The 55541-nt window shown below is 33.8% G+C and overlaps 4 protein-coding genes and 1 pseudogene across 5 annotated transcripts; all 5 read right to left on the minus strand.

Moving 5' to 3' along the window:
- Positions 1-22088: 22088 nt before the first annotated feature.
- Positions 22089-24004, minus strand: LOC120358626 (THAP domain-containing protein 6-like). Of its 2 annotated transcripts, none has more exons than XM_039453344.1 (4): positions 23843-24004; positions 23357-23522; positions 23069-23167; positions 22089-22985 (listed from the first exon to the last, which is right to left on the minus strand). In XM_039453344.1, exons 1-4 carry the CDS (start codon positions 23938-23940, stop codon positions 22704-22706), a joined length of 645 nt encoding a protein of 214 aa, XP_039309278.1. In that variant the 5' UTR covers positions 23941-24004; the 3' UTR covers positions 22089-22703. The 2 variants fall into 2 exon arrangements, with proteins under 2 accessions (XP_039309278.1, XP_039309279.1); XM_039453345.1 differs by having other exon boundaries at positions 23357-23664; positions 23843-23982.
- Positions 24005-26487: 2483 nt separating this feature from the next.
- On the minus strand, positions 26488-38556 carry LOC105202181 (fatty acid synthase-like). Its single transcript, XM_039453343.1, has 7 exons — positions 35129-38556; positions 34698-35051; positions 29932-33107; positions 29247-29715; positions 28832-29138; positions 27237-28738; positions 26488-26981 (listed from the first exon to the last, which is right to left on the minus strand). Exons 1-7 carry the CDS (start codon positions 35232-35234, stop codon positions 26608-26610), a joined length of 6288 nt encoding a protein of 2095 aa, XP_039309277.1. The 5' UTR covers positions 35235-38556; the 3' UTR covers positions 26488-26607.
- A 5155-nt stretch (positions 38557-43711) lies between these two features.
- LOC120358713 (fatty acid synthase-like) lies at positions 43712-44644 on the minus strand. Its single transcript, XM_039453796.1, has one exon. It carries the CDS (start codon positions 44257-44259, stop codon positions 43960-43962), a length of 300 nt encoding a protein of 99 aa, XP_039309730.1. The 5' UTR covers positions 44260-44644; the 3' UTR covers positions 43712-43959.
- Positions 44613-47034, minus strand: LOC120358708 (annotated as a pseudogene).
- Positions 47035-47707: 673 nt separating this feature from the next.
- Positions 47708-52778, minus strand: LOC105202180 (fatty acid synthase-like). The gene is made up of 4 exons (XM_039453795.1): positions 52691-52778; positions 51214-51360; positions 50783-51136; positions 47708-50013 (listed from the first exon to the last, which is right to left on the minus strand). Exons 2-4 carry the CDS (start codon positions 51317-51319, stop codon positions 47798-47800), a joined length of 2676 nt encoding a protein of 891 aa, XP_039309729.1. The 5' UTR covers positions 51320-51360; positions 52691-52778; the 3' UTR covers positions 47708-47797.
- Between the last annotated feature and the right edge of the window lie 2763 nt (positions 52779-55541).

Below are 55541 nucleotides of genomic sequence, written 5' to 3' on the forward strand. Positions count from 1 at the left end.
GAAATTTGGAAAAAAAATCAATTTTACTCATAAATTTCGAACTTTGACTGATATAACTCTTTCGTCTTTCACTTTTGCGATTGGATCCACTATGAAAAAAATTAGAACTCTTCTCGGGCATATCAGAACACAGAGATATTGGAGAAATTCGCACAAAAATTTTACTCAAAAATTTCGAAATTTGACTGATATAAGTCTTTCCTTTTTCAGTTCAGAAATTCGATACATCATGATAAAAGGTATATATCTTCTGTGGGCTATCAGAACACAGAGATATTGAAGAAATTCGGAAAAAAATCAATTTTACTCAAAAATTTCGAACTTTGACTGATATAACTCTTTCGTCTTTCACTTTAGCGATTGGATCCACTATGAAAAAAATTAGAACTCTTCTCGGGAATATCAGAACACAGAGATATTGGATAAATTCGCACAAAAATTTTACTCAAAAATTTCGAAATTTGACTGATATAAGTCTTTCCTTTTTCAGTTCAGAAATTCGATACATCATGATAAAAGGTATATATCTTCTTAGGGGTATCAGAACACAGAGATATTGAAGAAATTCGGAAAAAAACCAATTTTACTCAAAAATTTCGAACTTTGTCTGATATAACACTTTCGTCTTTCACTTTAGCGATTCGATCCATTATGATAAAAGTTAGAACTCTTCTCGGGGCTATCAGAACACAGAGATATAGGAGAAACTCGCACAAAAATTTTACTCAAAAATTTCGAAATTTGACTGATATAAGTCTTTCCTTTTTCAGTTCAAAAATTCGATACATCATGATAAAAGGTATATATCTTCTGTGGGCTATCAGAACACAGAGATATTGAAGAAATTCGGAAAAAAACCAATTTTACTCAAAAATTTCGAACTTTGACTGATATAACACTTTCGTCTTTCACTTTAGCGATTGGATCCACTATGAAAAAATTAGAACTCTTCTCGGGCATATCAGAACACAGAGATATTGGAGAAATTCGCACAAAAATTTTACTCATAAATTTCGAAATTTGACTGATATAAGTCTTTCCTTTTTCAGTTCAGAAATTCGATACATCATGATAAAAGGTATATATCTTCTGTGGGCTATCAGAACACAGAGATATTGAAGAAATTCGGAAAGAAACCAATTTTACTCAAAAATGTCGAACTTTGACTGATATAACTCTTTCGTCTTTCACTTTAGCGATTCGATCCATTATGATAAAAGTTAGAACTCTTCTCGGGTCTATCAGAACACAGAGATATTGGAGAAAAGCGCAAAAAAAATTTTAAACAAAAAATTCGAAATTTGACTGATATAAGTCTTTCCTTTTTCAGTTCAGAAATTCGATACATCATGATAAAAGGTATATATCTTCTGTGGGCTATCAGAACACAGAGATATTGAAGAAATTCGGAAAAAAATCAATTTTACTCAAAAATTTCGAACTTTGACTGATATAACTCTTTCGTCTTTCACTTTAGCGATTGGATCCACTATGAAAAAAATTAGAACTCTTCTCGGGCATATCAGAACACAGAGATATTGGAGAAATTCGCACAAAAATTTTACTCAAAAATTTCGAAATTTGACGGATATAAGTCTTTCCTTTTTCAGTTCAGAAATTCGATACATCATGATAAAAGGTATATATCTTCTGTGGGCTATCAGAACACAGAGATATTGAAGAAATTCGGAAAAAAATCAATTTTACTCAAAAATTTCGAACTTTGACTGATATAACTCTTTCGTCTTTCACTTTAGCGATTGGATCCACTATGAAAAAAATTAGAACTCTTCTCGGGCATATCAGAACACAGAGATATTGGAGAAATTCGCACAAAAATTTTACTCAAAAATTTCGAAATTTGACGGATATAAGTCTTTCCTTTTTCAGTTCAGAAATTCGATACATCATGATAAAAGGTATATATCTTCTGTGGGCTATCAGAACACAGAGATATTGAAGAAATTCGGAAAAAAATCAATTTTACTCAAAAATTTCGAACTTTGACTGATATAACACTTTCGTCTTTCACTTTAGCGATTGGATCCACTATGACAAAAATTAGAACTCTTCTCGGGCGTATCAGAAAACAGAGATATTTGAGAAATTCGCACAAAAATTTTACTCAAAAATTTCGAAATTTGACTGATATAAGTCTTTCCTTTTTCAGTTCAGAAAATCGATACATCATGATAAAAGGTATATATCTTCTGTTGGCTATCAGAACACAGAGATATTGAAGAAATTCGGAAAAAAACCAATTTTACTCAAAAATTTCGAACTTTGACTGATATAACTCTTTCGTCTTTCACTTTAGCGATTCGATCCATTATGATAAAAGTTAGAACTCTTCTCGGGGCTATCAGAACACAGAGATATTGGAGAAAGTCGCACAAAAATTTTACTCAAAAATTTCGAAATTTGACTGATATAAGTCTTTCCTTTTTCAGTTCAGAAATTCGATACATCATGATAAAAGGTATATATCTTCTGTGGGCTATCAGAACACAGAGATATTGAAGAAATTCGGAAAAAAACCAATTTTACTCAAAAATTTCGAACTTTGACTGATATAACCCTTTCGTCTTTCACTTTAGCGATTCGATCCATTATGATAAAAGTTAGAACTCTTCTCGGGGCTATCAGAACACAGAGATATTGGAGAAATTCGCAAAAAAAATTTTACTCAAAAAATTCGAAATTTGACTGATATAAGTCTTTCCTTTTTCAGTTCAGAAATTCGAGACATCATGATAAAAGGTATATATCTTCTGAGGGCTATCAGAACACAGAAATATTGAAGAAATTCGGAAAAAAATCAATTTTACTCATAAATTTCGAACTTTGACTGATATAACTCTTTCGTCTTTCACTTTAGCGATTGGATCCACTATGAAAAAAATTAGAACTCTTCTCGGGAATATCAGAACACAGAGATATTGGATAAATTCGCACAAAAATTTTACTCAAAAATTTCGAAATTTGACTGATATAAGTCTTTCCTTTTTCAGTTCAGAAATTCGATACAACTTGATAAAAGGTATATATCTTCTGTGGGTTATCAGAACACAGAAATATTGAAGAAATTCGGAAAAAAACCAATTTTACTCAAAAATTTCGAACTTTGACTGATATAACACTTTCGTCTTTCACTTTAGCGATTCGATCCATTATGATAAAAGTTAGAACTCTTCTCGGGGCTATCAGAACACAGAGATATAGGAGAAACTCGCAAAAAAAGTTTTACTCAAAAATTTCGAAATTTGCCTGATATACGTCTTTCCTTTTTCAGTTCAGCGATTCGATACATCATGATAAAAGTTATATCTCTTCTGTGGGCTACCAGAACACAGAGATATTGGAGAAATTCGCAGAAAAAACCAATTTTACTAAAAAAGTTCGAATATTGACTGATATATTTCTTTGGTCTTTTACTTTAGCGATTCGATCCATTATGATAAATGTTGTAACTCTTCTCGGGGCTATCAGAACACAGAGATATTGGAGAAATTCGCAAAAAAAATTTTCCTCAAAATTTTCGAACTTCGACTGATATAACACTTTCGTCTTTCACTTTAGCGATTCGATCCATTATGATAAATGTTATAACTCTTCTCGGGGCTATCAGAACACAGAGATATTGGAGAAATTCGCAAAAAAAATTTTCCTCAAAATTTTCGAACTTTGACTGATATAACTCTTTCGTCTTTCAATTTAGCGATTCGATCCATTATGATAAAAGTTAGAACTCTTCTCGGGGCTATCAGAACACAGAGATATTGGAGAAATTCGCAAAAAAAATTTTACTCAAAAATTTCGAAATTTGCCTGATATAAGTCTTACCTTTTTCAGTTCAGCGATTCGATACATCCTGATAAAAGTTAAATTTCTTCTGTGGGCTATCAGAACACAGAGATATTGGAGAAATTCGCAAAAAAATCAATTTTACTATAAAAATTCGAACTTTGACAGATATAAATCTTTCGTCTTTTACTTTAGCGATTCGATCCATTATGATAAATGTTGTAACTCTTCTCGGAGCTATCAGAACACAGAGATATTGGAGAAATTCGCAAAAAAAGTTTTACTCAAAAATTTCGAAATTTGCCTGATATACGTCTTTCCTTTTTCAGTTCAGCGATTCGATACATCATGATAAAAGTTATATCTCTTCTGTGGGCTACCAGAACACAGAGATATTGGAGAAATTCGCAGAAAAAACCAATTTTACTAAAAAAGTTCGAACATTGACTGATATAATACTTTCGTCTTTTACTTTAGCGATTCGATCCGTTATGATAAATGTTGTAACTCTTCTCGGGGCTATCAGAACACAGAGATATTGGAGAAATTCGCAAAAAAAATTTTCCTCAAAATTTTCAAACTTCGACTGATATAACACTTTCGTCTTTCACTTTAGCGATTCGATCCATTATGATAAAAGTTAGAACTCTTCTCGGGGCTATCAGAACACAGAGATATTGGAGATATTCGCAAAAAAAATTTTCCAAAAAATTTTCGAACTTTGACTGATATAACTCTTTCGTCTTTTACTTTAGCGATTCGATCCATTATAATAAAAGTTAGAACTCTTCTCGGGGCTATAAGAACACAGAGATTTTGGAGAAATTCGCAAATAAAATTTTACTCAAACATTTCGAAATTTGACTGATATAAGTCTATCCTTTTTCAGTTCAGCGATTCGATACATTATGATAAAAGGGTTATCTCTTCTGTGGGCTATCAGAACACAGAGATATTGGAGAAATTCGCAAAAAAACCAATTTTACAAAAAAAGTTCGAACTTTGACTGATATAACTCTTTCGTCTTTTACTTTAGCGATTCGATCCATTATAATAAAAGTTAGAACTCTTCTCGGTGCTATAAGAACACAGAGATTTTGGAGAAATTCGCAAATAAAATTTTACTCAAACATTTCGAAATTTGACTGATATAAGTCTATCCTTTTTCAGTTCAGCGATTCGATACATTATGATAAAAGGGTTATCTCTTCTGTGGGCTATCAGAACACAGAGATATTGGAGAAATTCGCAAAAAAACCAATTTTACTAAAAAAGTTCGAACTTTGACTGATATAAACCTTTCGTCTTTTACTTTAGCGATTCGATCCATTATGATAAATGTTGTAACTCTTCTCGGGGCTATCAGAACACAGAGATATTGGAGAAATTCGCAAAAAAAATTTTCCTCAAAATTTTCGAACTTTGACTGATATAACTCGTTCGTCTTTCACTTTAGCGATTCCATCCATTATGATAAAAGTTAGAACTCTTCTCTGGGCTATCAGAACACAGAGATATTGGAGATGTTCGCAAAAAAAATTTTCCACAAAGTTTTCGAACTTTGACTGATATAACTCTTTCGTCTTTTACTTTAGCGATTCGATCCATTATAATAAAAGTTAGAACTCTTCTCGGGGCTATAAGAACACAGAGATTTTGGAGAAATTCGCAAATAAAATTTTACTCAAACATTTCGAAATTTGACTGATATAAGTCTATCCTTTTTCAGTTCAGCGATTCGATACATTATGATAAAAGGGTTATCTCTTCTGTGGGCTATCAGAACACAGAGATATTGGAGAAATTCGCAAAAAAACCAATTTTACTAAAAAAGTTCGAACTTTGACTGATATAAATCTTTCGTCTTTTACTTTAGCGATTCGATCCATTATGATAAATGTTGTAACTCTTCTCGGGGCTATCAGAACACAGAGATATTGGAGAAATTCGCAAAAAAAATTTTCCTCAAAATTTTCGAACTTTGACTGATATAACTCGTTCGTCTTTCACTTTAGCGATTCCATCCATTATGATAAAAGTTAGAACTCTTCTCTGGGCTATCAGAACACAGAGATATTGGAGAAATTGGCAAAAAAAATTTTACTAAAAAATTTCGAAATTTGCCTGATATAAGTCTTACCTTTTTCAGTTCAGCGATTCGATACATCCTGATAAAAGTTAAATTTCTTCTGTGGGCTATCAGAACACAGAGATATTGGAGAAATTCGCAAAAAAAACAATTTTACTAAAAAAGTTCGAACTTTGACTGATATAAATCTTTCGTCTTTTACTTTAGCGATTCGATCCATTATGATAAATGTTATAACTCTTCTCGAGGCTATCAGAACACAGAGATATTGGAGAAATTCGCAAAAAAATTTTCCTCAAAATTTTCGAACTTTGACTGATATAACTCTTTCGTCTTTCACTTTAGCGATTCCATCCATTATGATAAAAGTTAGAACTCTTCTCGGGGCTATCAGAACACAGAGATATTGGAGAAATTCGCAAAAATGTTTTCCTCAAAATTTTCGAACTTTGACTGATATAACACTTTCGTCTTTCACTTTAGCGATTCGATCCATTATGATAAAAGTTAGAACTCTTCTGGGGGCTAGCAGAACACAGAGATATTGGAGAAATTTGCAAAAAAAGCTTTACTCAAAAATTTCGAAATTTGCCTGGTATAAGTCTTTCCTTTTTCAGTTCAGCGATACGATACATCATGATAAAAGTTATATATCTTCTGTGGGCTATCAGAACACGGAGATATTGGAGAAATTCGCAAAAAAACCAATTTTTGTAAAAAATTTCGAACTTTGACTGATATAACTCTTTCGTCTTTTACTTTAGCGATTCGATCCGTTATAATAAATGTTATAACTCGTCTCAGGGCTATCAGAACACAGAGATATTGGAGAAATTTGCAAAAAAAACTTTACTCAAAAATTTCGAAATTTGCCTGATATAAGTCTTTCCTTTTTCGGTTCAGCGATTCGATACATCATGATAAAAGTTATATCTCTTCTGTGGGCTATCAGAATACAGAGATATATGAGAAATTGGCAAAAAAAACCAATTTTACTAAAAAAGTTCGAACTTTGACTGATATAAATCTTTCCTATTTTACTTTAGCGATTCGATCCATTATGATAAATGTTGTAACTCTTCTCGGGCTATCAGAACACAGAGATATTGGAGAAATTCGCAAAAAAAGTTTTACTCAAAAATTTCGAAATTTGGCTGATATACGTCTTTCCTTTTTCAGTTTAGCGATTCGATACATCATGATAAAAGTTATATATCTTCTGTGGGCTACCAGAACACAGAGATATTGGAGAAATTCTCAAAAAAAACCAATTTTACTAAAAAAGTTCGAACTTTGACTGATATAAACCTTTCCTCTTTTACTTTAGCGATTCGATAAATTATGATAAATGTTGTAATTCTTCTCGGGGCTATCAGAACACAGAGATATTGGAGAAATTCGCAAAACAAATTTTCCTCAAAATTTTCGAACTTTGACTGATATAACTCTTTCGTCTTTTACTTTAGCGATTCGATCCATTATAATAAAAGGTAGAACTCTTCTCGGGGCTATAAGAACACAGAGACTTTGGAGAAATTCGGAAATAAAGTTTTACTCAAACATTTCGAAATTTGACTGATATAACACTTTCGTCTTTTACTTTAGCGATTCGATCCATTATGATAAATGTTATAACTTTTCTCGGGGCTATCAGAACACAGAGATATTGGAGAAATTCGCAAAAAAAGTTTTCCTCAAAATTTTCGAACTTTGACTGATATAACTCTTTCGTCTTTCACTTTAGCGATTCGATCCATTATGATAAAAGTTAGAACTCTTTTCGGGGCTAGCAGAACACAGAGATACTGGAGAAACTTAAAAAAAAAATTTTTTCTCAAATATTTCGAAATTTGGCTGATATAAGTCTTTCCTTTTTCAGTTCATTGATTCGATACATAATGATAAAAGTTATATCTCTTCTGTGGGCTACCAGAACACAGAGATATTGGAGAAATTTGCAAAAAAACCAATTTTACTAAAGAATTTCGAACTTCGACTGATATAAATCTTTCGTCTTTTCTTTAGCCATTCGATCCATTATGATAAATGTTGTAACTCTTCTCGGGGCTATCAGAACACAGAGATATTGGAGAAATTCGCAAAAAAAGTTTTCCTAAAAATTTTCGAACTTCGACTGATATACACTTTCGTCTTTTACTTTAGCGATTCGATCCATTATGATAAATGTTATAACTCTTCTCGGGGCTATCAGAACACAGAGATATTGGAGAAATTCGCAAAAAAAGTTTTCCTCAAAATTTTCGAACTTTGACTGATATAACTCTTTCGTCTTTCACTTTAGCGATTCGATCCATTATGATAAAAGTTAGAACTCTCCTCGGGGCTATCAGAACACAGAGATATTGGAGAAATTCGCAAAAAAAGTTTTACTCAAAAATTTCGAAATTTGGCTGATATACGTCTTTCCTTTTTCAGTTTAGCGATTCGATACATCATGATAAAAGTTATATATCTTCTGTGGGCTACCAGAACACAGAGATATTGGAGAAATTCTCAAAAAAAACCAATTTTACTAAAAAAGTTCGAACTTTGACTGATATAAACCTTTCCTCTTTTACTTTAGCGATTCGATCCATTATGATAAATGTTGTAATTCTTCTCGGGGCTATCAGAACACAGAGATATTGGAGAAATTCGCAAAACAAATTTTCCTCAAAATTTTCGAACTTTGACTGATATAACTCTTTCGTCTTTTACTTTAGCGATTCGATCCATTATAATAAAAGTTAGAACTCTTCTCGGGGCTATAAGAACACAGAGACTTTGGAGAAATTCGGAAATAAAGTTTTACTCAAACATTTCGAAATTTGACTGATATAACACTTTCGTCTTTTACTTTAGCGATTCGATCCATTATGATAAATGTTATAACTTTTCTCGGGGCTATCAGAACACAGAGATATTGGAGAAATTCGCAAAAAAAGTTTTCCTCAAAATTTTCGAACTTTGACTGATATAACTCTTTCGACTTTCACTTTAGCGATTCGATCCATTATGATAAAAGTTAGAACTCTTTTCGGGGCTAGCAGAACACAGAGATACTGGAGAAACTTAAAAAAAAAATTTTTTCTCAAATATTTCGAAATTTGGCTGATATAAGTCTTTCCTTTTTCAGTTCATTGATTCGATACATAATGATAAAAGTTATATCTCTTCTGTGGGCTACCAGAACACAGAGATATTGGAGAAATTTGCAAAAAAACCAATTTTACTAAAGAATTTCGAACTTCGACTGATATAAATCTTTCGTCTTTTCTTTAGCCATTCGATCCATTATGATAAATGTTGTAACTCTTCTCGGGGCTATCAGAACACAGAGATATTGGAGAAATTCGCAAAAAAAGTTTTCCTAAAAATTTTCGAACTTCGACTGATATACACTTTCGTCTTTTACTTTAGCGATTCGATCCATTATGATAAACGTTATAACTCTTCTCGGGGCTATCAGAACACAGAGATATTGGAGAAATTCGCAAAAAAAGTTTTCCTCAAAATTTTCGAACTTTGACTGATATAACTCTTTCGTCTTTCACTTTAGCGATTCGATCCATTATGATAAAAGTTAGAACTCTTCTCGGGGCTATCAGAACACAGAGATATTGGAGAAATTCGCAAAAAAAATTTTACTCAAAAATTTCGAAATTTGCCTGATATAAGTCTTACCTTTTTCAGTTCAGCGATTCGATACATCCTGATAAAAGTTAAATTTCTTCTGTGGGCTATCAGAACACAGAGATATTGGAGAAATTCGCAAAAAAACCAATTTTACTATAAAAATTCGAACTTTGACTGATATAAATCTTTCGTCCTTTACTTTAGCGATTCGATCCATTATGATAAATGTTGTAATTCTTCTCGGAGCTATCAGAACACAGAGATATTGGAGAAATTCGCAAAAGAAGTTTTACACAAAAATTTCGAAATTTGCCTGATATACGTCTTTCCTTTTACAGTTCAGCGATTCGATACATCATGATAAAAGTTATATCTCTTCTGTGGGCTACCAGAACACAGAGATATTGGAGAAATTCGCAGAAAAAACCAATTTTACTAAAAAAGTTCGAACATTGACTGATATAAATCATTCGTCTTTTACTTTAGCGATTCGATCCGTTATGATAAATGTTGTAACTCTTCTCGGGGCTATCAGAACACAGAGATATTGGAGAAATTCGCAAAAAAAATTTTCCTCAAAATTTTCGAACTTCGACTGATATAACACTTTCGTCTTTCACTTTAGCGATTCGATCCATTATGATAAAAGTTAGAACTCTTCTCGGGGCTATCAGAAAACAGAGATATTGGAGAAATTCGCAAAAAAAATTTTACTAAAAAATTTCGAAATTTGCCTGATATAAGTCTTACCTTTTTCAGTTCAGCGATTCGATACATCCTGATAAAAGTTAAATTTCTTCTGTGGGCTATCAGAATACAGAGATATTGGAGAAATTCGCAAAAAAACCAATTTTACTAAAAAAGTTCGAAATTTGACTGATATAAATCTTTCGTCTTTTACTTTAGCGATTCGATCCATTATGATAAATGTTGTAACTCTTCTCGGAGCTATCAGAACACAGAGATATTGGAGAAATTCGCAAAAAAAGTTTTACTCAAAAATTTCGAAATTTGCCTGATATACTTCTTTCCTTTTTCAGTTCAGCGATTCGATACATCATGATAAAAGTTATATCTCTTTTCTGGGCTACCAGAACACAGAGATATTGGAGAAATTCGCAGAAAAAACCAATTTTACTAAAAAAGTTCGAACTTTGACTGATATAAATCTTTCGTCTTTTACTTTAGCGATTCGATCCATTATGATAAATGTTGTAACTCTTCTCGGGGCTATCAGAACACAGAGATATTGGAGAAATTCGCAAAAAAAATTTTCCTCAAAATTTTCGAACGTCGACTGATATAACACTTTCGTCTTTCACTTTATCGATTCGATCCATTATGATAAAAGTTAGAACTCTTCTCGGGGCTATCAGAACACAGAGATATTGGAGAAATTCGCAAAAAAAATTTTACTAAAAAATTTCGAACTTTGACTGATATAACACTTTCGTCTTTTACTTTAGCGATTCGATCCATTATGATAAATGTTATAACTTTTCTCGGGGCTATCAGAACACAGAGATATTGGAGAAATTCGCAAAAAAAATTTTCCTCAAAATTTTCGAACTTTGACTGATATAACTCTCTCGTCTTTCACTTTAGCGATTCGATCCATTATGATAAAAGTTAGAACTCTTTTCGGGGCTAGCAGAACACAGAGATACTGGAGAAATTTAAAAAAAAAAATTTTTCTCAAATATTTCGAAATTTGGCTGATATAAGTCTTTCCTTTTTCAGTTCATTGATTCGATACATAATGATAAAAGTTATATCTCATCTGTGGGCTACCAGAACACAGAGATATTGGAGAAATTTGCAAAAAAACCAATTTTACTAAAGAATTTCGAACTTCGACTGATATAAATCTTTCGTCTTTTCTTTAGCCATTCGATCCATTATGATAAATGTTGTAACTCTTCTCGGGGCTATCAGAACACAGAGATATTGGAGAAATTCGCAAAAAAGTTTTCCTAAAAATTTTCGAACTTCGACTGATATAACACTTTCGTCTTTTACTTTAGCGATTCGATCCATTATGATAAATGTTATAACTCTTCTCGGGGCTATCAGAACACAGAGATATTGGAGAAATTCGCAAAAAAAATTTTCCTCAAAATTTTCGAACTTTGACTGATATAACTCTTTCGTCTTTCACTTTAGCGATTCGATCCATTATGATAAAAGTTAGAACTCTTCTCGGGGCTATCAGAACAAAGAGATATTGGAGAAATTCGCAAAAAAAATTTTCCTCAAAATTTTCGAACTTTGACTGATATAACTTTTTCGTCTTTTACTTTAGCGATTCGATCCATTATAATAAAAGTTAGAACTCTTCTCGGGGCTATAAGAACACAGAGATTTTGGAGAAATTCGCAAATAAAATTTTACTCAAAAATTTCGAAATTTGCCTGATATACGTCTTTCCTATTTCAGTTTAGCGATTCGATACATCATGATAAAAGTTATATCTCTTCTGTGGACTACCAGAACACAGAGATATTGGAGAAATTCGCAAAAAAAATCAATTTTACTAAAAAAGATCGAACTTTGACTGATATAAATCTTTCCTCTTTTACTTTAGCGATTCGATCCATTATGATAAATGTTGTAACTCTTCTCGGGGCTATCAGAACACAGAGATATTGGAGAAATTCGCAAAAACAATTTTACTAAAAAATTTCGAACTTTGACTGATATAACACTTTCGTCTTTCACTTTAGCGATGCGATCCATTATGATAAATTTAGAACTCTTCTGGGGGCTAGCAGAACACAGAGATATTGGAGAAATTTGCAAAAAAAGCTTTACTCAAAAATTTCGAAATTTGCCTGGTATAAGTCTTTCCTTTTTCAGTTCAGCGATACGATACATCATGATAAAAGTTATATATCTTCTGTGGGCTATCAGAACACGGAGATATTGGAGAAATTCGCAAAAAAACCAATTTTACTAAAAAATTTCGAACTTTGACTGATATAACTCTTTCGTCTTTTACTTTAGCGATTCGATCCATTATGATAAATGTTGTAACTCTTCTCGGGGATATCAGAACACAGAGATATTGGAGAAATTCGCAAAAAAAATTTTACTAAAAAATTTCGAAATTTGCCTGATATAAGTCTTACCTTTTTCAGTTCAGCGATTCGATACATCCTGATAAAAGTTAAATTTCTTCTGTGGGCTATCAGAACACAGAGATATTGGAGAAATTCGCAAAAAAACCAATTTTACTAAAAAAGTTCGAAATTTGACTGATATAAATCTTTCGTCTTTTACTTTAGCGATTCGATCCATTATGATAAATGTTGTAACTCTTCTCGGGGCTATCAAAACACAGAGATATTGGAGAAATTCGCAAAAAAAATTTTCCTCAAAATTTTCGAACTTCGACTGATATAACACTTTCGTCTTTCACTTTAGCGATTCGATCCATTATGATAAAAGTTAGAACTCTTCTCGGGGCTATCAGAACACAGAGATATTGGAGAAATTCGCAAAAACAATTTTACTAAAAAATTTCGAACTTTGACTGATATAACACTTTCGTCTTTTACTTTAGCGATTCGATCCATTATGATAAATGTTATAACTCTTCTCGGGGCTATCAGAACACAGAGATATTGGAGAAATTCGCAAAAAAAATTTTCCTCAAAATTTTCGAACTTTGACTGATATAACACTTTCGTCTTTCACTTTAGCGATTCGATCCATTATGATAAAAGTTAGAACTCTTCTCGGGGCTATCAGAACACAGAGATTTTGGAGAAATTCGCAAATAAAATTTTACTCAAAAATTTCGAAATTTGACTGATATAAGTCTATCCTTTTTCAGTTCAGCGATTCGATACATCATGATAAAAGTTAAATTTCTTTTGTTAGCTATCAGAACACAGAGATATTAGAGAAATTCGCAAAAAAACCAATTTAACTAAAAAATTTCGAACTTTGACTGATATAACTCTTTTGTCTTTCACTTTAGCGATTCGATCCATTATAATAAAAGTTAAACCTCTTCTCGGGGCTATCAGAACACAGAGATATTGGAGAAAATCGCAAAAAAAATTTTACTCCAAAATTTTGAAATTTGCCTGTTATAAGTCTTTCCTTTTTCAGTTCAGCGATTCGATACATCATGATAAAAGTAATATCTCTTCTGTGGGCTACCAGAACACAGAGCTATTTGAGAAATTCGCAAAAAAACCAATTTTACTAAAAAATTTCGATCTTTGACTGATATAAATCTTTCGTCTTTTACTTTAGCGATTCGATCCATTATGATAAATGTTGTAACTCTTCTCGGGGATATCAGAACACAGAGATATTGGAGAAATTCGCAAAAAAAATTTTACTCAAAAATTTCGAAATTTGCCTGATATAAGTCTTACCTTTTTCAATTCAGCGATTCGATACATCATAATAAAAGTTGTATGTCTTCTGTGGGCTATCAGAACACAGAGATATTGGAGAAATTCGCAAAAAACCAATTTTACTAAAACATTTCGAACTTTGACTGATATAACTCTTTCGTCTTTTACTTTAACGATTCGATCTATTATGATAAAAATTAGAACTCTTCTCGGGGCTATCAGAACACAGAAATATTGGAGAAATTCGCAAAAAAAATTTTGCTCAAAATTTTCGAACTTCGACTGATATAACTCTTTCGTCTTTCACTTTAGCGATTCGATCCATTATGACAAAAGTTAGAACTCTTCTCGGGGCTATCAGAACACAGAGATATTGGAGAAATTTGAAAAAAAAATTTTATTAAAAGATTTCGAAATTTGCCTGATATAAGTCTTTCCTCTTTCATTTCAGCGATTCGATACATCATGATAAAAGTTGTATCTCTTCTGTGGGCTATCAGAACACAGAGATATATGAGAAATTGGCAAAAAAACCAATTTTACTAAAGTATTTCGAACTTTGATTGATATAACTCTTTCGTCCTTTACTTTAGCGATTCGATCCATTATGATAAATGTTGTAACTCTTCTCCGGGCTATCAGAACACAGAGATATTGGAGAAATTCGCAAAAAAAATTTTCCTCAAAATTTTCGAACTTTGACTGATATAACTCTTTCGTCTTTCACTTTAGCGATTCGATCCATTATGATAAAAGTTAGAACTCTTCTCGGGGCTATCAGAACACAGAGATATTGGAGAAATTCGCAAAAAAAATTTTACGCAAAAATTTTGAAATTTGCCTGATATAAGTCTTTCCTTTTTCAGTTCAGCGATTCGATACATCATGATAAAAGTTATATCTCTTCTCGGTGCTATCAGAACACAGAGATATTGGAGAAATTCACAAAAAAACCAATTTTACTAAAAAATTTCGAACTTTAAGTGATATAAATCTTTCGTCTTTCACTTTAGCGATTCGATCCATTATGATAAACGTTAGACCTCTTCTCGGGGCTATCAAAACGCAGAGATATTGGAGAAATTTGCAAAAAAAATTTTATTCAAAAATTTCGAAATTTGTCTGATATAAGTCTTTCCTTTTTCAGTTCAGCGATTCGATACATCATGATAAAAGTTATATCTCTTCTTTGGGCTACCAAAACACAGAGATATTGGAGAAATTCGCAAAAAAACAAATTTTACTAAAAAATTTCTAACTTTGACTGATATAAGTCTTACGTTTTTCACTTTAGCAATTCGATCCATCATGATAAAAGTTAGAACTCATCTGTGGGCTTTCAGAACACAGAAATATTGGAGAAATTGGCAAAAAAAATTTTACTCAAAGATTTCGAACTTTGTCTGATATATGTCTTTCGTTTTTCACTTTAGCGATTCGATCCATTATCATAAAAGTTAGAACTCTTCGGGTGGCTATCAGAACGCAGAAATATTGGAGAAATTTGCAAAAACAATTTTAATCAAAAATTTCGAACTTTGACTGATATAAGTCTTTCGTTTTTCACTTTAGCGATTCGATCCATCATGATAAAAGTTACAACTCTTCTGGGGGCTATCAGAAATCAGAAATATTTGAGAAATTCGCTAAAAAAATTTTACTCAAAAATTTCGAACTTTTACTGATATAAGTCGTTCCTTTTTCACTTTAGTGATTCGATCAATCGCGATAAAAGTTAGAACACCGGAGGCTTTCAGGACACAGAAATCCATTTCCATATTGCCATTCCATTGCCATCTTTAACATCGAGAACATTGTCATAATTGCCATCATTTCCACCATTGCCGACATTACCGTCAGGCTATATATATTGTAATTGTCATCATTTCCATTATTGCCATTCCATTAACATCATTGCATTCATTCCAATATTTCCATCCCATTGCCATCCGATTTCCATCATTTCCACAATTGCCATCGATTAATATCGGGAAGAATTTGATTTAAATCCGTTACTTTACTGATTAACACTTTAATATGTTATATCGTATATTATTATTGTGATATTATGCGCTAGTAATTTTATTATAGTTATTTTAGTTAGTCCCTATGCAGCGTTTGGCGCCTATGTGTTCCCGCCAAGAACCGACTCTCTTTTCGTTGCAACTAACCAACGTGCGACTGCTCCCTTGCGTTACTAATATTCATTTGGCATTCTCAGTATAATAAATATAGTTTCGTTCATATATATTACTTATTTACCACCCATAAGACATCACAATTGGCGACGAGGATATTCTGGCAAAGCGGGTGCATCGGAAATTGAACGAGAAGTACAATCAAGGCGGATGTAACAATTGAGGTTAGAGATGCCGGACAACCGTAATGATACAGATAAGCAGCAGTTTCAAAAGGCTCAGGAACAATGGCTTGAGCAGCAGCGTATTTTAGATCAGAGACGTCAGGAGCAGGAGCAATTAAAAGCCAAGTTGCATCAAGAGCAGATGCAGCTAGCAGAGTGGCAAAGGCAACTGCAGCAGCAGCAAAATTTAATGCAGCAGCAAGCACAACAAGTAAAGACTCAGGTACCTAAAGAAGCGATGCCGAACATTACTTTTCTTTCAACGATTGGAGCGCTGTCCGAATTTAATATTGGTGAAGACTGGAATCTCTATCAAGAGCGGCTAGGACAGTATTTTGTAGCGAATCAAGTTTCGCAGGAACGTAAGGTAGCAGTATTAATTACATTAGTAGGACAAGAGGCTTATAAAATTTTGAAGGACCTCTGTGATCCAACGCTTCCAGAATGTAAATCGTATGAAGAATTGTGCGAAATTTTAAAGAAACAGTTTGCCCCAAGAGTCTCGGTTTTCAAGGAGAAAATCGAATTTTACGAGTTAAAGCAGAAGGAAAAGGAGTCAGTAAATGAGTGGTTTGCTCGTATTAAGAGCAAAGCTATCAACTGCAAATTTGGAGCGCAACTGGACGACAAAATCAAGGACAGATTTGTTACTGGGTTAAGTAAAGGTCGAATTTTGGATAGAGTATGCGAGGAAGAGCATACGACAACGCTACAGTCGATTCTCGAGGTGGCAAGAAAGAAGGAAGCAGCTTTGGCTTCGTCGTCTAAGGCTATTCTGGTGGACGTGCACAATTTGAAGTCGGGAAAAGCAAAATCGGCTCAGCAGGTGACGTTCCAGAAAAAGAAGAAAGAGGAGAAGACAGGAAGCCAGCACCAAGGGTCCAAAGAAGAACCGAAATGCGTACATTTCGGAGGTACAAGGCATATTTTTGCAAAGTGCAAGTATAAGACATATAAATGTAAAATTTGTAGCAAGGAAGGTCATTTGGCTAAAATTTGTAAAAATAATAAGAGCACGGTAGCTAATACAAATTATTTAGAATCTGGTTCAAATGATAAGGATACAGAGATTGTGGATATGTATAATTTAAGCAATGTTTTAGCAAGCGAAGAACCGTTAATAGTTAAAGTTGAGATTGAAGGTAAATCTATTGCCATGGAATTAGATACCGGAGCGGGTAAATCAATATTACCGGAAATGATTTTTAAAGAAAAATTTAGTCATTGCAAATTAGAAAACACAAAGATTAGGTTAAGGATGTATAACGGAAGTATTTTAATTCCGGAAGGGCAAATTTCAGTTAATATTAAATGCAAAGAGACAGTGATTCAAGCCCAGTTAATAGTGGTAAAGAAAGGAAACAGAATATTAATGGGTAGAGATTTAATGAAACTGTTAAATATTAAAATGGAACAGATCAATTTTATTAAAGAAGAAGATAATTTAAAAGCATTACTGCAAGAGTATAAAGAATTATTTAATAACGAGTTGGGTAAATATAAATTTGAAAAGATAGATTTAAAATTATCAAAGGAATCTAATCCTATTTTTATTAAACCAAGACCGATACCATTAGCATTTAAAGAAAAAATAAGTAAACAATTAGAGGAATTAGAAAAGAAAGGAGTAATTGAGCCTATAGATACGTCAGCTTGGGGTACGCCCCTGGTACCGGTTATTAAGAAAGATGGAAGTATTAGAATTTGCGCCGATTATAAAATTACAGTCAATAAATTTTTAGAAGACGTTAAGCATCCTTTACCTAGAATTGAAGAATTATTTACAGCGTTAAGCGGTGGAGAATCATTTACTAAGTTAGATTTAACAGCGGCGTATAATCAATTAGAGGTTACAGAAAGAATTAGTAAGTTACTTGCGTGGAGTACTCATAAAGGTATTTATTCGCTTAAAAGGTTACCGTTTGGAACCAAGCCAGCGTGTTCAATTTTTCAAAGAACGATAGAAAAAGTCTTGCAAGGTGTAAAAAACGTAATTAATTTCATTGATGATATTGTAGTTACAGGTGCTAACAAGGAAGAGCATTTAAAGAATTTAAGAGAAGTATTCAAACGTCTTTCAGAGGCGGGATTTAAAGTCAATTTAAAGAAATCTGTATTTTTTCAACCCGAAATTAAATATCTTGGACATGTAATTAACAAAGAAGGGTTGCATAAGGATCCAGAAAAAGTAGCTGCAATGTTAGAAGCACCTAAACCAAAAAATGTGTCAGAAGTAAAGGCCTTTGTTGGTATGGTTAATTATTATGGCAAATTTGTACCGAATTTATCACAAGTGTTAACACCTTTATATGAACTCCAGCGTAGTACATTTAAATGGACGCAGCAATGCGAAGAAGCGTTTAATAATGTTAAAAGCGAATTAGCGTCAGAGAGAAATTTGGTTCATTTTAACAAAAAGTGGAAATTGAAATTAGTTTGTGATGCATCCAAGGTAGGCATTGGAGCTGTCTTATTACATGTTTTGCCAGATAGCACAGAAAAGCCAATTTCATTTGCATCTAGAGTTCTTCACGATGCAGAAAAGAATTATTCAGTAATTCATAAAGAAGCATTAGCTATTTATTGGGCTATATGCAAATTTTATCAATATTTAATGGGTAACGAGTTTATTTTATGTTCTGATCATAAACCATTAATGGCTTTGTTTGGGGAGCATAAAGGCATTCCACAAATGGCAGCAGGCAGATTACAAAGATGGGCCTTATTTTTAAGCGGATTTCAATATAAGTTTGAACATATTAAAGGCATTCAAAATGGAGGAGCAGATGGCTTATCTAGGTTGCCAAGGCCCATTAAAATTAAAGAAGCAGAAGTTGAAGATTATTTTCATTTTGTTACGGCAGAGCGTACACCTATAGATGCAACACAAATTAAGAAAGAATTGCGAAAAGATAATATATTAAGTAAGGTATATCTGTATACAAGAGACGGATGGCCTAATTCAGTTAGCGAGGAAATAAAAGTTTTTGCAAGTAAAGCGAATGAAATTGGTATTGAAAATGATATTCTTATGTGGGGATATAGAGTAATCGTTCCGTTTAAATTTAGAAAAGCTCTATTGGAAGAGATTCATGGAGCACATTTAGGAATGGCCAAAATGAAAATGATAGCCAGACAGTATTTCTGGTGGCCTAATATTGATAAGGAAATAGAAGAATACGTGAAAGACTGTGAAGCTTGCAGAACTACGGCTAATAATCCTAATAAGCCACCATTAATTAAATTTCAGGAAGCTGAATTTCCGTTTGATAGAATTCATATTGACTTTGCAGGACCTTTTAAAGGTAAAACATATTTAATTGTAGTGGATGCATTTACTAAGTGGCCGGAAGTGTTTGAGATGTCTAATACGAACACAGAAAGCACTATTGAAAAATTAAGAGAGTGTTTTGCTCGTTTTGGTCTTCCACGTATGATTTTCTCAGATAACGGCAGACAGTTTGTCTCAGAAGAGTTTGAAAATTTTTGTAAAAATAACGGCATTAAGCATAGAACGTCAGCACCGTATCACTCATCGACGAATGGTTTAGCAGAAAATGCGGTAGGTTCTTTTAAAAAAGGTTTGTCAAAAGCGTTAGCGGATAAGCGAAATGCGTCATTAAGTACAACTACATTAATAAATAGATATTTAGCTTCGTACAGAAATGCGCCACATACTAGCGTAGGAGAGAGTCCATCAAAATTAATGTTTGGGCGTGAAATCCGAACTAGATTAAGTTTGTTAAATAGGCCTGAGAGAGATAAGGCTAGAGAGAAACAAGTACAGTATTTTAAAGGAAATCGAGAAATTTTATTAAAGCCAGGAGATATAGTGTATGTTAGAGATTATAAGATTCCAACAAAACCGACGTGGCGTAAGGCGATTATTAAAAGTAAAATCGGAAATAGAACTTATGTGTGTAAAACGTTAGACTCGGAAGAATTAATTTGGAAAAGACATATAGAGCAGATTATTGAAGCAGAAAAATTTTATAGTGAAGAGGAAGATTGTATGAATAAAAGTGACAAAGACAATAAGAAATCGGATTCAAAAGAGTTAGAAGTGGTATAAGAGCCGGAAAAGGACAATGTATGTGAAAGTTCGGAGGAAACGAAGACGGATATTAACGTTAAGTCTAAGAGAATTATTAAGCCAGTTCAAAGACTCAATTTATAAAATGTATTAAACATTTAAGTTTTTCATAATTAGTGGGAGAGGAGTGTGATATTATGCGCTAGTAATTTTATTATAGTTATTTTAGTTAGTCCCTATGCAGCGTTTGGCGCCTATGTGTTCCCGCCAAGAACCGACTCTCTTTTCGTTGCAACTAACCAACGTGCGACTGCTCCCTTGCGTTACTAATATTCATTTGGCATTCTCAGTATAATAAATATAGTTTCGTTCATATATATTACTTATTTACCACCCATAAGACATCACAATTATATAATTCTTTATTAATTTTTTTTTGTAAAGTTTTGATTAATCTTTACGTGATATTTCGTAAAAACTGTTGAAAGGTTGTATTAAAATCAGATCAATAATCTTCACGTTTGTAAGTTAGAGAATAAAAATAATACTCAAGTATCCATATATTTCATTGATTTTTATTACATTATTATTATTATTATTATTATTATTATTATTTATTGTGCCATATCAATCACGCGTATTGTCATTTGTAAATCATGCGTATGCATGTATATGCCATTGTAACATAATAAAAAAGGAGTGGGCGCTTTCTAGTCTCTCTACGTCCCTGCGCAGAAATCGTCCGAAATCCTCTTTCTGAATTTTACGGCCTAAACGTAGCACGGAAAACGTGCTTGTTCGAGAGGGGAGTGAAGAGGAGGGTATCCATAGAGATAACATCGCCGCTTGCTCCATGTCTATCACCGCGATGCTTTCTCTCTCTAACTGAAGGCCTAAACAATTAAAGGACAATCACGTTAAAAGAGAAAGAGAGAAAGAGTGAGAGAGAGAGAGAGAGAGAGAGTTGCGTCAAGATTTAAAAAAATTAAAAAAGCTAATTTTTTCAAAAGCATAATTTGGAAACATTTAAATAATAAAGAATTATGTAAAAATAAAAAGATGGTATATTTATTCGTGGAAAGACATTTATTTCTTCTTCATCATATGATGCGATGTTAATTACAATTATTTTTTAAGTACTGCGTAAAATAAATGTTTCTTTATTAAAGAACCAAATTCTCTTTGTTACTATTAAACATCTTTTTTAAATAAAAATATGATTGTGCAAAATATGGGCATAAACGTATTGATATCTATGTTAATGTAAATAATTCAGACTATAATAAATAAAAAATTACGCGAAAGTAGACGTAATTAATCATTTGTGCACATTCTTGACCCTTGTTCTGGATGCAACATACGCGATACGCGTCAAATTTTATTTGCAGCAAAATGGATGTTAGCACGGACATTTCTCGAGAGATGGATGTGGGTTGTTGTCCGTGCTAACATCCACACTGTTTTTAACGGCGAGTTGCAAAATAGATGTGACACGTAGTTCCTATTCTGACCAGAATAGATGTGCGTCACTAGTGTACGGGAGTTTTGAAGAGTTATAAAAAAAAGGCCGCCGTGGCCGCTCTTAGGTTCCTCCATTGACGTATGAATATCTGGACGGAGCGTAAGGTCGGATTTTGGCGAGGGGATCGACATTAGCGGGACGGGGGATCGGCCATATTGTCTGGCGACATTTTGGCGCTCTGTTTGAAATTCAACATGAATTGATTGAAAGAATTGTATTATTGAATTAAAGAAAAGAAAGTGAGACTGGTTTTAATCGTTCAAAATAATATGTTTTTGTAAAATAAAATAATTTTTATTACAATATTTATTGAAATTGATACAATAATTACAGAAAAAATTGATACAATATTTATTTAAATTGATACAATCATTCGAGAATAACATTGATACAATATCATTAAAACACAAGATAATGTAATTTGAAATACTATTGTCCTTGGAACAATGTTAATTTATTGCGAAAGTGTCTTTCACTTTGTTTATTATCTTCCATAGCTTCTTTACAAATATGATATAATCTAACTTTAATATATTTGCCAGCAATTGCTTTTGTTAAATGTATTATATGGTTTTCCAAAGCAGTTTGATCATGTGAATGTTCTTTTAAATTAATAAATAAATTATTGGAGTCAGTAAATTTTCGAAGTACCGAATTTACAAGATAAGTATCTGTAAATTTTTTTTTCATAAATTTTCCTCCACTTTCTGCTAAAGCAAAGCGGATAACTCTTTCTGCTTCGTGACAAATTTTCGTCACACTAGACGATGGGTATTGTAAACGTCCGCGGCTTTTGATTTGTATCAAAATAGAGTTTTCATCATTTTTATCATCTGAAGTTAACGCATGAACACAGTCTTCGCAATACAATGACTTTTTAAGATATCTTACGACAAATCCAGCATATCGGCATGTTCGTCTGCCAATAAACTTTTTTGTTTGAGTTCTTTTAGAACTGTATTCAATTGCGCGATCCGTTTCTCATACCGCTTATTTTTTTGTTTTAATGTTTGCACTTGCCTTTCATAATATTTCTTTTGGTGCATTAAAGTTTTGCGCAATAATTTTTTCCGTGGTGTATCCTCCAGTCGCTCGGTATACACACCAAATGAAGTAGACTCTTCTTCTCTTTTTCTTTTTAATGTAATTCTGCTTATTTCCGGCTCGCACTGTAATTGTACATAACATTTAAAATTTTATTCATTGCACTTAGTTGAATATAATGAATCTTATGCTCGAGAAAAGTACTCACAATCGAATCATCCTCGTGCACCGACTCTGTTGATGTAGCTGACAATGTATTACTTTGCAAAGAGACTTCTTCTGCACCCGCAACTTTTGAAATATTTGACTGTAAATATAAAATTTCTTTTAATATATACATTTATCCATAGATTTTATATTATAAATGCTATATAATAATAATCTAATGATTTTTTGATAATTTGAATATATCAATTATGTGATCTCGAATAAACTTTTCAAACAGAATTATATTCACATAAATAAAATAATATAATTCAAATAAAACGATATTTACAATTGGAATGGCATTTTCTCTCAATCTTATTCGTGTCAGGGAACTGCGATCGAAGTCGTCGTCCGAAAAATGCAACGAGCATAAATGTGAAGACTTGGGTAAACATTCCATCTGAAGGCCCATAACTTTAGCCCAAGTTAATTTTTTTGATTCATCTTGTGGAAATCTAATGAAACACACATATCAACTAAATTGTATATAAAATAAATAGTAGCATGCAAGGTACGTTTCAATCCACCGAAGTCCGTGCGTAAAAACAACGTTCACGCGGTTCACGCGAGGAGCTTCCGTCAATAAGCCTATAACAACTTGAAAGACAGATAATGTATAATGGATACAAAGGATCTACATTATTAATATGAATCAACGAGAATATTCGACGCTCAGACACAAGCAGCAAAAACATTTTCATTAAATCTTATTTTATTTAAATATATAAAATAGAAGCAAATTTTATTTTGTAGGTTATAAATATACAGTACTTACCGGTGAAATGTAATTGCAATATTTTTTTCAATATTAATTTGCTCTTTGCTTTTTCGGTAGCTTTTATTGCAACAACCGATTGCAATACAAAGCGGCATTTTTTACAAATTATTTTTTAAGGTAACTTTTTTGTACACAATACACGTCACACGTCACACAGAAACTGGAGCACTGGACGAAAACAAACAAAAACACAGTTGTTTCCTTAGTCTACTCACAGATGGCAGTACTAATGTCGCCAGACTAAAGTCACTAGATTAATAAAGTACCGCAATTCATAAGACTCAATGTATAAGGCCATTTGGAGCCAAAATGGCGTCGGAAAGTGTAAAGAGTGCACACTTTCATAATGTATGTATCTACGTATGTATGTATGTATTAAGTGCAATTATTTACCGTGAGACTCCGTGAGATGCGTTAGATCTGTTGTATTATTGTTGTACTCTAAGAAATGAAACGATATTAAACGTTTAAAAACATGCCTAATTCCGAATAAATTAAAACCTTTAGACTTTATTGAAATGTTTTTAAATAATTGTCGTACAGACTTTGTGCCATCATGCCACAATATTGTTTTTAAACTTATCAAAACATTTATTATAGCACGCATCCATTTTATCTTAAAAAAAATATATTAATATTAACGCATACAGAATACGCATATATAATATTAACGCATATTAAACACATATAGTAGTAAAAGCGTTGCAATAAAATCATATGTGAATAAGAACCATTATAAATAAAATTAATTTATATAATTTATGATTTTCTTTCTTATTTAAATACATTTATACACATATGCACATTTTAAATGTGCCGCATGTTGGAGCCAAAATGGCGGAATGATTGCGGTACTTTATAAATCTAGTGGCTTTACGCCAGACAATATGGCGGCCCCCTCCTCCCCTAAAATGTTCACTCCCCGCGCCGTTAGGCTCCGTCCAGATATTCATACGTCAATGGGTTCCTCTCTGCTTACGCCATCAACTAATAGCTTATTGTAGAAAGCTCAATATGGCTGATATTCATAGTCGATTTTTATTTCAACAATGTCTTAAGTAACGTCTTAAGGTGATAATACGGCTCTCTGATTGGTTGATGACATCTTAAGATGATACTTAAGACGATCTTAAATATAAGAATTGAATATGAATACCGGCCCATGTGTACAGTCGTGTTCATTATAGTTGCAACACTTTTTCTTAGATGCGTTTCTGAACGCGCAACTATAACGAAAGCTGAGAACATGATTGGTTCTTACTTGTGGATCCAACCAATTATGTTCGCCGCTCGATGAGCAAGTCTACATTCCAAAAACCATCGAAGAAAAAGTGTCGCAACTATAATGAATACGACTGTACATACTGAACGCCATGCTTGTCCAGTCGTGTTCATTATAGGCCTAGTTAACATCGAGCACTTGATACGCGTACTAACTAAAAACTTTCCGTTTGTTTTCTGTTCCTGAACTCCCTGAATTAGTGTGCACTTAAAATGAAATAGATATATATTTGAAAGTTAGTGAAAGCAAGAAGAAACGTTCCAGTGCAGTCTAGTGCAGGAATAGAAAACAAGCCTTTTATATTAAATTATCTTAATGCGTTTTCGACTGCAGTAGGTTTTAACCCAGGTTTGCCGCCATTTGCCGAAATTGTCCAATTAGAACGGACGATTGTGAAAAACGCTCTTACTTTTGACGATGCGTGTATACATGATAAATATATTAAATTATCTCGATTTATATTGTACCTGCTTAATATATTATTCTTTAAATTCTTTGCCAAAATTAAGATAATTTAATAGAAAATTACTAATTAGTACGCGTATCAAGTTTTCGGTGTAAACTAAACCATAGAGGCGACATTTTTTCGATGGTTTTTGGAATGTAGACTTGCTCATTAAGCAAGGCGAACGTAGTTGCTTCTTACTTGTGGATCCAGGAGAATTGCCTAGGGGGATCATGTGACTATTTCCGATCTTGTCCTATTTCTGTAAATCACTGAAATTCCCCACGCGGATGCTTTCAACGCACATCATTGGTTAATCAATTTACTATACCTAACTTTATTGCTAACCAATGATACAACATATAGACGAATAGTATCATTTATTGTCTATTATTTTAATAAAACAATTAATGATAATTATACGCTTTAAACCATGCTTGGTTACTAAGAAGTTCATGTGCGAAAGTTGATATTATATCATGTTGTAGTTACTGAGAACTAAGGTAACAAAGGTACGCCTTCGGTGAAACGCATACTCCCTCGCTTTTTGCCAACCGAAGGTTGGCAGCAGTCGGTCGTAGAAATAATATATCCTTCTACCAAAAATATATTACGTTAACTTTCGTCCTTAAAATGATAGTTAGACAAGACAGTAGTGAGGACGATATGAGATTGTAGGTTTTGAATAAAAATAAATTTTTTAAAATTAAATGTTATTTTTTTATTACAAACGCTTTTTCTTAAAAATTTATAAGATTTTATATCACAAACTAAAATAATAAAAAAATTTGCTGGCATACACTTTTTTTATTAAAATATAAACATTAAATTTTATTTTCCATTAATAATTTATTAAATTTCAACAATTTGTTAAAAAATTACAAAATTTTTAACATATTTTTCTTGCATTTTGGATCATATATTTGCAAGAATAAACTATTTAAATTGTATACTATTATAATATAATGTATAGTTTTATAATTAAATATAATTAATATTTAGTTTAAAAATTTTTTTTTAATAAAACGAAACAGCTTACTCGTTATACATTGAAGATAATTCTCGCAATTTAGTGATAGTTAAGGCACGGATCTCTAGCGCCGACAAAACAATGTCATAATTCCCTTCAAGAGTCTGTTTTATCTCTGTGTTCATTAGCGAATCCAGACCTAAATCGGCTAAGGTAATGTTGGGATTAATCGAATCAACGCCTTTAATACCTAAAACATTAGCAACGGTTGCGACAAGATCAGTTTTGTTGTCATCGTCAGACTTATACTTTTTAGCGAACACGGTAGAAGCCAGAACTGGATGCGGTTCTTGAAGGAATATATCCATCGTAGCAAGACAACTCGAAATGTGTTGTGGTATAGTTCCGCTCACCTCGACGTCATTACCTCCCATCATTTCTGAAGAAGTAAAATGTAAGAGAAATTGTGTATATACAAAATCAATAAATTTAGAAAAACGTTATATAAAATACGCATTAAGTATCGTTTCATTATTATACTATAAGTCATACTTTTTAGAAAGAATTTAAAATAATTATTGAGATTTTAAAAAAGCAAAGAAAAAGCAACGTTTGGAAAACATTTATTCAAAAATTTGATTAAAGAAAAGACCATTCCTATTTTCTCGAAACATTTTGTATAATAATATATTACCCATGACTAAGCCAACATCTCCGATGGCACCCCACTGAATGGCGAGACCAGGTAAACCATTAGACTGCCTCTCTTCCATTATTCTCTCCATTGTTGAGTTTGCAAAAGCATAGTTGGTTTGACCAATACTACCGCGACCGCTTGACCAAGACGAAAACACCACAAAATAATCTAACAATGGGCAGAGCATCCTCGATATCGCGTCTAAATTTCTTGTAATATTGACTTTCGGTAAAATAACCGCTTTGAAATCGGCTTCTTTCAGGTTTTCGATCAGGGCATCACGTATGACGACTGCCAGATTAAATACACCACCTACCGGAGCCAACTGGTTGCTTTCTTGGATCAAACGTTGGGCACCTGATGGTGTCGTAACATCTTCTATGAAAATAATGATTTTCACTCCGTTTTCGCGCCAGCGACGCACACAAAATGCCTGATAACCGGTGCGTATGCCTGAGCGTGATACGAGAACGATGAATTTGGCACCACGACTGATCATCCAGTCGGCCAGTTCTAGACCGAATCCGCCGAGACCACCGACCAAGACGTATGATTTCTCCGGATTCATGTAAGTACGCGGAATTGCTGCTACTGCCTTTGGCGTTGGTAGGATTCGCTTCCTCGGTTCCTCATCACGGATTTTCAGTAGTACTTTGCCAAAATGCTTGCCCGTCGCCATGAATCTGAAACCCTGCTCGAGTTGTTGTTCTAAAAAAACAATTGATTGGAGCGGACGTACCGCGCCATTCTTGATACCTTCTGAAATAAGTTTTACTAGTTTCTTCTTTATCACCCTGTCATTTTCTCCCACGTCGTCACCGAATACCGTATCCAACAATATATCATGGAAAGACATATTGTTCGAAAACAATGACATTCCTATATGGTTGACATTCGACAAATCATACTTGCCGGCTTCTAGAAAACGGCCGTAATCCGCAAGGCACCGAATGCCAGCTTGCAACTTCTCCTCTCCCAGTGAATTTAGTACGACGTCGACTCCACGTCCTTGTGTCTCAATACGTATAAGCCGTTCGAAACTTGTATCTCTGGCATTGCCGATGTGCCTGTCATTTAATTGCGGGAAGACTTTCTTGAGATAGTCTCTTTTTTCCGGAGTATCGACAGTAGTGAAGACTATACAACCAGCATGCAACGCAATGGCAATCGCTGCTTCACCAACACCGCAATTACCAGCATGGATTAATACGCTTTCGCCTGCTTTCAATCGACCCCGTATAAATAGAGCATAGTAACTAGTAGCGTAAGCGATAGGTATAGTTGCAGCTTCTTCTAAAGTCCATCTGTCAGGTACATCCCAAAGAAAATCAAGATCCGCAACTACAGTGGTCGCTATTCCTTTAGCTTCAACTATGCCCATCACGCGACGACCTTCAGCGTCTCTTCCGGAGAATTCATATCCCAATACGCACTCTTTCGTAGCCACATTCCGTGGCAAGATGTCTAATGGTAATTTGTCACTCGCCAACATGATATCCCTTTGCATAATTTATACTTTTTTTTTAGTCAAAGGTCCAAATTATCTAAATTTTCAATGAATTATTTCTAAAAAATACTAATTTAAAACTTACCTGACGTTTATTGGAGCATAGTATACGTAACAAAGTTTCTTATTAAGAAAATTTTGGTCATAATTTAATGGGCTTTTAATCCATTTTAAGCTGCTGAGGTCACCCCACTTCAATGTATTGGCATATACATGATGCACTTGTAAACAGGATACATCCAAAGGTACGTGTCGATAACTGCCCCATTGTCCTCCTTTCAGCACATTGGCAGTCAATCCTTTGTTTAACTGTTCTGCGTAAAACTTCTCGGTTAAGTCAAACTTGGGAGCATTCTTGTCCTGGATAAAAACGAAGCGTGCATTTGCATTGCCTGTTTCGCGTCGTATGCAAGTCATGAGTCCGAGCATTACAATGTAATTAAAAAAAGGTTTAAAGGTTCGAAATAATTTTTTGTCTATAATATATTTTCATACTTTACCAAGTGTTTCTTCGTTCTGAGATATAAAGAACACTTCTTGATTTTCGCTATCAGATTTCTTCAACGCTGTTTCTACATCCTCCAGCCACGAGAGATTTTTGTCTGTGATTTGTATTACCACCGGTTGTTTCTTTTCTTCCCGTTTCTTTAGCAACAAGAAAGTTTTTCCTATTGGATCGGTTTGTTTTCCAGCCAACGATAGATCATTTTCTTCTAACACAGTTTTCAAATCCAAGTGCACAGTACTTTCTTCCAATAGAATGAAACAACCAGGTTTTAAAGCAGCCACCAAATTTTTGAGAATGACGTAAGACTTATTCGACAGAACATCCGCCGCTATGACAAAGTGCACATCCAGAGCAGGAGGTACTTCCTTCACGTCTCGCATTACGACGTTAGCATTCACTTTCATTTGATTCAAACTCTGTATGTAATTGTGGACAGGAGCTGCTATTACTTGTAAATCTATCTGTAATAAATTGATTCTGGAGTCATTCTAAATACTAAAGAGAGATCTCTTGAAAAATTACAAGTTACAAACAAAAAATCACAAACAGAAACAAATGTTGTTAAAAACGTTAAAATTAATGAGATAATTTTGTACGTGACAGTAGGAATTTTAAATTAAAAAGTATTACATTTTTAATGACATAAACAATTTATTGAAATTTTGCGATACACTTACGATAGGCGATATTAATTCATTATTGAAAATGTTAAATATAATCGGCGCCAAAAGATCTTCCGCAACCCGTTTACCGGCAACTTCCACGGTTTTCAGTTTCAATGCCATCATATTTTCACACATAATTTGCAAAAGGATAGTAAGTGCGTATATTTTTCCTCCCCTTGGATGATCTAGATTATGCGAATTTTCATAGGGCACAAAAATGTATCGTTCATACTTAGGTTCAACTTGAGTGTGGTGTCGGCGACGTGCCAAAGAAAGTTTAAGTCCTCTGAGCTCAATACCACCCGAATCAATAACTTCACTGTCTTTATAGTGATACACCGGTAATCCACCATCCTCTGGTAATTCTTTCACGAGTTGTTTATGAAGAATGGGATCGATCGCGGCGTATTGGATACGCTTTGGTACATACATTAGTCTATGGTTAGCAGACATAATGCCAAACTGAAGCATAGTATCTATGTACGGAATCCACTTATTGAACCAGTACAATTGACCGGTAACGACGTAATTATCGCAAGATTTGATTCCTTGAAAGACATCGCGATATTCGCACCCGCGCAACCTTAATTCTTTATAAATATCTTTGGAAGTTAATGGCAAAATCTCATCATCGGTACGTATCACTGGTGTTGGCAACAGCTCCAGCTGATCTTTCGCAATAGTTTCGGACACGCGGACGTTTCCGCTGACAACGATTGTAGCGCCCTCACAGATTTCAAAGTCGCCCGTTCCCTCGAAAATGGTTATCAAAAATTTCACCGTTTTTTCTTTCGGCATAAGAATGCTTCTCTGAAAGCGCACGTTCTCGAATACCACCGGCAATCTTTCAAAATCCGTACCACGCTGTTCAGCCAAAGTTTTCCATACTAACAGAATATAGCCAGAAACTGGAAAATATACTCGTCCGTCTATCTGATGTCCAGCTAGATATGCATCTGTTTCTTTTGATATATTTATTTCGACTATATGCTCTCCCGAGTGCCTTGATGTCTGATTGAAATTAGGCACATTCCAAGCGGTGGAATGGTCCCACTTGATTAGAGGCCCGATCATCGGTGTTCCTCTACCGACCGGAAAACTTATCGGCGGGTATAATTTTAAAATATCAAGTTTTGCACCAGTATTATACATCTTACCCACATTAGACAGTAGAAATGCCACGTTGTCCAAATGATTCCGTTTGTGAAGACCAATATAGGTTATCGTTGGTGGTAATGATCTGCGCAAAATTGTTTGTAGCAAACAGTCCGGCGCAATTTCGATTGTTATTGCGTTCTCTGGAATATGCGCCATCGCCTCTTGAAAAAGTACAGGAGAGAGTAAATTATTTACGTGATACGCAGACGAGCTAGTCTGTGCGAGCGGACTGTCCCATGCAGACTCGGGGATGGAACTGGAAATCCATCTGGCTGACCTTTGTTTCGGATTCGGGATTACTTTGTCGAGAGAATCACGTAGCTTTGGCCCGGCCGAGGCGATGTATTTGCTGTGAAATGCAAAGCCGGAACTTCTCACCTTCTTGACGAAGATATCTTTGCTTTTAAGCGTTTCTGCAAACTTTTGCACAGACTCAGTCGGACCGGAAATCGTGACTATGTCTTTGGCGTTATGACAAGCTGGAAAGATATTTGGTGGGCATATTTTTCTGGCCTCTTCCCAACTCAAACCAACTGCCGCCATAGCGCCCGATTCCAACTTAGAGTCTATAATCGCCTTACCTCTATAGTAAGCCGCTAAAATAGTTTGCTCTAATGTAAACGCACCGTCAGCATATGCACACGCTAGTTCTCCCGTGGAATGTCCGACTATACCATCCGGCGATATACCTATCGACGTTAAGACATCTACAAGAGCGACCTGCATAGCCGTAATAGCCACAAAAGAATTTATTACTTCTTCGATTATTTTGTCAGTGGCGTTCATAATAATAGTCATGAGATCGATGCCATGGGGTGCCAACGCGACCGCGCATTGTCGTAAACTACGTTGAAAAGTTTCAATGCCGAACAATTGATGTCCCATGCCCGCCCATTGCGTGCCCATACCGGAAAATACGAACCAAATTGGACGCCTCTCTTTAGAGCTCGTTATCTCAGTCACTTCACGTGTACCATCGATGTTAAGTATTTCGTAGCCGCGAAAGTCATGGCCGAAAATAGCATTATTGTGAATTATTCGTAACAACGAGAGAAATTCATCATCATTACGATGCTCTTGTGCTTTATTTAATAAAGTATGCACACCTTCTTTTGTTCGACCCGATACTGCAACCAACTTGGGCAACAATTCTGTGATGTTCAATGGCGGTGACGGTTTTGATTTTCTTTTTGGATTGCTACGGAGAATGACATGCGCGTTTGCGCCGCCAAAGCCGAACGAATTGATGCCCACGAGACCACCGTTCCATGGTGTGGCCTTGTCGACCACTCTAATGCGTCCTTCCTTTAATGCAGGAATGTTTGGATTTGGTGTTTTAAAGTGCAAATTGGCCGGTATTACGCCTGCTTCCATCGCGATTAATATCTTGGCGATCGAGCATAATCCACTGGCCGGTTCCGAGTGACCCATGTTGGATTTGACCGAGCCTATTAATAATGGAGTGTTCCGGTCTTTGCAGAATAGTTTTTCGATCGAATTTACCTCCACCCTATCTCCTACTTTAGTACCGGTACCGTGAGCCTCTACGTAACTCACGTCCACGGGATTAATTCCAGCCTCGGTATAAATATCACGCATCAATTCATACTGCTTTTCACCATTGGGATACGTAATACCCTCGGATTTGTAGCCATCTATATTTGTCTTTGTTCGAATTACTGTCGCGTATACTCGACGCGCATCCTTTGCTTTCTGTAAATATATTGCCACCACCGCATCAGCCCTTACGTAACCGTTAGCCGAAACGTCAAATGTTTTGCATTTGCCATCTTGGGACAGCATATTTAATTTCAGACACTGCAGTGAGTAATTCGGTCTCAACACAAGATTCAGTCCACCGACGATTGCAGCATCGCACTCGCCGGCACGTATTGCGCTTACAGCTTGATGTGTGGCATATAAGGAGGAGGAACAAGCTGTATCTAATGCGTAACTAGGTCCAGTAAAGTCAAATGCATAGGAAATTCTGTTGGCGAACATAGACCTGGAACTGCCGAGCAGATTGTATCCTGGAAGCAAGTGCAAATATCTCAAGTTTTTTTTCATTAACTTGTGTGATCTTTCTAACGCCATATGATATTTATAATAAATATTAAAATATGAACAACATTGTTGTCTCGATTTATTTTTAGCAAATTGTTTCATCTTTTTAACGCCATAAGATATCTATCTATCTATCTATCTATGTATCTATCTATCTATATATATATGTATATCCATAAAATTGTACACCGCGCTTTTTTTCTCTTACTTTTTCATTTAATTAGACTGAGCCACGCGTAGCGGGGTACAATTAGTTTATCATGAATATTAAAATATAAACAACAGTTATTTACACGTAGACTCAGAGAAAAATTATTTTTAAATTAAAGAAATTTTTTCTCTTCTAGATTTTTTTTAAATTAAAATAAATGTACTTTTAAAGAAAATAAAAATTTATTTAAAAGAATAAATAATGGTTTTAATAACAACGTTATTTGTTTTTTATGGTAAATAAATTATTCTTTCAATTTTGTAGTTTAATTTAAACAAATAATTTTTTAATTCATAGAAAATATTGGTAGTAATGTAAGAAATAATTTAGTTCTGATTAGTTTATATATATATATATATCTTTATATTATAGTTATATATATATATATATATATCTTTCATTTTATAAAAGATTTGCGCAACTAAACTATTTCTTTTATAATTTCAATAAGAAAATAGAGTAAGGCAAAAATTATTCGCATTTTTGCTAGAACATCTCTTTAAGTTTATCACACTGCGTTCCGGACAGGCAGGCTTTAAGTTTGCACTACTGTGGTCCCATAATCAAAGCTGAACCTTGATCGCTTAGTTTGTTTACTGCTACGAGCGTGTAAATATGACCGCTTCGCTAGATGTTTGCACCAAGGAGAAACAGAGAGTTGTAATACGATTTCTTTAGTCGGAAGAAGTGAAAGGTGTTGAAATTCATCGGAGGCTTATAATACAATTTGCCGGTTTGCCAGTATCAACTCTTAACATTGTTAAACCTTTTCGTCTTTAGTGGAATAGCGTCTCGCTCCCTCTTTGTGTGCCACACTTTATGCGTTTACTTTTAAACTTTTCGATCTATTCATATACACTTCTGCGTGGCAAAGCAGTGTCTCCGCATTGTGTTAAAAGCCTCTGATAAATTACAGCACCTTTCACTCCTTCTTTCTTCTGACCGAAACGCAGTGTGACAAATTTAAAAACGTGCTTTAGCAAAAGTGCAGATAATTTTTGACTTACTCTCGTAAACAAGAAATTTCTTCAAATCAAAGAAACTTTCTTTTATCCGTATTGCAATGCTATACTTTTTCAACCGTATCAACAAATTTCTTTGTTTCAAATCTTTTTTAAATTGAAAAAACTTTTTTTTCTGTAATATGATGCATCGGTACCATCATAGTTATTTTCGTATTTTTAAATAAATTTTTAGATTTCTAGGATCTATAATTGTAATAATGTCTTAATTTTTTTTACGTTTAAATAAAACTTGAACAAATACCTTGTTTCGCGATAGATAGAAAAAGTTAAAATAATTGACTAAGAAAATATTTTGACACAATTTTTGATAGTATACAAACCATTTATGATTTTTGGATCTCTCAACCAAAATTCATCCGATTCCGAGGTAGAGATACCGACAAATACACCGGTACGCGATCCTCTCATAGTCGTAGGATTGATACCAGCGTCAATTATGGCTTCATAGGTTGATTCTAACATTAAACGAAGCTGAGGGTCCATTGCATGTGCCTGTTTGGAATGTATTCCAAAAAAAGTGGCATCGAAGTGGCTGAGGTCCTTTATCTTGGCATATCTGACTGGAAGCCCATAAAGACCTCTTGCCCAACGCCCCTCGTCAACTGTCACCATATCTATTTCGTTCATTAAATTCTTTTTAAACTCATCGATATTAGTTGACTCGGGCAGACGGCCTGGAAAAAGTGTTTATTTAGCCGATACATCACGCTCCCATAACGTTCCAGCAAGTCGTGCCATAATAGACAATTACCTGATATCCCCGTAATGACAATGTCACTATCGGTATACGGTATTTCATTTTCGATCACGGACTCCCGCCTAATGGGACTGTAGACACTTTCTAACTGAGCAGCCATTGCCTTGTCGTAGAAGAATTGTATTAACTTTTATTCTGGCTCTGCAAAAATAAAACCAATTCGACCTTTTTACATTTATCAACACATCTGTCGAGTTAACAAAGTGTTAGCAATTGTGTTTATATATTGCTACAATTTCGCCGGATTTATAACACAGCTAAAGAAATCTCTTTAGTATTTCAAGATTAGGGATAGTACAAGCATCAAATTAATAATTAAATTGATTAACAATTTAATTTTGTGCTTTATATTTAGATTCTTCTTTAAAACTGTCTTTTAAGTCCGGTGAAATTGCGATACGCAGTTTCGGGGAATTTTGTAAATGTCTATAAAGTTTACTTAAAAAAATTATTGAGCACTAAGAACTGCTTTCAAACGGTAATGTCGTATTCATTATTTCGGAAGAGTCCCAGTTGCGCACAAACCCAATTGGACACCACCAATTGTAATGGCCAATGCCTAGAGTATTTCCGTTGGTTGGATTAGATTAGATTTCGTGATTGGTGGTGTCCGATCGAGTCTGTGCGCATCTGAGAACCTCCCATTATTTTTATTTGTTATTATAATACAATTCCCAGTTTTATTAGGATTTGTATTGTATTGTTTAAACTTTAAATTATTTAATTTAAACTTTTTTGTATACGTATTTTGTATTGTCCTAATTTTTTAATAAAGTAAATTGAAATTAGAAAGCGACTTTTGCAGTAGAAATTATTTCATATTTATAAAAAGTAAATGCCGGGGTAATTGGAAAAATGGCGTTTTAGAAAAAAAATTAGTTGCAAATATTAAAACATCTCTAAATATTAAAACATACAAAACACATTTCTTAGAAGAACTGGAGAACTATCTTAATTATTTGATTAATTAACGTTGATTTTTTTTAATAGGACAATATCTACACAGAAATGTACAATATTTGAGAACGCATCTTCTATTGATAAAGGTTTATCAGAAATCTTTACTTTTTCTTATCTCTCTTTTATTTAATTTTTGACTTCTTGTTTTATCCTAAATTTTTGTAATTTATTAGATAAACATTTGTAATGATTTATTCATGCCTTCAATTAACAATTGTTAAATTTTTAATTAATAATTGCGCAAAATATTGTCAAATAATTTAAAAATAAATTGTATTGTAATAATAACAAAAAAAATGGTAAGATGAACATTGTTACAGTGATACTGAGACGACTCTACAACAAGATAATTGCAAGAATTCACCTTCGCTTGCATTGAAACAGGTGGACGTCATTTTAAACATTTATTACAAAATAATTATACTATTTAAACATATTGTTTGTGATTAGTGTGTAAAGTATTGTTACGTCCGTCGATTACACAAACACTCTCGCGCGCTCTCACACAAAAGGCACTCGCGTGCGATAAATAATAAAGCAGAATCTTTAAAAAACTCCAACGTTTATTCCACACATCTGTCACCAAAACAAGGCTTCAGACCTCAACAACACGAACATCGCCACTCATAGACGAAAGACGTTTATAACATAATACACGCCTATACTGGGCGTAACACTGCCCCCTTTCTTTAGGTTGTCGTCCCGACAACCAACTAAGGACTTCTAAATCTTCACGACTTCTTGCTCTTCCCCTAGCTGCTGCAAAGGGATTCGGAGCTGCGTGACTTCGTCCACAAGACGTCATCTTCCTGCTAAGCTGTAGCTCATTCTTACTCTTCAGCTTGAGTTTTGAGCACTTCTTCCTTCATTCTTCGGACAAGGGGGGGGGGGGGAAATTAACTCTCGAGGACCCAACGCCTTAAGGGCTCCCTATGTCCCCGCCTCGACATTTGCCCTCAGGCCCTCGGAAAAACCTCAATTCAAAAAAACCGGGGCAAGGCGGTCTTCTTAACACAAAGTTTCGACGATTCTTCACAAGAAAAACTTCACTTCGCACGAATCCCAAAACTGAAATTAAAAAAATTCCAACGAGTATCTCACTTAAAATAAAAATAAACCTGCAAAAGAAAAACTTTTTTTTAGTCACGAGTTTACAATAAAATTCCCACGAAGACACAAGTTTGACAATTTTTTGCCCTAAAAAAAAACGAAACTTTTTCCCAATTTCCAAAGAAAGAACGATTCCCCGAACCCGTCCTCCCAGGCGTGGACTTCCAGGGAAGCACAACTCTCTCTCTCCCTCTCTTTCTCTCTCTCTCTATTCTCTCTCACTATTTTCCCTTATAGCCTTAATGGCCATAGCCCTTTCTACCGCTGCACGCAGGGAAATCACTCCCTCCAATTGAAGGGTTTGTTTAACAAAACCGTCCGCAAGCGCAGCAACAAATCGTAAGCATGCGATTTTATCTCGTACTTCCGTAGAGCATTCCGGATAGACTAGACGAGACAGACGTTCAAGATTTGCTCAAAGAGTGGGAATATCTTCCCCTATACGTTGCTTTCTATTAGTAAATTGTGTATAAAAAGACTGAAACAAGTGACTTTCTCCGAAACGCAATTCTAAGCGTGACTCTAATTCAGAAAATTGTAAATTCTCCAATTCCGAAATCCCGTCTAAAATTGAACGCGCTTTCCCTCTAAGACATGAAGCTAAAACCGCTACTTTAACGGTTTCAGTCCAATTATTTACTTGAGCGAGTAAACGGAATTGAGAAAGAAATTCGCGCAATGAAGAATTTCCATCATAAGTATCCGGCTTTAATTTAAAACCGATATTATTTTCTGAAGCAGAATTTTAATTGGTAAACGACTGGCCTTGTATTCGACGTAGTTGTTCATTAAGTTCGTCCTCACGCTGCTGAAAGCGAAGACGCTCCTCCTTCATCGTGCGAAGCTCCTCCAACGCAGCTCGCAACAACTCCGCGAGCCCGGAGTCTCAGCATCTCCTGTTGTACGCTCGATGTTATCTTCCGTCGTCCTCTCGACGAAATCTCCCGTAGAACGCACACTCGAACGTTCGTCGACTCCCGGAGATTGTGAAATCGTTCCTGAGGAGCGCGTGCACATCCCCTTCCTCGGAGTATGCACGAAAGCCATAGTTCAAAAATCGTCTAAAGCTCGTCTTGCTCGTCCTATCCCGGACGAGCCCCCAAAAATGTTACGTCCGTCGGTTACACAAACACTCTCGCGCGCTCTCACACAAAAGGCACTCGCGTGCGATAAATAATAAAGCAGAATCTTTGAAAAACTCCAACGTTTATTCCACACGTCTGTCACCAAAACAAGGCTTCAGACCTCAATAACACGAACATCGCCACTCATAGACAAAAGACGTTTATAACATAATACATGTACACGCCTATACCGGGCGTAACAGTATTATGACATTACATTAAAATTATTGTTCGTGAATGATAAGGAAGAAATAATCAATAAAATTTTTAGTTTAATTAAAACCTAAAAAGAAGAAGAAAATGAATGTGTGAGATTAAAAGAATTTTAGAGCTATTGTAATAAAATAATGGCACGTATTTATATGATTTTTAATTGCAAATATTCAAATCTTATCGAAGTTTCTCATTAATTATATTGTGTATAATTATTATATAGCGAAAATTTCAATAAATTATAAATTTATTTATTTACTTTATTTGTTACATTCATTTACAGCATAATTGAATTTAAAACAAATATTATACGCAACACACAGTATTAAGGCCGCGACACAGGCTTTTGCAAAACTGCATAACCGTATGCATAAAAAAATTGATTGGTCCATTTCCTTATGCATGTGATAACGGACCAATCAACTTTCTTATGCATACGGTTATGCAGCTATGCAAAAGCCTGTGCTATATATATACATACATATATATATATATATATATATATATATATATATATATATATATATATATATATATACAGGGTGATTCAGAACGACCCATGTGTCCTTGTAAAGACGTGTTCTTGAATAAATTCTGAGACGATTTTTCCTGTACGAAAATTTTGTCCGACGCTTACTTTTTGAATAATAAGAGGATAAAGTTAGCGAATCACGGGCCGTGTACACATAGTAGACAAAGGCGGCGCAACTCACCGTCCGACACGGTTAAGCGTCCGCGTCGGGCGGTGAGTTGCGCCGCCTTTGTCTACCATGTGTACACGGCCCGTGATTCGCTAATTTTATTCTCTTATTATTCAAAAAGTAAGCGTCGGACAAAATTTTCGTACAGGAAAAATCGTCTCAGAATTTATTCAAGAACACGTCTTTACAGGGACACATAGGTCGTTCTAAATCACCCTGTATATGAGGCAAATTTTTTAATTCATTGATTGATCAATCGATGAATTGAAAAAACTCGACCATAATGTTCCTGAAACTGAACGTTACGCGCTATGACAAACCAGTAACAAAGTGAGGAATAAAAGAATGCTAATAAAATAAGTGTAAACACCGATATATTTTAATTTTAAATCCAAAAGTACAAATTCCGAACAGCTCTAATTTTAAATATAGTTTCAAAAAATTTATTTGTAAACGACTTGAATTTCGTCACAAACGCAGAGGCCAGATCTGCATAGAGAAAGCGCGAAAGAGAGAGAGCGGCGTAATAAAATAATTTATATGTCGGAATGAACAAAAAGTTGCAAATGAAAGCGGGAGATGAGAGAGAGAGAAAGAGAGAGAGGAAGCGCGATCAGCTAACTTGCTGAGCCATAAGTACACCAGCAGAGAGGATTTAAATAATGATAGCATAATTCTGAATTATTTTTAGTTGAATTATTTAATGGTATTAATAGCATAAATATGCACAAACTAATTTGAGTGTCAATAATTGAACCGATAACGTCATTGACCGCATTGCGATAATTTTGACAATTGCGGACGAGTTCAGAGTTTATATTGAATTAAGTTGATAACTTTTCGCACGATTATTCCACAATTTTTATTATCACATTATCCTTATAACACATTGACTTACAGAATCGACGCCGCGCCGTGCGAGTGACGATATTGTCGCGTTCTCGATTTCATTAGAAGTTCGTGGACTTAGAATTTGGTACTCACGATTTCGGTAAGACATCAAATCATGCTCTTAATCTCATTTGTCCACAAGATAATTGGATAAATCTCTCATCGAGCCTCCTCCACTGAATTAATGACGTTTCAAAGTCGAGACAAAGGTCGTCAAGAACAAGTCGGGGTAAAAATCGTGGATGTTTCGAAACATTCTAATATTTTAATATTATATTGAATTATTCCATTTATAAAATTTTTACATTACGTCGTGGAACTTCGCAAAGTTTGTAAACAAATTTCAAGATTTTACACATCATTATTTATATCCGTGTAAAAAAATAAGTAATTTGTTTAATGAAATAACAATCTCAAAAGTACAAATTTTAAGCAATAAATTTTTTTCGTTCTTTAATTTACAACTGTAAATTTTGCATAATGCAAGTAATGCAGTTAAGGATTTTTACAAAACATTTATTGCTAAAAACAAATCCGCTAACAAAACTAGCGTATTATGACACATTTTTAAGAGACCCTTACAAGTAAAAAAATGCGTTTTCAGCACTTTTAAATAAAAGACTTCTTTAAAAGACGTGATAGATCAATTTAATTACCGGATTTTTTAGTGACAAAAAAATTTATAAGAATCATCTTATTTGATTTGTGGTATAAAATTCGTATCGTATAGTTTTATCAGTTTCACTGTGTTATACAAATAGTAATATTTTGTTACTTAACAATAATAATATTGTATAACCTTTTCGTCGTTTTATCGTGTGCCTATGTACGTACGCATGTCTCTGTGCTCGTCAAAGCCTACAAGCCGTAAGTAATAACAAAGTGGTAACTGTGCGATGCTGTAATTTCTACATTCAACGCAAGTTTTTTTATATTTTTTTATATTGAAGAGTGGGGAAAAAACCAAACTATTCTTAGTTCTGAAAACATGTTTACCGTCTTCCGAAGCTTTGTTTAATCTTGATGAGAATATTTTACAGATAATGGTGTGTAAATATGATGTGAATGCAAACCAAACCACAGACTCGTATATTTTCTTGCTGTACAACCATATGCATCAAAAAATTGATTAGTTCATTAGCATATACACAAGGAAATTATATTGTTCTCCTTTAAATAATTTATTAAATTATTTTACGTTAGATAATTTCAATGAAATAAAGATACCAAAAAGTTTATCAAAATCAGAAATAAAATTGACAGTTTCTATGACATTTTTTTTAAGCGCTCTAAATGAAATATAAGTTTTCAAAGAAGCGGCAACTGTAGCATTAAACACCTGAGTAGCACATTTAACTCGCATTTTCTACCAATTATTAGGATATATGTATATATTCGTTACTTACAAAAAATGTTTGCAAACCCACATATTTAAAAAATTCTGAAACTTTGTGTACAAATACAGGAGTTTTTTCATAACACAAAAATATTTTTTGTTTGGGTCTGTTCACAGTTTTAGGGATAAAACATCTTTTTGAAGAAAATTTTTTCTGTCCAAGCGAATATCGTTGAAACTATAAGAGAGAGAGAAAAAAATGTTCCAAATAAAAGTTGAATGGCTTGAATAGTATTTTATAATAATTAAAAAAAAATTTTTTTTTAATTTTTTTTTTATACCTTTCCCACCATTTGACATTTGTTATTTAAAATTTCCAAATATTTTTACAACAAAATTAAAGCTTATTTTTATACAAATCCAACCATATATAACAAAAGTGTTTTTCTGATACGTATTGGTCCGTGCGCTCGATTTTTCCGCGCTGAAATGGATTCGTCTCATGCGTATCGCTAATCGCGTATTACGCGATTGAACGTTGAAGGCAAATGAATATAGTACAATAAATATTAAAATTAGTTTTTTTTAAACAAAATAATAATAACTGATATAGTAAAATAATAAAGTTTTTTGAACTCAACTGCTAAAATCAATTAAATATTTTTGGCAATGTAAAAGTATGTACGTAATATTTTAGGCAATTAAAAACGAGTTATGAATAGAGAAATTATTATTTTCATAATAACTAGATTATTTTGCAATCTATCGATTATTTAATTTTGACTGTAAAACAGCTGATTGCAATGATCAATGTATTTTATTGACAAATGTTAAACAAAAAACTCAAAAATTCAGTAAACTTAAAAATATGCAAATAGACTAGTTTACGAAATGGTTTTTTGTCCGTACCAAGTTACAGCTTAAGGGGATAGAATTCACTATTTAAAAAAATGTACATTTTTTTTCGGCAAAATAATAACTACTGAGAATGGTGATGTGTATAAAAAAAATTTTTTAATGGAAGTTGCATTGCGTTTTTTTTTGCTCTATGATACTTTGTATAGATATAAGAATCAAAATATTCATGTTGTTCAAGTTTCCCCTGTTACCAACCCTTACAATTAAATTTTCATTCTTTATAAATTTATATGAAAATCTCTCCGTACCTCGAATCTTTTCACACTTTTCATATTCATTTTCTGCAATATCTTTTATAAATAAAAAAAGAAAATTAAATTCATCAAATATTTAAAATCAGTTTAGCAGGTTTATTATTCAAATGGTTCCATACAGAAATATTTAATTATTATTAATATATATTTTGTATAATTTTTAATAATTTAAGCACGACAATATTATATGTACATATATTAACAACGACATAAAAGATGAAACTAATTCAAATAAGTTATTTACGCATGTATAAGAAACATAACAATAGTAACGTATATTACTTCAATGTTTTTTTTATTGAACTATTATACAAATAGCACAATAAAAAAAACATTGCATGAAGGTCTATCTTCTACACTAAAAAATAAAATGATAACTTAACACTTTTGTATGTCCCAGAAAGTCCAAAACCTATCTGGAAACACTCAATTGGGAAGTTTTACCCCACCCGCCGTATTTACCAGACATTGCTCCTTCTGATTACTACCTGTTTCGATCGATGGCACATGGTCTGAGCAACACTTCACATCGTATGAAGATACAAAAAATTGGGTCGATTTGTGAATAGCTTCAAAAGATGAAACATTCTTCCGACGCGGTATCCGTATGCTGCCAGAAAGATCGGAAAAAGTGGTGGCTAGCGATGGACAATACTTTGAATAAAACATTAGGTACTATCCTTTCACAATAAATACCCAATTTTTGATAAAAAATGGCGGAAATTTATTTATACTCCTAATACTTTTAAGTAGCACATGCACGTAATTGAACAAAATAAAGCATATATTTGTACTGTTATATTAATCTTATATTAAAAAGTTGATGTAGACGCGAGAAGTGCGTTTTAGGTCGCATTGTTTTATCCAAAATGTGATAACCTTTAACCTCAAAATAATACATATTAAGAGAAAATAATAGTGAGGACGATGCAAGATTGTACATTTTGAATAATAAAGATAAATTTTTTGCAGTCAAATGTCTTTTTTTATTATAAACACTTATTCTTATAAGTTTCAAAATTATAAAACTTCATATCACAGCAATTAAATTAAAAAAAATTTGCTGACATACTTTTCTTATTGAAATATAAATCTTAAACGATATTTCCCAATATTAATTTATTAAATTTTATTGATTAATTCAAAAGTTACAATGTTTTGAACGTATCACTCACACCCCGCAATTTGGATTATATTATTTTTTTTATATTTTCTAATTTGCAAGAATAAACTAGTAAAAATGTATAGTTTTACAATATAATGTATAGCTTTACAGTATAATATTTAGTTTTTATATTTTTGTTATATCAAGTAAAGCTTATTCGCTATCCGTCGAAGATAATTTTTGCAGTGTCGTAATGGTTAAAGCATGGATTTCTTGCACCGATAATACGATGTCATAATTCCTCTCAAGAGTCTGTTTTATCTCTGTTCCTATTAACGAATTCATACCTAAGTCGCTTAAGGTAATATTAAGATTAATCGAAACAACGTCTTTAATTCCTAAAACATTGACAACGGTTGTGACGAGATCAGTCTTGTTGCCATCGTCAGATTTATTTTTTTCAGCTAACACCGAAGAAGCCAGCACTGGATGCGGTTGAAGGAATATATTCATCGTTGTAAGTCTTTACCTGCATACATTTAAAATTTGCATTACTTAATATAAATAATAATTCCTTATTCAGAAAATAAAATGAACAAAAATCCAAATTACAATATGAGAGCAAAGGTGAAAAATACAGTGAAGAAATCGCTTGGTTGCGGTTGCCTTAACAGCGCAAACATCACACTTTGTGGTTGAATATTTTAAAACGCTCACCATTTAAAAACTCTTGACTCTTCAACATTTTGCTATTAACATTTTCGAATCAATTTTACATGAGAAATGCATACGTGCCAGGCCATGCCGGCTGTCACGAGCGACCTGAATCACCCTTTATACACAATTTCTTTTACATTTTTAATTCTTTAGAAATGATGGGAGGTAACAACGCCAAGGTGTTTGGTATTATACCACAACACATACATTGTAAGACAACTCGATATGTGTTGTGGTATAATACCAAACACCTTGGCGTTGTTACCTCCCATCATTTCTAAAGAATTAAAAATGGTATTATACCACAACACATATCGAGTTGTCTTACAATGTATGTGTTGTGGTATAATACCAAACACCTTGGCGTTGTTACCTCCCATCATTTCTAAAGAATTAAAAATGTAAAAGAAATTGTGTATAAAGGGTGATTCAGGTCGCTCGTGACAGCCGGCATGGCCTGGCACGTATGCATTTCTCATGTAAAATTGATTCGAAAATGTTAATAGCAAAATGTTGAAGAGTCAAGAGTTTTTAAATGGTGAGCGTTTTAAAATATTCAACCACAAAGTGTGATGTTTGCGCTGTCAAGGCAACCGCAACCAAGCGATTTCTTCACTGTATTTTTCACCTTTGCTCTCATATTGTAATTTGGATTTTTGTTCATTTTATTTTCTGAATAAGGAATTATTATTTATATTAAGTAATGCAAATTTTAAATGTATGCAGGTAATGAGTCCAACTAAACCTGTGAATAAAAAGTTAAGATTTTGATTTGATTACTTTGCTTTTATTCTGAACCTTAACGTTACGAAGCAATTAAAAAGAAGGTTTAAAGTTTTGAAATAATTTTTATCTATTTATATAATATCTTTTAATATTATACCAAGAGTTTCTTCGTTCTGGGATACAAAGAGCATTTCATGATTTTTGCTATAAGATTTTTTCAACGCTGTTTTTACATCCTCCAGCAACAAGAGATTTTTGTTTGTGATTTGTATTATCACCGCTTGTCTCTTTTCTTACCGTTTCTTCAGCAACAAGTAAGTTTTTCCTACCAGATCGATTTATTTCCCAGCCAACGATAGATTATTTTCTTCCAACGCAGTCTTCAAATTCAAGTGCATAGCATTTTCTTCCAGAAGAATGAAACAACCAGGCTTTAAAGCAGCCACCAAATTTTTGAGAATGACGTAAGACTTATTCGACAGAACATCCGCCGCTATAACAAAGTGCACATCCTGAGCAGGAGATACGTCTTTCACATCTCGCATTACGACATTAGCATTCACGTTTATTTCATTTAAATCCTGTATGTAATTGTCGACAGAAGCTGCGATTACTTGTAAATCAATCTGTAACAAAGTGATTTTGTAGTAATTTCAAGTACTGAAAAGAGATCTCTTGAGAAATTACAAGTTACAAACAAGAAATCACAAACAGAAATAAATGTTATTAAAAATGTTAAAATTAATGAAATAATTTTGTACGTGACACTAGGATTTTTGAATTGAAAAGTTATATTTTTTGAATAACATAAACAATACATTAAAATTTTGCAATACATTTACGATAGGCGATATCAGGTCATTATTGAAAATATCGAATATAATCGGCGCCAAAAGATTTTTTGCTTGTTTGCCTGCAATTTCCACGGTTTTTAGTTTCAATGCAGTCATGTTTTCACACATAATTTGCAAAAGGACAGTGAGTGCGTGTATTTTTTCCTCGCATTGAATCGTCTAGATTATGCGAATTTTTATAGGGCACAAAAGTGCGTTCATATTTAGGATCAGCTTGTGTGTGGTGTCGTCGACGTGCAAAAGAAAGTTTTAATCCTCTGAGCTCAATATCACCCGACTTAATAATTGCAATGTCCTTATAGTTATACACCGATAATCCACCATTTTCTGGTAATTCTTTCACAAGCCGTTTATGAAGTATGGAATCGATCGCGGCGTATTGGATACGTTTCGGTAAATTCATTGGTCTATGTCTAGCAGACATAATGCTAAACTGAAGCATAGTATCTATGTACGGAATCCACTGATTGAACCAGTACAATTGACCGGTAACGACGTAATTATCGCAAAATTTGATTCCTTGAAAGATATTGCGATACTCGTACACACGCAACCTTAATTCCTTATAAATATCTTTGGAGGGTAATGGCAAAATCTTCTCATTGGTAGGCGTTACTGGTGTTGGCATCAGCTCCAGTTGATTTTTCGCGATAGCCTCGGACACGTGGACGTTTCCACTGACGACGATTGTACCGGCCTTACAGATTTCAAAGTCGCTCGTTCGCTCAAAAATGGTTATCGAGAACTTCACAGTTTCCTCCTTCGGCATAAGAATGGCTCGCTGAATGCGTACGTTCTCGAATACCACCGGCAATTTTTCAAAATTGATGCCACGCAGTTCCGCTAAAGTTTTCCATACTAACAGAATATAGCCAGAAGCTAGAAAAAGTACCCGTCCGTCTACCTGATGTCCAGCTAGATATGCATTTGTTTCTTTTGATATATTAATTTTAACCCTTAAACATATAAGTGGGTCTGATAGACCCCATATGAAGTATTGAACGCTTCCTGTGTGAAGACGGAATGAGATAGGAGGTTTGGACCAAGACGTCAAAAAAGTTTGAAATTTCCTCTTTCGATTGATATGGTCTATCAACTTTTTTGGTCAACCAAAATTCGAATAACACGGCAGCAAAGTTTTGTTAGAGTCAGTGCGACCCATATAGTGTGTAAGTGAAACTTTTTTTGTGAGTATTTTACATAAAAAAGCTGGACAAAATATGTTCGAACAGGTTGGTTCGCGGATGTTACTCGCATATACTCTGTCTAAAGTTGGAATACTATAAAATGCTGTAGAAAAGGGAGTTTTTCCGAAATATATCATGAAACACATCAATTTTCAATTTTAGACACAATTTAATCAAGATTACCTCATATTTGCCTTGTTACATAAGTACATTTTTTTAATAGAAATGACAATGATATAATTTTTTTGAAAGTATGAATCTTTAGTTTTAAAACGCCGTATTGTAAAATCTTTAAAAGTTTTTTTGTTGCAAAAATATTATTTTTTAAAAGAAAAGTGGATTTATGACCAATTTCTCATTTTTGGTTAATGGTTTTTCTTATATAACTTCACAATAAATTATTTTTCAACAATGCCGATTGTGCAGTCACACTCCTGAGATTCTGAACTTCCATTAAAAAAAAAATTGTAGAAAAATATTGATTGTAATCAAAGTTATAGCTTCTCAAAGTTGAAAAAGTCTCCCAGACCCGAAAATGTGTTTCCATATTTTACAGGTTAAGTGTGTTTAAGGGTTAATTATATGCTTTGCCGAGTGGTTTGATGTCTGAGTGAATTTAGGCACATCCCATGCGGTGGAATGGTCCCACTTGATTAACGGCCCGATCATCGGTGTTCCTCTACCGACCGGAAAACTTATCGGCGGATATAATTTTAAGATATCAGGTTGCCCACCAGCATTATACATTTTACCCACATTAGACAGTAGAAAGGCCAAGTTGTCCGAATGATCTCGTTTGTGAAGACCAATATAGGTTACGGTTGGTGGTAACGATCTGCCCAAAATTGTTTGTAGCAAACAGTCCGGCGCAATTTCGATTGTTATCGCGTTCTCTGGAATATGCGCCATCGCTTCTTGGAAGAGTACTGGAGAGAGTAAATTATTTACGTGATACGCAGACGAGCTAGTTTGCGCGAGTGGACTGCCCCATGCAGACTCGGGGATGGAACTGGAAATCCATCTGGCTGATCTTTGCTTCGGATTCGGGATTACTTTGTCGAGAAAAGCATGTAGCTTAGGCTCGGCCGAGGCGATATAATTGGTGTGAAATGCGAAGCCGAGACTTTTCAATATCTTGACGAAGATATCGTTGCTCTTTAGAGTTTCTATAAATTGTTGCAGGGACTCAGTCGGACCGGAAATCATGACTAAATCCTTAGAGTTGTGACAAGCTGGAATGATATTTGGTGGGCACATCTTTCTGGCTTCCTCCCAACTGAAACCAACTGCCGCCATAGCGCCCGATTCTAACTTGGACTCTACGATTGCCTTACCTATATAGTAAGCCGCTAAGACGGTTTGCTTTAATGTAAACGCACCGTCAGCATATGCACACGCTAGTTCTCCAGTGGAATGTCCGACTATACCATCCGGCGATATACCTATCGACGTTAAAACATCTACAAGAGCGATCTGCATAGCTGTGACAGTCACAAAAGAATTTATTACTTCTTCGATCATTTTGTCAGTGGCGTTCATAATAATAGTCATGAGATCGATGCCATAGGGTGCCAAAGCGACCGCGCACTGTCGCAAACTACGTTGAAAAGTTTCAATGCCGAACAATTGACGTCCCATGCCCGCCCATTGCGTGCCTATACCGGAAAATACGAACCAAATTGGACGCCTCTCTTTAGAGCTCGTTATCTCAGTCACTTCACGTGTACCATTGATGGTAAGTATTTCGTAGCCACGAAAGTCATGCCCGAAAATAGCATTATTGTGAATTATTCGTAACAACGAGAGAAACTCATCGTCATTACGATGCTCTTGCGCATTATTTAATAAAGTGTACACACTTTCTTTCGTTCGACCTGATACAGCAACCAACTTCGGTAATATTTTGGTAATGTTCAATGGCGATGACGGTTTTAGTTTGTTTTTTGTATTGTTCATAAGGATAATGTGTGCATTTGTGCCACCTATGCCAAACGAGTTAATACCTATAAAACCACCGTTCCACGGTGTGGCCTTGTTGACCACCCGAATGCGTCCTTCCTTTAAGGCAGGAATATCTGGATTCGGTGTATTAAAGTGCAAATTGGCCGGTATCACGCCTGCTTCCATCGCGATTAATATCTTGGCGATCGAGCATAATCCACTGGCCGGTTCCGAGTGACCCATGTTGGATTTAACTGAGCCTATTAGTAAAGGAGTCTTCCGGTCTTTGCAGAACAATTTGTCGATCGAAGTTACTTCTACCCTATCTCCTACTTTAGTTCCGGTTCCGTGAGCTTCCACGTAACTTATATCCGCGGGATTAATTCCTGCCTCTGTATAAATATCACGCATCAATTCATATTGCTTTTCACCATTGGGATACAAAATACTTTTGGATTTGTAGCCGTCTGAATTTGTCTTTGTTCGAACTACTGTCGCATACACTCGACGCGCATTCTTTGCTTTCTGCAAATATATTGCCACCACCGCTTCAGCCCTCACGTAACCGTTAGCCGATATGTCAAATGTTTTGCATTTGCCATCTTGGGACAGCGTATTTAATTTCATAATCTGCAGTGAGACATTCGGTGTCAATACGAGATTCAGTCCACCGACAATTGCAGCATCGCACTCGCCGGCACGTATTGCGTTTACAGCTTGATGTGTGGCATACAAGGAGGAGGAACAAGCTGTATCTAATGTGTAACTAGGTCCAGTAAAGTCAAATGCATAGGAAACTCTGTTAGCAAACATAAATTTGGATTTGCCGAGTAGATTGTATCCTGGAAGCAAGTGCAAATGACTCAAATTATTTTTAGCAAATTGTGTCATCTTTCTAACGCCGTAAGATATTTATAATAAATATTAAAATATAAACAACAATTATTTACAAGTAAATTAAGAGAAAAATTATGTTTAAATGAGGGAAATTGTTTCTTTACTAGATTATTTTTGGTTAAAATAAATGTATTTTTGAAGCAAACAAAAATTTATTTGTTTGCAAGAAATAACGATATTGGTTTTTTTGTAATAATTAAATTATTTATTTAATTTATTAATTAATTTTAAACATATAATTTTTTAATTCAAAGAAAGTATTGATAAGTAATGTAAGAATTAATTTAGTTCTGGTTATATTAATATATATCTTTTATTTAAAATAGATTTGCGTTGCACAACTGAACTGTTATTTTATAAATCTAATAAAAAAAATAAAAAATTTCTTCAAATTAAAGAAGCTCTTTTTTAACTATTTTGCAATGGTCTTTTAAATCATAATAACAAATTTTATTGATTCAAACTTTTTTTAAATCTAAGAAACATTTGTTAGTGTAATATGTTGCATTATCATAGTTATTTTTGTATTTTTTAATAAATTTTTAAATTTCTAGAATCTATAATTGTAATAATTGTATAATTGTAACAATAATTTCTTATTTTTCTTTACGTTTAAATAAAACTTGAACAAACACCTTACTTCGCGTTAGATAGAAAAAATTGAAATAATTGACTGAGAAAATATTTTGGCACCATTTTCCATAGTATACAAACCATTTATGAATTCTGGATCTCTCAACCAAAATTCATCTGATCCCGTGAAAGAGATACCGACGAATACACCGGTACGCGATCCTCTCACGGTCGTAGGATTAATACCAGCGTCGATTATGGCTTCATAGGTTGCTTCTAACATTAAACGAAGCTGTGGATCCATTGCATGTGCCTGTTTGGAATTAATTCCAAAAAAAGTGGCATCAAAGTGGCTGAGGTCTTTTATCTTGGCAGATCTGGCTGGAAGCCCATAAAGTCCTCTTGTCCAACGCCGCTCGTCGTCTGTCACCATATCTATGTTGTTCATTAAATTTTTTTTAAACTCATCGATATTAGTTGACTCGGGCAGACGGCCTGGAAAAAATGTTTATTTGGTTGACATGTTACGCTTTCATAGCGATTCGGTAAGTACTGCCATAATTGACAATTACCTGATATCCCCGTAATGACAATGTTACTATCGGAGTACGGTATTTCATTTTCAATCACAGACTCCCGCGTCATGGTACTGTTGACACTTTCTAACTGAGCAGCCATTACCTTGTCGTAGAAGAATCGTATTAACTTTTATTCTGGATCTGCAAAAATGCAGAACCAATTCAACTTTTTTTACGTTTAGCAACACATCTACCGAGTCAACAAAGTGTCAGCAATTTGCTTACACATTGCCGCAATTTCGCCGGATTTAAAACACAAATTTAATGAAAATTTTTTAGTTTTTCGGAATTAGGGACAGAAAAGAGCAAACAAGCATCAAATTAATAATTAAATTAATTAACAATTTAATTTTGTGCTTTATATTTGGGGTCTTTTTCAAAACTGTCTTTTAAGTCCGACAAAATTACAGTACGCAATTTAGAGGAATCTTGTAAATGTTTATATAATTTACTTAAAAAATTATTGAGTACTAAGAACTTTTGAATGTCAATTGACACTCAAATTGGTTAACACTATTAATAGTTGAACCGATAACGTCATTGACCGCATTGCGGTAATTCTAACACTTGCGATCAAGTTCAGTGTTTATACAGAATTAAGTTGATAACTTTTCGCACAATTCCACAATTTTTAACATCACGTTATTTTTATAAAACATTAACTTGCAGAATCGGCGCCGCACCGTGCGAGTGATAATATCGTCGCGTTCTTGATTTTATTAGTAGAAGTTCACGGACTTAAAATTTGGAACTCCCCATTTCGGTGACACATTAGATCGTGCTCTTAATCTCATTTGTCCACAAGTTAATCGGATAACTCTTTTATCGATCCCCCCGCCCCCGCCTTTACACCAAATTAATGACGTTTCAAAGTCAAGACAAAGATTGGCAAGAGCAAGTCGGGAAAAAGATTGTGGATACCTCAAAACATCCTAATATTTTAATACTAAATTGAAGAATTTTATTCCACTTTTACTTCACGTCATGGAACTTCGCAATGTTTGTATAAAAATATCGAGATTTGATACATCATTATTTATATCCGTGTAAAGAATGAGTAATTTGTTTAATGAAGTAACAATAGCAAAAGTACAGGTTTTAAGTTATAAAGCGCTTTTTGCTTTTTTAATGTACAACTGTAAATTTTGCGTAATGCAAGTAATGCAATTAGTGATTTTTACAAGACATTTATTGCCAAAAACAAATCCGCTGACAAAATTGCCCTATCATGACACATTTTCAAGATACTTATCCTCACAAGTGAAAAAATGCATTTTCAGCACTTTTAAATAAAATCTTCTTTAAAAGACGTGATAATTTAATTACCGGATTTATTTTTGATGACAGAAAAAAATCTGTAAGAACTCGTTTGGTTTGTAATATAAAATTTGTATCGTACAGTGTTATCAATTTCATTGTGTTATATAAATAGTAATCTTTTGTTATTTAACATTATTAATATATATCTTACTTTTTTGTCGTTTTATCTTGTGTATATGTGCGTGCACGCGCCTCGGAGCTCGCCAAGAGCTGCGAACCGTACGTGATAACAAAGTGCGACACTGTAGTTACTGCATTCAATAATGCAAACCTTTTTATACCTTTTTATATTTAAGAGTGGGGAAAAGACAAAACTACTTTTAGTATGCAAAACATGTTTATCTTTGCCCGAAGATTTGTTTAAACTTGATGAAAGTATTTTAAAAACAATAGTTTATGAATATGATGATGTGAATGCAAGCCACTGACTCTCGTATATTCTCTTGCTGTATAATCATATGCATAAAAGAATTGATTTGTCCATTAGCATATGTACAAGGAAATGGCATTGTTTTCCTTTAAATGGTTTGCTAAATTATTTTGCGTTAGATAATTTTAATGAATTAAAGATATCAAAAAGTTTATCAAAATCAGAAATAAAATTGACAGTTTTTATGACATTTTCTTGAAACGCTCCAAATAAAATATAAGTGTTCAAAGAAGCGGCAACTGTAGCATTGAACACCTAAGTAGCATATTTAACTTGCATCTTCTACCAATTATTAGGATATATATATATATATATATATATATATATATATATATATATATATATATATGTTTATTACTTATGAAGAACGTTTGCCAACCCGTTTATTTTAAAAATTCTGAAACTTTGTGTACAAATACAGAAGTTCTTCCATAACACAAAAAGATTTTTTGTTTAGGCCTGTTTCAGTTTTAGGGGTAAAACATCTTTTTGAAGGAAATCGATTTTTTTCTGTCTAAGCGAATATAGTTGAAACTATAAGAGATAGAAAAAAAAAGTTTTGATTGAAAGTTAAATGGTTCGAAGAGTACTTTGTAACAGTGATACAAAATTTTTTTTTAATTTTTTTAATACGTTGCCCCACTACTTACATTCGCTTTTAAAAATTTTCAAATATTTTCATGACAGATTTATAGCTTATTTTTATAAAAAATCCAACCATATATAATAAAGTGTCTTTCCGATGTCTTGACCATTTTTGACAAAATAATATCGAACTCCTTATATATACGCTATACGTGCGGATATATCTCATACGTTTCGCTAGCGTCGCTAATTACGCTAATTACGCGTATTGAAAGTAAATCAGTACAATACAATAAATATTAACCCTTGAATACACCGATCCCGTAAAATACGTAAACACATTTTTGGATCTAGGAGACTTTTTCAACCGTGAGAACTTATAACTTTGGTTCTAATCAATTTTTCAACAAACTTTTTTTTCACATAATAGTTCAGAATATCAGAAATATGACTAAATTATCGGCTTTGTCGAAAAATGATTTGTTGTTAAGTTGCAAAAAAAACCATTAAACAAAAATTAGAAATTGTTCAAAAATCCACTTTTCCTTTAAAAAATCATATCTCCGCAATAAAAAACTTTTAAGAACTTTCAAATACGGCATTTTAAAGCTAAAGAGCCATACTTAAAAAAAAATTATGGTATTGTCATTTCTTTTAAAAAATATAATTATATAACAAAGAGAATATGAGGTATTTTTGGGTGTCTAAAAATCCACTTTTTTAAAAAAAATCATATCTTCGCAACAAAAAACTTTTAAAAACTTTACAATATGGCGTTTTAAAGCTAAAGAATAATACTTTCAAAAAAAATTATGTACACTACTCAAAAAAAAATAGGGAACACTTTCCAGACACCAAAAGTTAGGCTATTTTCAAATGACTGTAACTCGGTGAAAAATCATCGTAGGTAAAAAATAAAAAAAGCATTTTGAAGCTTGAAGATCGAGTTTTAACGTTCTACTAGCAGATTTTCAAAATTCTTTTAACTTCCTTGTCTTACGCAGTAAAAAAGCACACCTTGTTTTCTTCATTAAAATTTTGTATTTTTGATACTTTGCAGATCGACCAACAAATTTTTTTCGAATAATTCAAGTAAAATTTCATAAACTATAACATTTTACCTACAAAATGCTTTTTTAAAAATTTCTCTACGATTTTTTTTGACCGAGTTACGCAGCTTTGAAGCTAAACCTGCATTTTTTACAAATGATATCCGTACTCCGTGAAAAATCATCGTAGACAAAAAATCAAAAAACCATTTTAAAGCTCGAAGTTTCAGCTTTAACATGCTATTAATGGTTTTCAAAAATTTTCTAAATTTCTTAGTACTATGCCCCAAAAAAGATACACTGTTTTTTCCTTGAAATTACGTATTTTTAATAGCCTATAGCTCAATAAAAAATTTTTTCTCGACAAATCTAATGCAAGTGCCATAAAGAATGACATTTTGTCTATAAAATGCTTTTTTTAAAATTTTTTCTACGATTTTTTTTTGACCGAGTTACAAGACTTCGAAGAAACACATTTGATACAGTACATTTTTTTGAAAAATGACGTCTACCGCCGACATTAACATTACCTAATGTGCACCACGTGGAGGTTGCCGGTCGGATTTTTGCACATCGTGTGCGTGTGTGTGTGTGTGTGTGTGTGTGTGTGTGTGTGTGTGTGTGTGTGTGTGTGTGTGTGTGTGTGTGTGTGTGTGTGTGTGTGTGTGTGCGTGCGTGCGTGCGTGCGTGCGTGCGCGCATGCGTGTGTGTGTGTGTGTGTGTGTGTGTCACAGCAGAGATAAGGACTCCACAGTTCGTCACTTCTGCGGTATTTATTGACTCCAAACCCTCTCTGCTGTGTGTGTGTGTGTGTGTGTGTGTGTGTATGCGCGCGCGCGCATGAGTGTTCAATAGTGTGTATTTCCTCCTCTCTGATGAATTACTGCTTGCAAGGATTCTCGCATATTTATACATCTTGCAATACGATCTTGCGGAAT

Source organism: Solenopsis invicta, chromosome 9 (genome assembly GCF_016802725.1).
Source record: "Solenopsis invicta isolate M01_SB chromosome 9, UNIL_Sinv_3.0, whole genome shotgun sequence".
Lineage (NCBI taxonomy): Eukaryota > Metazoa > Arthropoda > Insecta > Hymenoptera > Formicidae > Solenopsis > Solenopsis invicta.

Bases quoted from the DNA above. Each gene is read 5' to 3' on its own strand.
- LOC120358626 (XM_039453344.1), bottom strand. From the start codon at position 23,940: ATGCCGCTTTGTATTGCAATCGGTTGTTGCAATAAAAGCTACCGAAAA. The intron at 23,523-23,842 runs GTAAGTACTGTA...GTGTTTCATTAG, and splicing joins ATTGCAATTACATTTCACCG to ATTTCCACAAGATGAATCAA. The intron at 22,986-23,068 runs GTGAGTACTTTT...GTACAATTACAG, and splicing joins TGCACGAGGATGATTCGATT to TGCGAGCCGGAAATAAGCAG.
- LOC105202181 (XM_039453343.1), bottom strand. From the start codon at position 35,234: ATGGCTGCTCAGTTAGAAAGTGTCTACAGTCCCATTAGGCGGGAGTCC. The intron at 33,108-34,697 runs GTTTGTATACTA...ACTTGCTTCCAG, and splicing joins AGATCCAAAAATCATAAATG to GATACAATCTGCTCGGCAGT. The intron at 29,139-29,246 runs GTAAAGTATGAA...GACGCGAAACAG, and splicing joins TCAGAACGAAGAAACACTTG to GCAATGCAAATGCACGCTTC.
- LOC120358713 (XM_039453796.1), bottom strand. From the start codon at position 44,259: ATGAATATATTCCTTCAACCGCATCCAGTGCTGGCTTCTTCGGTGTTA.
- LOC105202180 (XM_039453795.1), bottom strand. From the start codon at position 51,319: ATGGCTGCTCAGTTAGAAAGTGTCAACAGTACCATGACGCGGGAGTCT. The intron at 51,137-51,213 runs GTAATTGTCAAT...CATTTTTTCCAG, and splicing joins TGTCATTACGGGGATATCAG to GCCGTCTGCCCGAGTCAACT. The intron at 50,014-50,782 runs GTTTGTATACTA...ACTTGCTTCCAG, and splicing joins AGATCCAGAATTCATAAATG to GATACAATCTACTCGGCAAA.